This window comes from Polypterus senegalus, chromosome 10, assembly GCF_016835505.1.
Source record: "Polypterus senegalus isolate Bchr_013 chromosome 10, ASM1683550v1, whole genome shotgun sequence".
Classification (NCBI taxonomy): domain Eukaryota; kingdom Metazoa; phylum Chordata; class Cladistia; order Polypteriformes; family Polypteridae; genus Polypterus; species Polypterus senegalus.
In genome coordinates this window covers 56,662,768-56,734,856 of record NC_053163.1, presented here as the reverse complement: position 1 = coordinate 56,734,856, position 72,089 = coordinate 56,662,768, and the positions used below count along the sequence as shown (strand labels likewise).

The following is a 72,089-nucleotide window of genomic DNA, read 5'->3' as shown; positions in this document are numbered from 1 at the left end:
TAAAATGTTTCCTTTTCTTAGCACAAGCACAGCTGAGAAGCTTCAATGCATGTACTCCACAACGCGTTAAAAAAATAACGCATTTAATCAAAGTTTGCATTCCAAGCACAGGGGAACTTTTGTCAGTGCATGATTTCCTGGTATATCAATTACATTTATGCACACATCAGAGCTACAAAAATGTAAGAGTCGAAAGACTAATCAGAGGCAAATTTCATTTCAAAACACTACCCAACGGAAGCCTTGATAAAAGCATGGTTTTGTGCAAACTGAAAAGCAAGCAAAATTAGATGCATTACAGAAAGCAGACTTTGTGGCTCTTCCTGGGGATCATTGGATTTCCGTCACCGTTAGTAATTCTAATTACATCTAATTACAAAATGTTCAATGATCACACTATTTTAACCTAATGTACAAAATAATTTTGGCTAAGGTTACTCAGAGTTTAAAGGTGAAGCTGGTCAAATTACATTTTATGTTTCTGCCTTACTTTTTTAAGAACAAAAATCTATATATATTGTGTATATATATGTATATATATGTATATGTGTATATATATATATGTGTATATATATGTATATATGTATGTGTATATATATGTATTGTGACAGATTAGGGTTTTCCTCGTACCCTTGTACCCTCAGACCACACGTCAGACACCAGATAAAAAGTCCAATAATTATTTATTATAATAATAATTGTGCACAAAGCACCACCACTCCACTATTCTTCAATAAACCAATAAATCACAATCCACAGTCCTTTTATATTCCCTGACCCGGAAGTATTCCCTATCCCCAGTCCATGTGATTCTCAATCACTTCCGGGTCAGGTAAAAGTTCTTTTCTTCAACCCGGAAGTCCGTCGCTCTTCCTATGACGAAATTCCGGGTCACAGGGCACGAAGAAGCCCTCGGTCCTTCCTGCAGCTCCCTCCTGTGGCCCCCATGGCATCCAGCAGGGCTGTGCATAAAAACCACATTGTCCATGATGCCCTGCTGGTCTTCTGGGGACCTCCATGCTGCAAGGAGCGCTCCACCTGGCGGCTTGGGGGTATTGGCTGGGATGAATGGCCGGTCATATCTTACAGTATATATATGTTTATATGTGCATGTGTGTGTACTGTATATATATATATATATGCCAGCAACACTCATGACAATGACAACACAATTACATTGTCAATCATGTCACGTTATTATTAAAATGTTTCCTTTTCTTTTTCATTACTTCTTTAACACACTAATTCTCTGCATTGAAGCGCAGGTATTCTCCTAGTATATACAGTAATCCCTCGCTATATCGTGCTTTGACTTTCGCGGTTTCGCACTATCGCAGATTTTATATGAAAGCATAACTAAATATATAACGCAGATTTTTCGCTGCTTCGCGGGTTCTTTGGACAATGTGTCTTTTTACTTCCAGTACATGCTTCCTCAGTTGGTTTGCCCAGTTGATTTCATACAAGGGACGCTATTGGCGGATTACTGAGAAGCTAACCAATCAGAGCACGCAGTTAAGTTCTCCTGACTGAGAAGCTAACCAATCAGAGCACGCAGTTAAGTTCCCGCTTGCTGAATGCAGTGTTAACCAGGAAGTCTCGTCTCGCTCATTCAGCATCAACGTGTTTCGCTGTGTAAAGAGTTGTGCTCTTTTGTGTTTATCTTTGTGCATAGTCAAGCCCTTCATTATGGCTCCAAAACGATCTGCTGCTGCTTCAGGGGCCGTGCCCAAGCGCAAACGGAAGATGTTAACGATTGCTGAAAAGGTAAACGTTTTGGATTTGTTGAGGGCTACGATTCTTTTTATTTAAAAAGTAGGAAAGGAATATAAGATCTACGGCCGCAGTGTCCTTTTAACCAGGGTGCAAAACAAGTTGTATGTGGATGTAATAAGGCAGTAGTCTGGATGGAATCTGCTTTAGGGATTTGGATTGAAGACTGCCAGAAGAAGAACAACGGCAGTGCTACACAATCACCTGAAGTGGCTCCTCTAAGGGCTGTAACGCTCTCCTTTGTTGTGCAGTAAAATAAAACTCATTGTTATCGGACAAGTCATCGTGTCATTGTTGGTGAGTAACCATAATTAATTTTCTACTTACAGTACTTAGTACATGTACGTACGTTTAGTGTCACTGTACACACACATTTACTGTATACTATTTTTGTTGCATTGTACGTATTTATTGCTGGTGGCATGTCTATCGTAATGGCTGTAACATGTGATATCGGAGACACTCAATATCTTTAAAATAATATTTAGGTTTTACTGTATATAAACAGTGTGTTTATATACATAATTTCAATGAATCCTAATATCTAAGAGAATACAAAGGGATTATGCTGTATAACTCTGCGGGGAATATTTATAAACAGTGTGGGAGAGTTTATAAGGGCTTAAAATATATAAAAATAACCATAGAAATATATGGTTTCTACTTCGCGGATTTTCACCTATCGCGGGGGGGTCTGGAACGCAACCCCCGCGATCGAGGAGGGATTACTGTATATATATACTGATAAAGGTGTTATTGAAAAAATAAGTTCCACAAAAATAGAAAAAGGTTTGGGGATCATGCCCATATATTGTCGTCCAGACAATTGAAATAAAGAAAACGATTCAAATGACTTGCAGTACAAATGAACAATTTACTGTATACAAGACTAACAAAATACCCGCGCTTCGCAGCGGCGAAGTACTGACTTAAAATTTTTATTAAGAAAATTAAACCTTTTTAAACTGAGGGAAAATATACCAATAATTATTTGTTAAGGATCTTTTTGTATACCACATTGTGAGTTCGGCCCTCCGGTTGTAATATGACCAAGCTGTGCGCTGAGCTTAATCTTGAGCATGCAACATACACTTGGCCATGTGAACAGTAATCTTTTTTCAAATCTCACAGCTTGAATTGCTGCTGTCATAATCGGTTTGAGTTTCATGGTTTGTTTCAATTATGACCGTATTTGCAGGACTTGTGTTGAAGAGACATTCGGCATCTGTCAAGCGTTGTAAGTATACAACCGGTTTCATCGATAACTTCACATCCAGCTTTTGAGAGTTTAAACATTCATAAACATCAAAGTGTCCACTACTGAAATCGTCACCTGTCAATATAAGATGTTTAAGAGGCATTGGCGGTTGTCGAAAGGTGTAAAATATTTGGCCATTTCGGTACACTTGAGAGCGACAACCAAACAATTTACCGGCAGCCATCAACTGACATGCAGATGCATAGGTGAAGGGCTTAAGCATTTCACTCTTCTAGTGCTCCTATGTAGAATAATTATCTCCTGTACCGTCATCAGTCCACACCTTGAACCTGTCCCAGTCATTCAATACATAAGAAACAATGTTCCTCCGGATATCAAGAGTGAGCCTGATATGGCCGTGCAATATGTAACAAAGAGAATGGAAAAGGTAGGTGCCATCTCCGGGCATGGAAACCACTCGGTAAGTGACAGTTCTTTTATCGATGGTGATAACCTCGATAGACATGTTAATGGGGTACGGTTGGAATGATAAAGGAAATGGGTACCTGAACAATGTAAAGTAAGTCTAAAATACCTACACAATAACTATAATCATAATAAATGAACAATAAAACAGCGGAGAAGCCGTGGATTAAATAAAAAGGCTGTAGTTATCAGCAGGGAGACGTGAATCCCGTGGCGAAGCAAGGAAGGGAATGTAGAGACTGGAGCAACGGACAACCTTATATAGGCAGGCAGCCAACAACGTGGGAGGCGTTGGGATGGGGGACCCAACGCTGCCTCAAACGGTGACCAAACTGCAGGCTAAAGACGTATATATGTACGTAAGTAGGATTCAGTTAGCGTTGGGAACCCGCGTACCACATTTCTTGAAGATGGGCCCATAAGTAACAAAGACTGTTGAAAAGTTCAATATGGCGGCCGACAGTGGCATCATACCACCGAAATAAGTACCAAATTTCAGCCTTCTACCTACACGGGAAGTTGGAGAATTATTGACGTTGGAAATTTCAATATGGCGGCTGACAGTGGCGTCATACCACCAAAATAAGTACGTACATTGGTTTCGTTTAGCGCAGGGAAGCCACCTACCAAATTTTGTAAAGATGGGGCCATGAATAAGAAAGTTCAACATGGCGGACGTTGTTGACCGTTATGACCGTTACGCGTAGAAGTTTGAAATGAAACCTACTTAACTTTTGTAAGTAAGCTGTAAGGAATGAGCCTGCCAAATTTCAGCCTTCTACCTACACGGAAAATTGGAGAATTAGTGACGTTGGAAAGTTCAATATGGCGGCTGACAGTGGCGTCATACCACCAAAATAAGTATGTACATTGGTTTCGGTTAGCGCAGGGAAGCCGCCTACCAAATTTCGTGAAGATGGGGCCATGAATAAGAAAGTTCAAGATGGCGGACGTTGTTGACCGTTATGACCGTTACGCGTAGAATTTCGAAATGAAAATACCTACACGGGAAGTTGGAGAATTAATTACGTTGGAGAGTTCAATATGGCGGCCGACAGTGGCGTCATACCACTGAAATAAGTACGTACATCGGTTTTGGTTAGTGCAGGGAAGCCACCTACCAAATTTCGTGAAGATGGGGTCAGCCTTCTACCTACACGGGAAGTTGGAAAATTAGTGACGTTGGAAAGTTCAATATGGCAGCCGACAGTGGCGTCATACCATCAAAATAAGTACGTACATCGGTTTTGGTTAGCGCAGGGAAGAGGCCTACCAAATTTCGTGAAGATGGGGCCATAAATAAGAAAGTTCAACATGGCGGACGTTGTCGACCGTTATCGACCGTTATGACCGTTACATGTAGAATTTCGAAATTAAACCTGCTTAACTTTTGTAAGTAAGCTGTAAGGAATAAGCCTGCCAAATTTCAGCCTTCTACCTACACGGGAAGTTGGAGAATTAGTAATGAGTGAGTCAGTGAGTGAATGAGTCAGTGAGGGCTTTGCCTTTTATTAGTATAGATGGCGTTTTTATAACAGAATGGATGATGGGAGAGGAATAGGTTGGCAGGAAGTGACGATTGGACACAGGAACACAGAACCAACGTCATCAGGAGTTGACAGGAGCAATGGATTGTGGGACTGGAAGTCATCTTAATGAACCGGAAGTGACGTTGCCGTGGCCATTTTGAACCCGGAAATGGAGAGGTTTATTGTTCTTCAAGTTTTCTGTAGGTACAAAGAGATTTAGGTAAGTACCATGTGACAGCCTCTTGTCTTGCGATATTTCACTCACCTTTAGGCTCTTTGACTGCCTCCAACTTGCACGTGTGTGACAATATATATATATACTGTATTACCATTTTAAAATGCAATTCACACATTGCATTCAAGAGGATTGTCTGTTCATTTCATTACAGTGATCTAACAATCAATTAATATAACTGCTCTAAATGATAAGTAACTGTTGCGTTCCTCTTAAAGCACAGTTTTATGGAAACAATTTCCGTAAACAGTTTCCCATGTTCACATCATGGAAATGTTAGGAAAACAAGATCCACTGACGCCAGTTTGTTACTGATGATTGATTTCACCTTGTGGTATGAGTATGAATAAGTGGAATCCACAGCAACATAGTGATACACTAACATGGAGCAGGCAGGTGGTCAAGCAGGACGAGTAAGACGCAGTGGTAAGTAATGGCGGGGACAAGCAACACACCTGAGAGGTGGTTGTGGGTCTTGCATTAGAGGAGGGCTTGGGCCTCACCAAAAAGGTGGCCATAGGCCCAGTTTGAGAGGTTTTGGGGAACATGATTGGAAGACATACCCACAGGCCAAAACAGCAAAGTGTGTTCCACAAGATAAGAGCAATGGTTGTAGGCTTTGCCATAAGTCATGTTATGACAACGACCGAGGCATCTAGAATGACTCAACCAAACCTCAGAAGATCAACTTGTGTTCTTAATCATCAGAATCGTCTGCAAAGTACTAACCGTTTATACATGAGGCCCCAGGCCATGGATGAGGCATGCAATGATACTGCAGCAGGCCAGTATCAGGCCCAAAGATTCTTTCCATGAGGTTTGGCAAGAGAGAACATTCATTTTGATATGGATGATAAACTGTGGCCAAATCCGCACGACAGGGTTAATGGAAATGAGACCAGTACTCCTCTGTTTTGCTTTTTGTAAGGCAGGTGAGGAGCACTGAAGTCTTAATTCTTCTTTTTTTGTAGTACTCTGTTTTTTTCTTTTACCTAATAGTTACTTTCATTTGCTGTAAACGGAACCCATGTTGTGATTTGCAGTGTTGTAATTCATTAATACATTTCAGATTTGGTCAATGATTCTACTGCGTCTGTAGTATTCTCTCTAATGGTCTTTTTACAGTGGCATCATGATGTAACATGTATAACATACTCTTTACTACAATATCTAATGGTTGTATGAACAAATACACAGTGACACTATCGGTATCCTGTGTGGGTGATCTAAGTGTCTCCTTGATTCTGGAAGTGCAAGGTTTCTTTAACAATATGAATGCAAAAAGCAACGTTTTGAACGTTGGACAGCCGGTGTTACATGTGGTTACCATTTTGAGTTTTGGGTCTAGAGTTGTAGCGGTCAGGGACCACTAAGATTTACACCGTCAATGTGACGGTGATTCATTTATTTTAGTGGAGGATTACCACAACCCCAGCCTTGGAACGACACACACACACACACACTACAGAGACCAAATAAAGCACGCTGGGAACATTAAACGATAAAGAATATAATGAAATTAAATGAACTAAATGAAAACAATACCACCCCTGACCCCTTCGGCGATATTAAATTTAACAAATAAACACTAACACCACACAGCAAAGTCCATGTAAACCAAACCGGATGAAATGAGAGGTGATGAAGTTAAGTCTAGCAATCTGTATGTTGAAAGGGTGAAAGAAAACTCAGCCCTACCGGTAGTTACTGAAAAGATGAAGTCGGATGGATGGTTCAGGAGCACTCCAATCTTCCGGAAAACCAATGAATTCCAACACAGTCCTCAGTGCACAGGTAGACAGATGATCCAGACCCCAACAAACGAATAAAGTCCAGGACACAATGATGATATATGGCAGAATTAACAGCAGGCAGTCCAACAGATAAATGTAACACACAACCACCAAAACAAACAAAACTTTTTTTCTTCTATTTGCCCCCTGCCCTCCTTTTAACCACCTTTGACAACCTTTGATCCCAAAAGCCCCTGCAAGGACTGCTGGGAGATGAAGTTCTAACTTAGTAGCACTGCTACAGAGTTTTGAAAAGTTCTGAAACTTGTGCCAAAGCAATTGTAACAAACTGTAAAAGGGTTTACCAGGGTGATATCCCAACCTTTTCTGTTTGTTTCTCCTAATCCGCTTTCCTGGCCACAGGTATACTGGTCCCCCAAGGTGAATTCAGTGTTGATAAATTGGCCCCATGTTAGTCTAAAAGTATTTTTTTCTGCATTTATTGCAGGAAGTATCCAGCTATTTATATGGGAGAAACAAGAGATGGCTAGCAGGGTGTTTTAGGGGGCACATTTGAACCGTTAAAATCAAAGGCCTTGTAAAGCCTGTTGTAGAACACTTCATATCACTTGATTATAGCCAAAATGATTTCTCCATTTGTGTTCTTTCATGGGGCTTCAAACACGCTTTTCAAAGAAAAACAGAACACGCTGAAATTGTGCTCAGCCTGGGATCACATGTTTCTCCAGATCTTAATGACCAGGGGCCTCATGTATAAACGGTGCGTACGCACAGAAATGTTGCGAGAGAACTTTTCCACGTTCAAATCGCGATGTATAAAACCTACACTTGGCGTAAAACCACACACTTTTCCACGTTACTTCATGCCTTGTCGTACGCAAGTTCTCCGCTCGGTTTTTCAAACTGGCGGCACCCAGCGTCAAAGCAATGGTACTGTTCTTGTGTGATTACTCATTATTTTCATGACGCGGCTTTATAAATACACAGAAACTAACCGCATATTGTTTATTAGTGTAATGCATCTGATTGTAATTAACTCGTAACAATATAATGGTCCAGGGAACAGCCATAGTATTCCAAATACCATAACTGCTTTAGCGTTGTTACTCTCACTTCTTCTTCTTCTTCTTCTTTCAGCTCCTCCCGTTAGGAGTTGCCACAGCGGATCATCTTTTTCCATATTACTCTCACTGCACGACTCGGAGTATTTATATCACTGTATCTGAGTGTGAATCACAGCAGCAGCTGATCGGAAAGAGAATTATCGGTATACAGCTTTAAGGACACGCTGTCTCAGCCACTGCAAAATGTTTTAAAGCCTTTCCTGTACAGACCTCGCGGTTCAGAAACAGTTTAATCCCAAGAACTTTAAATGCACTCAATCAATTGCTCCTTGTAGAACGGTTTGTACTTATAAGTACAATCACCCCACTGTAAACTTGCACTACAGTTATAATATCTCACAACCTGGGCCACTTTATAAAGTGTGTATTTACACATGATGATGATATCATTTTTAAGGTGAAATGCAGCAAAATATGTTTGTTAAATTATACACATAAAACTTTAACTTCATTTAAATAATCTATATTCTTCACTGGGAGTGTCGTGAAGGATAGAATAATTAAACATGTACTACGAAGATATTTCAATGTTCTTTAAACGTTTTGAAGAATCGGCGCTAAGCTTAACGTCTATTACAGAGCTGATTGTGTGGTGATCGGTTACTTGGGAAAGAAAAGCAAGGACTCTTGGGCGGCCACGCCAATATATATTGAATATAAAACAGAAAGAGAAAATAACAACACAGCTAAAACGCAGCGACAAATTTCGACAAAAGATAAATGCTTGTCATGAGCACGAGGCTCATGAAACACATGTTTAATAATGTGCTTTAGCTCCTATCATCATGAAAATGACATCACGTATACATCTCAGTATTTTAGTTATTCAGAGAGCTGTAATATCACAAATGTAATGGACTCTGTGTCCAGTTGGAGGAAGAGAGCCAGTTTAAGAAGCAAGTAGTGATTCACACACATAGATCACATACAGTAGAAGATCAAATACAAAACAAAACATTTAACGTGCTACTTTAATTACGATGTAATTTTGAGAAACTGGTTAATTAAACGATTTTAAGATGAAGTTTATAATGTTCTACTAAATGACAAAATAAACTACGTGATTAAAGTGGAAAATTCGAGATTAAAGTTGACATTTCGTGCTTTTTCCCCACCGTGTGCCTTTTTTCTCTGTACCCTAATAAGCTTTCATATGACACTCAGACAGTGGGCTTACAACTCTTCTTTTCACGGCAACTTTGATATGTGACTTCTTTTTTATTTCCGGCACTGTGCGATTTTGTGAATGTGAGCTTTCAAGTTTCTCCAACACGCTATGTCACTCGATCAACTTCATTTTGTTGATTATACCACGGTTTATTTGAACAAATAGTATGTTTTTCCTTTGCCTCCACTTGGTATTCGCTGAAATTCTTATATTTTTCCCGTGCTTTTCCCATTGTCTTTTCACAGAAGGCTGCGCTTAAGGGCGATTTATATTGATTTGCATATTTAAATAGGCGTAATTCTGGGAGGATTTGGGGCGTTACAAAATGCGCGTTTTCACGCTGATCGGGATTTATGTAGCGGAAGAACGTGGAAGTTGGAGTACGCACAGATTCCTGCATCTGGATTTTTCTGTGCGTAAGCACATTTCGGCTTTTGTGCTTACGCCATTTTATAGTGCGTACGCACGGCGTTATACATGAGGCCCCAGCTTATTTTCTAATGCCAGTTTTTCACACCTCCTCTCATGTTTCACTCCTTCACCACATGCTCTTTTTTCTTCATACTACTGATGAAGGCTATACAGCTGAAATGTTCTATTACTATTCATTAATTATGTTGATTTTTTTAAATTTATTTTTCAGTTGCCAAAGAGAAAAGTCAGTGTATACATTTAGTGTGAATATTTTAAGATAAATTAAATTGTCCTTGTTGATCCTATTACTTTTTCTTAACGCCATTCTAAAATTACTATCATTTGCAGCTACTTTAGCCTGGGAGTGGGCTTGGGGGAATGAGATCAGCCTAGTTGCTCTTCTCTGGACCTTTTCCAGTGCTGTTATGTCCTTTTGGTAGCCTGGAGACCAAAACTGCACACAGTACTCCAGATGGGACCCCACCAGTGTGTTATAAACCTTGAGCATAACCTCCTTGGACTTGAACTCAACACATCATGCTATACAACCAAACATTCTGTTAGCCTTTTTAATGGCTTCTGAACATCGTCGGGAAGTAGATAGCATAGAGTCGTATATTCTTATCTTAAGGTGTACTCTCAGTTTTTCAGACCACCCACTGTGTATTCAAACCTAACATTTTTCCTTCCTTCTAACTGCTTCCACATTTCTGGAGGTTTGCCTTGGTGACAGTGAAATTTAGGAGGATGTGTCAGAGAATAGTGACATTATAAAGGACCCTTCTCCTCCTCTGATGATGGTGATTCCCTTGAGGCTGGCCCTCCTTAATTTTCTCAATCTCAAGGAAAGCCTGTTACTTGGCCACATAAAGCAGACATTGAAAAATTGTCATGGTCTGTCTCAGCAGCTTGGGAGACAAGGTGGAAGTAATTCTGCAAATACAATCAAAATTGTTTCACCTCAAAAGAGGGACACTGCCAGCCATGGCACAGACATAAATTAGGATTTATGCTGTGCATCTTACCTTCTGTGGAAAATATGACAGATGAGATGGAATACTTATAGGGGAAGGCAGGCGCATGGTGAACAGAGGAAAGGTTTGGATGAGAACCTTCTGCAAGCCTGCACTGGGCTGATGATTCTGCCAAATGTGTACAGGTCCAAATATGAATCATCAGGTAGTCTTTAGAACACTGGCACTAGCAGGGCAATATTCCCATTCCATGTCTTCTCCTGTTGCGCACATGTAATTAACGCATTCAAAAGTACATAAGAAGGAATATGACAAGCTGGCAACCATAGAGCATATTTGGGATAGGTGGGTTCAGCAACTGCCCATTCTACAAACAAATACCCATATGTAACTTTTGACAAACGTATGGTATCCTTTGGAAGAAATTGCCCTGTGTTACTACATGCCCAGCAAGCCTGCAAGACAAGGCATGAAAATAGGGGTAGCCTCTGATGCAAAACCCAGCTATTATTGAGAAATGAATACATATCTATACAGGAACACTCCGGGTGGTGCACCTGAAAAGAAACTGGTTAAGAGTTTTGCCTTGGATGTAACCAACAGACTGTGGTCATAACGTTGCTCGCACCCCATTTTTGTGAAGTCCAGAACTTTAGGGGAGTAAATATTGAAAAGAAAACTCACAACTTTGGGAATAATAAGAAAGAATAAACCAGAAATTCCAAAAGAAAGCTTATTAAAATAAAGACCAGGATAGTAACACCATTTGTTTTTGTTTTCACAGACACCTCTTCACTTGTGTTTTACTGTCCAAAGAAAACAAAAATGGCTTCCAGTTGATGCAGTTGTGAGCAACAGGAGGGACAGAATGTCAGAAATAGTTAGAGCAGCGCCTGTACTTGGTGAAAGGAGCAACACAGGAATAAAGAGAGTTGAAAAACAACAGTTAACCTTTTATCATTGTAACTGTCTCCCTTAAATGTAACAACATGCTCAAAGTTTATTTGCATTGCAGTTTAATTGTATCCAAACAAAGTCACTACTTCCATTACAGGGTCTTGTAGGGATCCAGCTTATCAAGATGTCTCAAAGCAGGAGGATGCAAGGTCGTTGCATATTTTAATGGTTACTTTAGTCTTAGGAGCTTAGTCTTAGGGTACTTGGAAGCAGTAGGTATGTAAGTAATGTAGGTAGTGTAATGGCAGCAAGGACACTGGAACTTACACCACCAGGCTGTTGCTTCAGTCCCATGATACAACTTAATGGTGTAACCCTAAGTAAGCATCTGTTATAAAAAAAAGAATTATAAACGTGAACAATATCTACTCCTGTAGTGGCTGTAGCAAGATCCTTAAAGTTTAACAAATATTTTGCACAAATGGGAGTTTACATACTTTAAGATTCAGAACCCTTAGTTACTTCTGTTACTCTTGAGCAACTGAATTCAGAGTCTTTAACTGCTTTATTTATTTATGTTTGGGTGGCAACAACTAACTAGCTAATTTGTTTACATATGCACCAGCGTGTATTATGTTGAATACAAAGTTTCTAATTAATAAAAAAAAAATTAAGTATACATACACACCGTATATATATATATATATATATATATATATATATATATATACAGTATATATAATATATATATATATATATATATATATATATATATATATATACAGTCATATGAAAAAGTAATTCTTTGGAATTTTATTTATCATTGGCTGAGCTTTCAAAGTAGCAACTTCCTTTTAATATATGACATGCCTTATGGAAACAGTAGTATTTCAGCAGTGACATTAAGTTTATTGGATTAACAGAAAATATGCAATATGCATCATAACAAAATTAGGCAGGTGCATAAATCTGGGCACCAAAACAGAGATATTACATCAATACTTAGTTGAGCCTCCTTTTGCAAATATAACAGCCTCAAGATGCCTCCTGTCTGGATTCTGGATGGAGGTATTTTTGACCATTCTTCCATACAAAATCTCTCCAGTTTAGTTAAATTTGATGGCTGCTGAGCATGGACAGCCTGCCTAAAATCATCCCATAGATTTTCGATGATATTCAAGTCAGGGGACTGTGATGGCCATTCCAGAACATTGTACTTCTCCCTCTGCATGAATGCCTTTGTAGATTTTGAACTGTGTTTTGGGTCATTGTCTTGTTGGAATATCCAACCCCTGCGTAACTTCAACTTTGTGACTGATGCTTGAACATTATCCTGAAGAATTTGTGAAATTGGATTGAATTCATCTGACCCTCGACTTTAACAAGGGCCCCAGTCCCTGAACTAGCCACACAGCCCCACAGTATGATGGAACTTCGTGTTTTTCTTGGAATGCAGTGTTCTTCTTCCGCCATGCAAAGCGCTATTTGTTATGACCAAATAACTCAGTTTTTGTCTCATCAGTCTAAAGCACTTTGTTCCAAAATGAATCTGTCTTGTCTAAATGAGCATTTGCATACAACAAGAGACTCAGTTTGTGGCGTGAGTGCAGAAAGGGCCTCTTTCTCATTACCCTGGCATACAGATGTTCTTTGTGCAAATTGCGCTGAATTGTAGAACGATACACCATCTGCAGCAAGATGTTCTTGCAGGTTTTTGGAGGTGATCTGTGGGTTGTCTGTAATCATTCTCACAATCCTGCGCATATGCCGCTCCTGTATTTTTCTTGGCCAGCCAGACCTGGGTTTAACAGCAACTGTGCCTGTGGCCTTCCATTTCCTGATTACATTCCTTACAGTTAAAACTAACAGTTTAAACCTCTGAGATAGCTTTTCGCAGCCATGACCTAAACCATGATACTGAACAATCTTTGTTTTCAGATCTTTTGGGAGTTGCTTTGAGGATCCCATGCTGTCACTCTTCAGAGGAGAGTCAAATGGAAGCACAACTTGCAATTGACCACCTTAAATACCTTTTCTCATTATTGGACACACCTGTCTATGAAGTTCAAGGCTTAACGAGCTAATCCAATCAATTTGGTGTTGCAAGTAATCTGTATTGAGCAGTTACATGCATTCGAATCAGCAAAATTACAAGGGTACCCAAATTTTTGCACAGCCAGTTTTTCCACATTTGATTTAATTTCATACAACTAAATACTGCTTCACTAAAAGTCTTTGTTCGGAAAACACCCCAGTACTCAGATGTTCCTAGAAAATTAAAGACATACCACTGTTATCTTTTTTGTTGAAAGTATGCAGGCTGAGAGGGGTTCTCAAACTTTTTCATATGACTGTATATATGTATATATATATATATGAGTATGGCCGGCAGCTTCTCACGGTACATACCCCCAAGCTGCCAGGTGGAGCTCCCTTCAACATGGAGGTGCCCCAAATTCCAGCAGGGCATCATGGACATTGAAGTCTTTATTCAGAGCCCTGCTGGATACCATGGGGGCCGACAGAGGATGCTGCAGGGAGGCTAAAAAAAAGGACCTATTTTCCTTATAGCCCGTAAGTACTTCCCAGTCGAGGGGACAGAAGAAATTATGTACTTCCGAGCTGAAGAAAAGAGTTTTCACCCGACCTGGAAGTGTTACAAAGTCACATGGACTGAGGGACAGAAACACTTCTGGGTCAAGGACTTTAAAAAGGACTGTGGGAGATCCCAGCATTGAGCTGTGTTGGGAGGAAGGGTGACAACGCATCTGGGAGTGGAGGATTTGATTATTGTGTTTATTACAGATTGTTTATTGTATACTGTGGAGGTGCTTTGTGCACTATTTAAATTATTAAAGTCAAACATTTGGACATTTATCTGGTGTCTGGCATCTGGTCTGAGGGTGCAAAGAGACGACAGCGCCCCCTATCTGTCACAGTGGCGTAGTCAGCAGGATTCTCTGGCCGTTAGTTGGGCAGAGGACCTGGAGAAAAAATTCTGTGGACAGAAACCCCAAGAAGACAGCGTCACGACACACAGAAAAATTACCATTATATATATAACAGATAAATTAAGAGATAAATTAAGAGAGGAACAAAGTAAATGGTTGGAAAACTGTACAATCCCACTCTGGTCCACAAATATTTTCATGACGTCACCAGGCAAGGAGCATTTTCAAAATAAAAATGGATGTGGCAAAAAGAAAGCAGTGATGACTAATATATAAATAGACCTAATTATCGCCTACTATTAGATCATAATCAGAATTTGTTTTTAAAGACAAACGTTGCAGCTACTGTGGGCCTCTGGAAACTAAGCTTGATGCCCTGGACCATGTTACTAGTCTATTTTCTGGTAAAATGACTGATGAAAATGCATTTGCTGTAGGCTGTTATGTCTCTGTAATCTGAATTTGTCAGTCAGTCAGTCATTCTCCAACCCGCTATATCCTGAATTTGTGCACAAGTCAGGTCAAGTTATGGAGCATGCACTGGTATAGTGCGTTGCCGCACCCACTACACGACGAAACAACTCCCCAGGCAGACACGCAGTCCAGTCCCACCCTCCGGAAATGACCCTCTAATAACCATAGCCAGGTGTTATGTGGGCAACCCCTTGGCCTGGTGCAGCCACTTGGGTCACCAATAATGAGGATCTTACGAGCTGGGTCAACCTCGTGGAAACACGCCACATGGCTGTAGTGCCTTAAATGACGCTTGCTCACAATGCAGGTAATGTGCCTCATTCGGGACACCATTAACAACCACTCATTCGACACAAAGTCAAACCAACAGTACCCAAGGATTTTCCGGAGAGACACAGTACCAAAGGAGTTCAGTCTTCGTCTCAGGGCACTGGATAGTGTCCATGTCTGGCAACCATATACCAAGACAGGAAGCACAAGGACACAAGGAATCACAAGATTTGGACCTTCATCCTTTTGCATAGATATCAGGAGCACCACATACTCCTTTCCAGCGACCTCGTGACAAAATGCTCTCCCAATCCTTTTACTGTCTTCATAGGATGAATAAACAGAGATATGAATGTCACTGCCAAGATAAGTAAACCTCTCGACAAGGTTGACACTCTCTCCGCAAACAAGAGGTCATTAAAGGTCTGGATCTTGGTTTTAATCCCAGACACTCACAAGCCCAGACACTCAGACTCCTCGCTCAGTCTCTCGAGCACCCCGATCAGAGCCTCCATTGACTCCACGAAGATCACAGCATCATCAGCAAAGTCAAGATCTGTGAATCTTTCTTCACATACAGATATGCTCCACAGCCTCTGGACCCCACAACCTTGCCCAACAACCAGTCCATGCAAGCACTGAACAGAGTAGGAGCAAGAAAACACACCTGATGAACCCAAGAATCAACTAGGAAAAATGCAGAGGTCCTGCCTCCACTCTGCACAGCACTCACAGTATCAGTGTACAGGCCGGCAAATGATATCCAGCAAACCTGAAGGGATCCAGCGAACCCTCAGGATATCCCACAGGGCAGTTCAATCAACTGAGTCAAATGCCTTATGAAAATTGACAAAGGCTGCAAAGAAACTCTGCCGATATTTGTGTTTGCGCTCCATGAGAACCCTCAGTGCCAGGATGCGGTCAATGGTAGACTTCTTAGGTGTAAAACCAGACTGGTTCCTGTTGCTGGTAGGTGAGCAAGTGATCACGGATCATATTGAGGATGACCCTAGCAAGCAACTTACCCGGCATTGAGAGCAGTGTTATCCCCCTGTAGTTGATGCAATCCTGGCGATCACCATTGGCGATCACCATTCCCTTTCCAGATAGGTACAAAAAGTCCCATTTTCCAGTCATTTGGGATGATGCCAGTCTCCCAAATGGAAGCAAAGATTGCTTGCAATGCCAGGAGGACAGCCTTACCACAAGCCTGAAGAAGTTCACCCCGGATACCACAGATGCCTGCAGCCTTTCCCCTCCTCGGCTGGTTCACCACCTGTGCAACATCAGTGAGACTGGGTGGTTCACAGCTAATTGGTGGATCAGCCTTGAGAACCATGGACCCAGAGATACCCAACGTCCTAGCCGGAGGATCAGCTTTGAACAACTGCTCAAAGTAGCCAGCCCAGCGGGTCACAACTGCAATGTCATCCGTAAGGACCATTCCATCAGCTGCCCTGACTGCGACTCTCTGAGGGACAGATTCGGATGTGCATAATGTTTCGAGTCCTCTGTAAGCAGAACGTGAGTTGCTAGACCACAGATGGTGTGTCACTTGTTCACAGATTCCTCTAGGAAACGCCTCTTTATCTGGCCTCAGTGTCCTCGCACCTGTCCTTCTCAGTTCCCGGTACAGACCAGAGTTGCCATTGAGCTGTGCGTTGCGACTCCAACCAATGATATTCAGGGTCCCCTGTGAGATGAAACACCTCCTTTTGGGAACACCGGTAACACCAACACAACCCTCAGCAACCTTCAGGGTCTTGTCACCGAAGGTCTCCCATATCACATTAGGATTGGCAGTCGCACCCAAATCTGCAACTTTCTCACACAAACTGCGTGCAAACTCATTAGAAACAGCCTGGTCTTGGAGTCTGGCTAAGTCCAGGCTCATTTTCCTAGTAGCTGGTAACCTACTGGACCTAAGCTGGATCCTACAAGTCTGTGGTCAGAATTCACAAACTTGACACTTCTGTAGACAATGCAGTTTTGCAAGAGCCTCCAGCGTCTACCCACGTGGATGTGATCGATCTACTTCACCGCACCACCAATATTGGAGTACCAAGTCCAATGATGCAGTTCTGGGCGCTGGAACCAGGATCCAGCAATTCGCAGCCCCTGACCTTTTGCAAAGTCAAGGAATATGAAGCAACTTTCACCATGGTCACCCGACCCATGGGGAACAAGACGATCCTCATAGCCAGCCCTCAGTGCCAGTAGCTGCATTGAAATCACCCATGACCAGAGGAGTGTCACCTTGTGGGAACCCATCAACCACCAAGCGAAGCTATGAATAAAGTGTCTCCCTCACCGAGACATCACTCACCGTGGTTGGAGCACACACTGTGCACAATTTGTGCACAAGATATTTTAATTTTTTGTTAAAAACATGAAATCATTATTATGGCTAGTATTAAAATAACAACCAAACAACAGCATTCCCTCAGTAATCGTGTTCATTTCGCAAGAATTACTATGGTCTGCGGTGATGCTTGACCTGTTGATTCTAAAAGGGTCATTTGTGTGGCCTATAGTAGCTACAGCTTCAGACACCTGTAGCTCAGTCTGGGACCCTGTGCATACTGTACACATGATAAATGCAGCTACTCAATATGCATAATTGCTCACAGCTTTCCTTAAATTATATAAAAACAATGATAATGTTACTGTGAAAAACATACTCTACATCAGTTTGTTGATTATTTATTACTTTTAAATAATCATAAATAGAAATGAAGCAAAAACAAAATAAAAACACCAGAACAGTGAGTGATGAAAAACACAACTATAATCCATAATGTCAGCCAATACAATTTAAATAAAACAAATGACTGTGTTAATACAGTTGACTTACTTGGCAATTGGTATTTACAACCAATAATTTTTATAGAGTGAGAATGCTTCAGACTAGCAAAAACGTCAACTGCAAATGTATTCCAGTCTTCTTTTTTCTGATGAAAACAGTGTGGTGACAAACATTTTACATCAACCTTCCACAATTCTTCTCAGTAGAGGGCCTAGCCCACCTTTGGCTATCTGCAAAGGGGTTTTTTCCTCCTTGTTTTCTATATAAATACTTGACCCATGTTCCACCAGCAGCTTGGCAGCTTCACCTCTCTCTTCATCACAAGCAAGATGTCTGAAGCAGATGAACAGGACATAAAATATTAAAAAGTCCATTAATACATATGCACATTGATAGTTTATGTTTTACACGGTTTCATAATTACATTCAACATGCAATAATGCAAACAAAGTATAGAAGAAATGTGGTGGCCTAAAACAACATTTTTGTTAATTTCTAAATTCTGTTGTTCATTTGGATCCATTATATCTGAAAATTCTAAGATGCGCTACTGCCTGGCTACTAAGAAAACCTCAGTATCAAAGGAAAGGAAAGACGGGCAATAAAATGCAGTGCACCTTTTTGGTGAGTTTTCTTTTTCTTTACTTTTTGTAAACAATTACCAATGATATGATACTCCTACATAATAAATGTATTTTAGTCACAGAAATATCTATGATATTACACTATCTAAAGCAAAAAATTCAGGAACTACTCTGAGAGAATGGGATTCATTATATGGTAGTTTTCTTTGTCAAGGTAAGAATATATACAGCATAGTAATTATTACTCAAAACTAAAGAACATATGTAAATCATTCATATGCTTTAAATGGAATTTCTTCAACATTACAAGTGCTGGATCCTGCAGATTTTTATTGCCAATGTCCCCAGTCCTCCTCTGTGACAGAAATGTAAAGCACAGGATATCTGTCTTTCTTCAGGGATACATTTAAATCCAAATGATATTTAATTCAGAGTTGTTTTTTTCTAGGATCTGTCACATAGCATTCTCTATCCAGTTCTGGGCCACATAGGGCTATAGCTTATCAGTGCATGGGGCATCAGTCCATATTAGGACCCATTCACACGCATACTATTCTGCTCTTTAAAATTACACTTAAATATATAAATTAAAACAAAGAAGCTTCTGACACAGTATCTCAGCAATACACCTTTATAAACAAAACTTGCACTATAAGCAATATGTGATAATAGTTTTTAAGCAAAAAAATGTGTTGCTTGACAGATTGTTATGGATAACTTTCCATATGTTTAAATAAGCTGGTATTTGAGTACTGTTCAGATGGGGAGGCAAACAGTATGAAAGCTTGTTTTTAGTGTACATAGAGAAATGTAATTTAGTTTCATTCTTTGGCAGGGAACAATCAACCTGACCTTTGTTGTGTGGAAAATACTGAATCATCACACTAAAAAAAACACTATGTGTTATGCATTTGTAAATCTGTGAAAGGGATATAAGAAGAGCCATAAAGGGCAAAGTCATATAAATGGCTAGTGTTTTTAGTGAGGCAGATATTATCAGGTAATGTGAATGGTAGAGAAAATGATAGATGGGGATATAGCAGTTTGAGGTGAAAATAAGGCTTCACTAAGCTGTAGTTAAATTTATTCACACTCTGGCAATTTTAAAAGTCTCTTTTAAAATTAATAAAAATACAAAACAATAGTCTTCTCATAATATTGCATTATTTATCACTTTTAAACTTTAATACAAAGTTGAGCATTTCTTCTGAGTACTCCACTCATTATCCAAAGACGCGCAAGAAAGGTTGATTTTCTTCTCTAAAATGTCCCGGTAGGACTTCATGCTCTCTGTGATGGATTGGAGTGCCATCTAGAATTGGTCCATGACTTGGACATGATGCACTACAGGCAGGTGCCAGCCCTCTGTGACTACACATTTGAAAAGGTAGGTTTGGAGAATGAATGAATGATTTTTCCTCTATTTCAATTTAAGTGAAATGTTATTCTTAAATGCTCAAATGTGTGTCTAAGGTGTGCAAAGCTTTAAATACAGAGAATCCTTAGTCTGTAGATAAACCACACCATCCAGGGCTGGTCTTCTGTCCAAATGTTCCAGGATAGCTGCTGGCTCCTCATGACACTGAGCGGGATTAAGATACGGATGGACACTGATGAACAACATAATGTGCTCTACCAGGCAGAGGTCTATTTTTATTTCAGGTAGGTAGAGTGATGTACTGGTTAAGGCTTTGGACTTCAAACCCAGAGGTTGTGGGTTCAAACCTGACCTGCCTGTGCTCCAATTGGAAAACCAAAAGAAATGTAACCAATTGTATCATAAATGTTATGAGTCGCTTTGGATTAAAGCATCCACCCAACAAGTAAATGTAAATTTTCACTACCTTAATGTAATTATACATTTTATCTCCAAAAAACGTAAATACTTCCATCCTACAAAGTATTCGAAAGAATAACAAGACCTTTACTGCCATAAATGTATGTAACAAATATTTTTGAGCACTTTGGCAACCAGATTTGGATCTGATGAAGTGACTTTTATAAATACAAACAAATTCAGCAAATATTTAGAATTTGTTTTGTACTATTTATTGCTTAACTTTTCTTTTCTTTCTATTGTAAAGGCTTTAAACTGCACTATACCTCTTCGATCAAAATCAGCAAGAATCAGCACGACACTGGAGTAAGAAAACAAGGACATAACATGGGTTTAGTCATACCGAAGGACCAAGTCACACGTATATTATGCCAAAATATTTGTGGAAATCCATTTACACAAATATATTAGCACAATCATGTTACATATGAAGCCCCTAAATTATTATTCTAAAAGGGTTTCTAAATATAGTTGTTTCCTTTGTGTACTTACAAAGGTGTATTTCCTTCAGAATCCTGGATATTGGTTGAAGCACCATGTTTTAAAAGAAGTTGGATCAGCCGAAAGTTTCCCTTGGCTGCAGCTCGGTGCAAGGGAGTGGACTCGAACTTGTCCGTAGCATTTGGGTCAGCTCCATTTTCCAGCAACATAAGAGCTATCTATGGAAAGAAACTAAAAGTAAAGCAATGAAAAAAAATAATACCCACATGCTCATAAGTTTTCATGTATAAAACGGACATCAAATAAAATTTTCAAAAATTACAAAATTAATATTTTTAATAACGCACAAGAACTAATTGTTAAAATTTAATTGATAAGATGCTCCCATTTTCCCAAAATTATTGTCTAAGTTTAGATCAACATTGATGTTAACGCGCACACGTCCCGGTCCCGGGACAAACAGCGGTTCAAAAACGTTACAGTAATGTGTGCATGCCCATCGTGCATGCCCATCTGCCATGCATCTCGACACCCTACCCATCAAATGAAACTTCAAAGTCTCGTCTTTCCGATGATATAAACCATTTTGACACACAACAACCACAGCACTGACACTAAAGCCTTTTTTACAGAGAAGTACATACTTTTAAGAGTTGACTGTGCCTACCTTTGAAGACCCCCAGCAAGTCAAACATCAATATTTCCGAGCAGTATTGATCCCATTGTGTCCGTAAGGCTCCAGCGAATATAATCCAGTAAAACGATTTAGGTCCAAAACACACGATATATTCTCAAAGGGACAAAAACTCCAGAAAATGCTTCATAACTTGAGACCACCTAAGTAATTTTTTTTCACTTATATTGCTCATATTAGACGTAATTTGTTTCTGTCGGCGATAACCATGCTACCGCATGAAACACGGAAGTGTTAGCTTTCGAAAGACACCTAAGTTGGCCATTTACGATGGGTCTGGGGTTGACTGGCACCTCGTATAGCCAACTAGTGTCACAGAAAGCTTTAGATGATGACGTCTGCTTCAAACTCTGGTAGAATCTACCAGTTTGATTGGACACTGTGACTGACACTCAAAACTTACAGCCAATGAGCAGACGAGCATTTTGATATGTGACTTGCTATGCTAACTTGTAAACAAAGCGATATAATCGGCGCTTGAAGGTGGCATTTGTGCCAATCTGCAGAGTTGGTTAGTGGTTGTTTATTGTGATTTCGCGTTTTTCGCATTTTAAATATGAATTAAAGTACCGAGAAGCGTAAATAAATGCTCATGAAGTGTTAGCTTCAGATCGACACCTAACTTGGCCAATTCGACGGGTCTGGGGTTGACTGGCACCTCGTATAGCCAACCAGTGTCACAGAAAGCTTTAGATGATGACGTCTGCTTCAAACTCTGGTAGAATCTACCAGTTTGATTGGACACTGTGACTGACACTCAAAACTTACAGCCAATGAGCAGGCGAGCATTTTGATATGTGACTTGCTATGCTTAACTTGTAAAAAACAATCGCAGCCGTGAAGGTGGCATTTGTGCCAGTCTGCAGAGTTGGTGCGTGGTTGTTTATTGTGATTTCGCCAAGTTTTTTCGCAGTTTAAATATGAATAAAAGTAGAAGTTTAAAGCGTAAATAAACGCTTGATTAAATAATAGATGCATACGCGCGTTGAAAGTATTCAACCGCACAGGGGACATGTAATGGCGGAGAGCGGCGTGCCGCCCTTGTGCTTTCTGCTTGCTAGTGATTGCTGCCATCAAGTGGCACATGGAAAAACGCTGAGCTGTGTTGTAAGTTTGTAAAAGAAATATATATAGTTTGTGTGCATTTTATAAAAAAAAGTAAAAAATAAAAAATATAAATATATTTTTGGCTCATAACTTGTATTGACTATTTTTACATAGAAATGTGTATTTTTTATTGTTTTTATTATTTTTATAACTAATAGAGTGACACTGTATGTAGATATAGATTCCTTTAAGTGTAAGCTTTCAGTAGAGCCCTCATTGATATATGTGGGTTGAAGCATTCAAAAGTTATTACACTTTTTCCATATGTTCCAAAATGTGGATAATGGTCCCTCTAAAAACCCCCTGGGCATGCCCACATAAAACTGGTGTAAAAATGTCATTTTTACAGGTATTCTTTTCAAATTTGAAATGTGAGTAGTCAACAAGTTATTCTGTTGGTACATTGTGTGTTTCTGTCCTCACCTACCTACTGCAGCTTTATTTTCCTTTATTTTCATAAAAAAACTTAGGCGAGAACAAAAAAATTCTTTTTTTTTGTGAGTTCTAATGTGCATAACTTTTGATCAGTCACACCTACAGTGATTCTGACTACTAAGGGTGAAACTAGAGAATGTTACCTTTACAAAGAGACCAAACATGTGTTCATACTCCAGATAGTTCAATAACAGCAATGATTCTAATTTGGAGAGGTCGAATTACAAGCGATTTAGCAAAAATGACCCCGAATGTTAAGGGGTTAAACCGATATTCTCTATGATGGGATTCTTGTAAAAACAAATCTTGGATGGTTAGAGGCAGAGCTAATACGTGCATTTAGACCAGATATCCATATGACATTTCTGCAATCAAATTTTGCATTCAATTTTCTACATTTTTCATTTTGAAAAAGTTAATTTATTATTTGTATCAAATGGAATTGCAACCAAGACATCATAATGAACATGTTTAGATTAACCTCGTCTAAACACTTAACAGTTATTTAAATACTGTACTGTTTTTCAAAATTTTAACTGAAAAACCCAATTTCTTAATTTTTGCATGGTGTGTTGAATTTCATTTCTCTTTTTTTCATCCATGATTACATTAAAAAAAAGCCCATAAATTCATACTAGAACCCTGGGTTAACAGCAAAGACCCTAAAAGAATCTGTTACCACTAGTCACGAGACAATACACTTATCCCACAGTACAATTCATACTGTCATTTAGGCTTCATGACCCAATATTCCCACGATATGAAACATTCATAAAAGAAATATAGTGTATGAATAGTGTTATTATTAGATGTTCAGAAATCAAAACATTGCAACAATCAGTATGCAAATTTTAATGTATGCTTCTGTATAGTTTTCGATCTGTATTACAATAATCTTAAATATTGTAACACACATAGAGATGGAAAGGTACACACCAAATGACATTTAAGCCCAAAAATGGGTTAATTTAACAATGAATGATCTTACTCAGAGAATTAGCACCTTACCACTGTTAGTACCACAGGAAATATGACATAAAATAGTAGGCGCAAACTGGCAACTAGCCAGATTATTCCTGTCTCCATTGTCTTCCACTGTCATGCTCAGTCTTTCTCCACAAGCCACTGAAGTCCACCTATCTTCTATTTATCCTATGAGTGTCTCTGTAACATTCTTAAACCTTCCTGGGCTTGTAAAGTGCATCACGAATATTTCTGAGGATTATGGAATGCAAAGCTCTGCATACCCGTGTGACAGATCACTGTTAATCCTGCATTCAGTCTCGCTCATCTTCAGGGTAATCAGCTGACTACTACAATGCAGTAACATAAGTTTCACGTTGTTTAACACAGGAATTTAATTCTACTCTGTACATGCGAAAATTAAAAAACATTGAAACTATAATATACTATATCTAAGTTACTGCACTGTGAAACCATTCAAATTTAAACTTACCTTTTTGTTTATTGAGTTAACATCAAGCATTGCTCCAACAATGGCAGTCCTTTTACCCTGCTTGAAATGCTTTATTGATCCTTTAACTTTGGGTCCAGACTGGATCCATGAAGAACTCACTGCATGTGATACTGCCTTTTAGGAACAATGGCAAACTCAACACTCTGCTTGAAGCTGAAACTTCTCTCCACTGTGACAGATGTATTGTTTGACCAGAAAAGCAAGCATTGTAAATTTGGCAGCTTTCTTTCTCCACCATGCTAGGGGACTGAGAGCAATATTCATTGCTGTACAATTTCACCTCTGTGTAATCCACCCCTATTTCTGAATAAGCATCAGTGAAAGGTGTATTAATGTCTCGAGCACTTGTTCTCATATCCATGGCTCATGCAGTAACCACAGGTTGCTTCTCTCTGTAGAATTTGAATATATCATAGGAACCGATCTGATATGATGGCAAATGTGTGCTTTGCAGGTTTCTATACAGTTCAATTTAAAAATAAGCCTGTGGATGCAGTGGTACATTCAGTAAACAATGTTGTGAATCGCCATACTCTTATAAGGATGTGACTCACTAAATTCAGCGAGTGTGTGACAAAAGCCCTGCAGTACAAGCCCATCTTCACATATGTTGCTGTCAAAGTTGTGCACCAAAAGTGTTTACCTTTACATCATTATACAGGAAGTAAATAATGATTTTGCCAAAGTGCACACAGTTTGTCAAGATATACCTTAGTTCTAATTTTTCAATCAGATTCTTTAATTCCATACTTTCAATGAAAGATATTTTTGTTTATACTCGTGTTTCATTTTAGTCAAGCGGTTCAATGCTCATACAATACATGATACACTGCCAAATTTCAGATTGGCAGAATTTTGTATCCTGAAATTTGATACAACAAAATTCTGTCTCACACCACGCTATCACTGTTAGTGCTAACGTGCATGAGCCAAACACCATAAAGACAGATTAGCTGCAAGGAGGATGTCTCTGCTCCCTAAAAAGAATACAATTGCAAGGTTGAAGTTTGCTAGAAATCTTAGCTTCAGAAGAAGTAGTCTTCTTCTTCAGAGTGCTTTGGATAAACCAGTAAACTTTCATATATCTTGTCACCATGCAGTGTAATATAGCCATTCTTTTGGAACAATGTTGCATCTGCTAGTCATCCCAACATTTACATGTGTTACGATGTTTAGAGTTTGTGGGAATGCAGACAGTGAAGATGGAAACTTCTCAAGTCAAGAAAGTTCTGTCTTCGGGTAGTCACAGCAACCCTCTGGTGATGTTATGATAAAAAATGTCACAAGGATCAACAAAGAGGGGAAACTTTGGATGAAGTTTTGGAAAAAAAAAGAAGTGCAGTGGAGGGTGACTTAGAAATACTGCAAGTATAGAAAAATATATTGATAAAATTAATAATCTGTATATATTCAAAGGGAATTATAAGCACACATAAGAAGACAAGTACTGTATCTCATTGAGCACAAGTATTGTAAGGGTTAAACTTTAAAGGTTTGTGACTATATATTTTTTATTCTTCGCAGCAAGCTAGAAATGACCAATACTTTATAAGTTAAAAGGTTAGGTATGTAAAGAGGAACCAAATGGTAAACTCCTCTCTTCCAGATGGTGAATGTAAATTTTCGGGCTAAAATGATGGTGGCAAGTACTAAGCAGAGACAGGGCATGTCAAGCGAGCATGATATACAGAATAATTGCCATGCCCATTAAGCTTGGGAAATATTGGTGGAATCAGTAAGAGGCAGGATTGAAGTAACAGAATGTTGGGAGTCAGATGAGGGTGACAAATGGGCTAAGAGAGGTAAGCTGTTGCTAAGCATTGTAATAAAACCATGGCTTACCCAATACTGGGCACTCATTTTATTTAAGCCGAGACCGTGTGTACTCTCATGCAATAAAGCTTGATTCTGCTACCTTTCCCGAGTCTCTGAGTGCCTTTCTTTAAAGAGATTGTGCTTCACTCTTCCGTGACACAAGCTGTGCTGACCTGAATGAAAATTCATGTTGAGAGAATTAACACCATGTTTTTGTTTGGTTTTGTTTGTTAATAGTATTTCCTTTTTATTCACTTGCAAATATTTAACATGTTAAAATTGTTTATTAGAGTGGCACGGTGACACAGTGTGAGCGATGCTGCCTTGCACCAAGGTGACTGGGGTTTACGTTACAGGTCATGGAATTTGCATGTTCTCCCTGATTCTGTGTGGTTTTCCTTCCACAGTCCAAATATATGCGAATTGTGGCACTGAGACTGCTAAATTGGCCGTAGTGTATGTATATGTGTGTTCAACCTTGTGATGGATTTGCCCCCTGTCTAGAGATTGCTAGGATAATGCTCCATCATCCCCCGCCACTCTGTTCACGGCTGGTTTGGAAGACAGATGGATGGATGAATAATAATAAATTAAGGTTGTTAAAGGGCAAAAGTATACAATGTATTATTTGTTTAATCAATACACTTCTGTTTTTAAAGTCAATGAGTCTGAATAATTTCATAATTCCTGCATGATTAACATAGGATGGAAAGGATTCAAAAATCAGATATGGTTTAATAATCATTGATTAATCTCAACATCACCACCTTGTAAAACTTAAAACATGGAGAAGTATAACTAGAAACCCACCCTTAGGGCTAACAGATACAGTGAGTGCTCAAAAACTGTCTTTAACCAAAATCATATCCCATGAATTGTAAAGTATGTATAATGATGAAAGCATTATGTTGTGTGGCTGACAACTGTGAATTCCACAGTTTACACTGACACATTCTCTGTTAATGTGAGGCTATCTGTTTAAAAACTAAAACAGAGCTGAAAATGGATCTTGCATCAGGACAAAGATCTAAAATACTCAGACATGTTCACAACAGAATTGCTCAAAAAAGAAGAGAGGGAGAGTGCAGGATTGGCCCAATCAAACCCATGAATTAAATCCTATTGAAACAAGCCTCAACTATCAGACGTTTAAAAGCATTTCAAACCATGTCCACTCTGGAAAGTCTTAAGGGTGAAACTCAAACAAGCCAGACAGCACAATGCCCGTCAGCATTAAGTGACAATAGAGCAGGGGCCTCATGTATAACGCCGTGCGTAGAACTCCCACTATAACATGGCGTAAGCACAAAAGCCGAAATGTGCTTACGCACAGAAAAATCCAGATGCAGGAATCTGTGCGTACTCCAACGTCCACGTTCTTCCGCTACATAAATCCCGGTCAGCGTGAAAAGTAACGCTCGTGCACGCGCTTTATGTAATGCCCCAACTCCTCCCAGAATTATGCCTCTTTGAATATGCAAATGAATATAAATCGCCCTTAAGCTCAGCCTTCTGTGAAAAGACAATGGGAAAAGCACGGGGGGAAAATATAAGAATTTCAGCGAATACCAAGTGGAGGCAAAGGAAAAACATACTATTTGTTCAAATAAACCATGGTATAATTAACAAAAGGAAGTTGATCGAGTGACATAGCATGTTGGAGAAACTTGAAAGCTCACGTTCACAAAATCGCACAGTGCCGGAAATAATAAAGAAGTCACATATCAAAGTTGCCGTGAAAAGCAAGTTGTAGCCCACTGTCTGAGTGCCATATGAAAGCTTATTAAGGTACAGAGAAAAAAGACACACAGTGGGGAAAAAGCACGAAATGTCAACTTCAATCTCGACATTTCTATTTTAATCACATAGATTATTTTGTCATTAAAGTAGAACATCATAAACTTCATCTTAAAATTGTTTAATTAACCAGTTTCTCAAATCACATCGTAATTAAAGTAGCACGTTAAATGCTTTGTTTTGTATTTGATCTTCTATGTGCTCTATGTGTGAATCACTACTTGCTTCTTAAATCGGCTCTTTTCCTCCAACTGGACACAGAATCCATTACATTCGTGATATTACAGCTCTCTGAATAACTAAAATACTGAGATGTATACGTGGTATCATTTTTATGATGATAGGAGTTAAAGCACGTTATTAAACATGAGTTTCACAGCGCAGTGATTGTGTGTGACCTTCGATGAAATAATTTATTGCAGCAGTACTCAGGGGTGGCTCTAGGCTTGTGGTGGCCCTGGGCAGAGGAAGAATCGGTGGCTCCTTAAGCCCGCCAATGTCAGTAAGATAGCTAGCTTATGCACGGTGGATAGCCACGTCTGTTGCAGACCTACTGCATAGCTGCCTCGTGCTCATGACACAAGCATTTAACTTTTGCCGAAATTTGTCGCTGCGTTTTTAGCTGTGTTGTTATTTCCTCTTTCTGTTTTATATTCAATATATATTGGCGTAGCTGCCACTGCAGTCCTTGCTTTTCTTTCCCCAAATACCCAATCACCACACAATCAGCTCTGTAATAGAAGTTAAGCCATCTGTAAGCTTAGAGCGCCGATTCTTCAAAACGTTTAAGGAACATTGAAATATCTTCGTAGTACATGTTTAATTATTCTATCCTTCACGACACTCCCAGTGAAGAATATAGATTATTTAAATGAAGTTAAAGTTTTATCTGTATAATATAATAAACATATTTTGCTGCATTTCACCTTAAAAATGATATTGTCATCATATGTAAATATGCGCTTTATAAAGTGGCTCAGGTTGTGCGATATTATAACTGTGGTGCAAGTTTACAGTGGGGTGATTGTACTTATAAGTACTAACAGTTCTACAAGGAGCACTTGATTGAGTGCGTTTAAAGTTCTTGGGATGTAACTGTTTCTGAACCGCGAGGTCCGTAAAGGAAAGGCTTTGAAATGTTTTTCCGTGGCTGAGACAGCGTGTGCTTGAAGCTGTATACCGATAATTCTCTTTCTGATCAGCTGCTGCTGTGATTCACACTCAGATACAGTTATATAAATACTCCGAGTGGTGCAGTGAGAGTAATAGGAAAAAGATGATCCGCTGTGGCAACTCCTAAGGGGAGGAGCTGAAAGAAGAAGAAGAAGGTGCAGTGAGAGTAACAACGCTAAAGCAGTTATGGTATTTGGAATACTATGGCTATTCCCTGGACCATTATATTGTTACAAGTTAATTACAATCAGATGCGTTACACTAATAAACAATATGCGGTTAGTTTCAGTGTATTTATAAAGCCACGTCAGGAAAAGAAGGTGTAACCACACAGGAACAGTAGCATTGCTTTGACGCTGGGTGCCGCCAGTCCACAAAACCAAGCAGAGACCTTGCGTACGACAAGGTATGAGGTACCGTGGAAAAGTGCATGGCTTTATGCCAGTGCTTCTCAAATAGTGGGGCGCGCCCCCCCCTGGCTCCGTCAAGGCGCATTTGACCTTGGGAAATATGCTTTTTTATACTTGTACTTGGACTTATAACAATTTTATAGACAAATGATACTATTTATAGTTGCGCGGGGGGCGCGAGATGTTTTCTTCTTCCTAGGGGGGCATGACAGAAAATAATTGAGAAGCACTGCTTTATGCCAAGTGTAGGTTTTATACATCGCGATTTGAACGTGGAAAAGTTCTTAATCAACATTTCTGTGCGTACGCACCGTTTATACATGAGGCCCCAGGTGATCTGATCTGGAGTGTGGCTCACCATCTGTCTGGCGTGACTAGGGAATCTAATCGGGAGCCTGGGATTCCCGGACATTTTTCATTCCCGGGAATGAAACTGCTGTAATTCCTGGGAAACCGGGAACGGCCAAGTTCGCATATATAACGTGTAAAAGTGTTAAAATCGATCAAGAAATAAGAGAGTTATAGTTGAAAACTGAAGACTTCATTGACGTCTGTCAGAAAACAGCTTTGAACAGCAACTTGAAATTACAATGCGTCAGTCAGTTGCATCCGCATTATCTGTGCCAAGAAACTTGCCATCACAGAATGATGACAAGAAACTGGATGCATCAGTAACAGGTGAAATGGCGGTGTTTCACAGCAACGGCAAGCGCGGGCGTTGTTTAGAACAAGTGTATCTGTATCTGATGACTGTGCTGCCTACTTCAGTGGAGGCAAAGCGTGCTTACTCAGCAGCTGGTGTACTCTGCACAAAGTACTCTCTTGCCTGGACGACCGCACGCTGGACAAGTTATGCTTTCTATGCTCTTATTACTGCAACTAACTAGATCAGGGGTGCCCACAGTTTATCGGCTTGTGAGCTAATTTTAAAATAACCAGGTCAAAATGATCTACGTACATTAAAAAGTATATATATTCACCTCTAGTGCTGACGTCCGAGGTTCGATAACCGAGAGAGGGTGCAGTGAGTGTGTACGCCTGATGAGCCCAGAATTAGGGCGAAACACGTGTCGCGTACTCTTTGCATTATTTGACAGTAAAACAATTTCAACTATATATACATATATATATATATATATATATATATACATATATATATATATATACTGCTCAAAAGAATTAAAGGAACACTTTTTAATCAGAGTATAGCATAAAGTCAATGAAACTTATGGGATATTAATCTGGTCAGTTAAGTAGCAGAGGGGTTGTTAATCAGTTTCAGCTGCTGTGGTGTTAATGAAATTAACAACAGATGCACTAGAGGGGCAACAATGAGATGACCCCCAAAACAGGAATGGTTTAACAGGTGGAGGCCACTGACATTTTTCCCTCCTCATCTTTTCTGACTGTTTCTTCACTAGTTTTGCATTTGGCTACAGTCAGTGTCACTACTGGTAGCATGAGGCGATACCTGGACCCTACAGAGGTTGCACAGGTAGTCCAACTTCTCCAGGATGGCACATCAATACGTGTCATTGCCAGAAGGTTTGCTGTGTCTCCCTGCACAGTCTCAAGGGCATGGAGGAGATTCTAGGAGACAAGCAGTTACTCTAGGAGAGCTGGAGAGGGCCATAGAAGGTCCATAACCCATCAGCAGGACCAGTATCTGCTCCTTTGGGCAAGGAGGAACAGGATGAGCACTGCCAGAGCCCTACAAAATGACCTCCAGCAGGCCACTGGTGTGAATGTCTCTGACCAAACAACCAGAAAGACTTCATGAGGGTGACCCAAGGGCCCCATGTCCTCTAATGGGCCCTGAGCTCACTGCCCAGCAGCATGCAGCTCGATTGGCATTCGCCATAGAATACCAGAATTGGCAGATGCACCACTGGTGCCCTGTGCTTTTACAGATGAGAGCAGGTTCACCCTGAGCACGTGACAGAAGTGAAAGGGTCTGGAGAAGCCATGGAGAACATTATGCTGCCTGTAACATCATTCAGCATGAGCAGTTTGGTGGTGGGTTAATGATTGTCTGGGGAGGCATATCCATGGAGGGTCACACAGACAGCTACAGGCTTGACAAAGGCACCTTGGCTGCCATTAGGTATCAGGATGAAATCCTTGGACCCATTGTCAGACCCTATGCTGGTACAGTGGCTCCTGGTGCACGACAATTCCTGGCCTCATGTGGTGAGAGTATGCAGGCAGTTCCTGGAGGATGAAGGAATTGATACCATTGACTGGCCACCACACTTTCCTGACCTAAATCCAATAGAACACCTCTGGGACATTATGTTTTGGTCCATCCAATGCCACCAGGTTGCACCTCAGACTGTCCAGGAGCTCAGTGATGCCCTGGTCCAGATCTGGGAGGAGATCCCCACAACACCATCTGTCATCTCATTAGAAGCATGCACCGATGTTGTCAGGCATGTATACAAGAACACAGGGGCCATACAAAGTGCTGCGTACAATTTTGAGTTGCTGCAATTAAATTTTGGCAAAATGGACTAGCCTGCCACATAATTTTTTCACTCTGATTTTTGGGGCATCTTTGAATTCAGGGCTCTGTAGGTTGATCATTTTCATTTCCATCAAGCGATGTGGCATCCTTTTGTTCCTAACACATTACCCAGTCTATATCAGTATAGATATCCAGGAGGATTTCTTTTTCCCATTGAGATCTGATGTGTTTTCAAAGTGTTCCTTTAATTTTTTGAGCAGTTTATATATATATATATATATATATATATATATATATATATATATATATACATACACACACCCACACTGACTATACTTTATACATAAAATGTATGTTGTCGTAACTTGCATAACTGAATAACCTTTATGGTACAATAACAGTTCAATACATTTATGGTCACTACAGTATTTGGATGTAATAATCTTCATGTGGGAAAAGGCTGACTCGCATAAATAAGTACAGCCGAATAATGCAGTCAAGGAGCTTTTGAATTCAGCTGAGTGAAAAATGACAGCTGTCCGATTAACTGCGATTTTATTTCCCTCTCTTTTCTCTTTCTCAGATCGCTTTTCGGAAGGAAGTCAGTTTCGTAGTTTTTATGAACAGTTCAAAAGTGCCTTTCCACATTTTCCTTCTTTGGAATAGCAATGATAGATTGACAGATCAGACAAACGCACTTCAATTGTGACATTGTGAGAGAAAAAAAATCCTCTTCTAATTACACATAAAGCCCATACCCTCCCCAAACATTTTTTTAAATCCCTTCTTTAGTCAATATAAATTGGAAGGCTAAATAGATCACAGCCGGAGTTTTGCATTAGCTCGCGCGTTTGATCGTGTGTGCGGGATGACCAGTGTCTTAAAGGAAAGGAGAACTCAGAGTGGCCTGTATGTTCAAGTGGCAAATGCCATAGGCAGGATATAAACTGCTCACAAAAATTAAAGGAACACTTTAAAGAAACACATTAGATACATCAGATCTCAATATGAAGTTGGATATCTATACAAATAACGACAGGGCAATGTCTTAGGAACAAAAGGATGCCAAGTCTTTTAATGGAAATAAAAGTTTTCTGCCTACAGAGGGCTCAATTGTGTAGACACCCTAAAATCAGAGTGAAATGAAGATGTGGCAGGCTAGTCCATTTTTCAAAAACTTAATTTCTGCTACTCAAAATGCTTTTCAGTATCTTGTGTGGCCCCCACGAGCTTGTATGCATGCTTGACAATGTCGGGGCATGCTCCTAATGAGACGACGGATGGTGTCTTATGGCATTTCCTCCCAGATCTGTATGAGGGCATCCCTGAGCTGTTGTACAGTCTGAGGAGCAACCTGGCAGCGCCTAATGGACCGAAACATAATGTCCCACAGATGTTCTATTGGGTTTAAGTCAGGGGATCGTGAAGGCCATTCAATTGTTTCAATTCCTTTATCCTCCAGGTACTGCCTGCATACTCTTGCCACATGAGGCCGGGCATTGTCGTGCATTAGGAGGAAACCAGGACCTACTGCACCAGCGTAGGGTCTGACAATGGGTTCAAGGATTTCATCTCGATACCTTATGGCAGTCAAGGTGTCTTTGTCTAGCTTGTAGAGGTCTGTGAGTCGCTCCATGGATATGCCTCCAAGATCATCACTGACCCACCACCAAACCAGTCATGCTAAATGATGTTACAGGCAGTATAATATTCTCCACGGCTTCTCCTGACCCTTTCACGTCTTTCACATATACTCAGGGTGAACCTGCTCTCATCTGTGAAAAGCACAGGACGCCAGTGGTGGACCTGCCAATTCTGGTATTCTATGGCAAATGCCAATTGAGCTCCCGGTGCTGTGCAGTGAGCACAGGGCAGTAGACATTTGGGCCCTCAGGCAACCCTCATGAAGTCTGTTTCTGATTGTTTGGTCAGAGACATTCACACCAGTGGCCTGCTGGAGGTCATTTTGTAGGGCTCTGGCAGTGCTCATCCTGTTCCTCCTTGCCCAAAGGAGCAGATACTGGTCCTGCTGATGGGTTATGGACCTTCTATGGCCCTCTCCAGCTCTCCTAGAGTAACTGCTTGTCTCCTAGAATCTCCTCCATGCCCTTGAGACTGTGCAGGGAGACACAGCAAACCTTCTGGCAATGACGCGTATTGATGTGCCATCCTGGAGAAGTTGGACTACCTGTGCAACCTCTGTAGGGTCCAGGTATCGCCTCATGCTACCAGTAGTGACACTGACTGTAGCCAAATGCAAAACTAGTGAAGAAACAGTCAGAAAAGATGAGGAGGGAAAAATGTCAGTGGCCTCCACCTGTTAAACCATTCCTGTTTTGGGGGTCATCTCATTGTTGCCCCTCTAGTGCATCTGTTGTTAATTTCATTAACACCACAGCAGCTGAAACTGATTAACAACCCCCTCTGCTACTTAACTGACCAGATTAATATCCCATAAGTTTCATTGACTTTATGCTATACTCTGATTAAAAAGTGTTCCTTTAATTCTTTTGAGCAGTATATGATAGACTAACGTTTAAAAAAAAATTTTTTTTTGAATGCAACGTGATCTACCTGTACTACCTTTGAGATCTACCGGTCGATCGCGATCGACGCATATCCCTGAACTAGATACATGTACTTATATGACAGCATGAACTGCTTGTAGATAAGGTTAGTCTTTTATTGGTGTCGACATACTGCAGTAGTTTTATTAAGAATAAGTGTCAGTCGTTCTAAAACCGTTCACATGTGAGATGCCCGTGCACTGTGTCATCCCGGGATACCCGGGAATGACATGCGGGATTCCCGAATTCCCGGGAATGGATAAACCCATCCGGGAATGGATTCCCTAGGCGTGACCATTAAATTCACCTCCAAGCCTGCACCCAAATGGTTAGCATCATCAATTACAGTAAAATTGGTCAAAAATACAAATAGAAGCAGGATCATAAACCAAAAAAGACACAATACAAGAGGTCATTATCACAGAGTACACATTACCACATCTCCCAAACAACATACATCTTCATTGCAGAAGACTAGGAGTGCCACCTACAGCTACAGTGTTTTTTGGGTGATTAATTGCCTGTATCGTATCCATTTATCATTTCAATATTTAAGGCTGTTGTAATATTTACAGCTTGTGAATGTGCAAACTGGTGGGAATGGCGACCAGTGACAGTACTGGTCAATGGAAGATTGGGAGTTTAAGAGGATTCCATTTTCAGGTTTATCACAGCAGCTCCCTGGCAGTGTTGGGAAATAAGTCGTGTAGACTGGCAAAAAGGAAGAATTCTGAAATAAGTTTGGAGGAGAAGGAAGGACCATGGTAGCACAGAATTTTCCTTCTGGCAACAAGAAAACACCATATGACAAGACTGGTTACCTCATAGATGTTTTCTTTCAGATGACAGTAAGCTCATCTGTAAAGTGTACAATACTAGTAGACTCTAAAATAAAAATGGTCTATTTTTTTTAATGTTGGCATACTGGTTCCTCTCCATATAATTTCATATTTGTGTACACATTTAAAAATATGCTAGCGTAAATCAATTTACATCATTTACAGCTCACTGAAACCAGACAATAGATGTTGTGAGAGACAGAAATACTGTATGTTGTTAAGAGTTTGCCTATTAATTGTCTACATTGTTTTGCTTCACTTGTAAACATTTAAAATATGGCATAATAATTGATTTTGGTAAAAGGACTTCCTTATTGGTGTTATTCTCAAATGCACACTGTATTTTATTTGTTCAAATAATACACCTTTGGGTTTTTCTTGTTTTTGTTAATCAGTATGTTTGAATCATTTTGCAAAACCTGGCAGTATACTAAAATAGTTAGAAGAGTGCAAGGTCATTTAGAGTCTGGCATTGATTAATGTCTGAACATCACTACAACCTAAAAATAAAAAGGTGAAGTGAGACTAGACAACAAACTTCAGTGCAGATTTTTACAACACTATTTTTTTCTTGTACCAACATAATGATGCCTATATATAAAAAACACAGCAACTAATATTAGGCTGCAAATGTAAACTGAAATGACAGTCAGAACTGCCAAGCTCGGAGTTCTCATTGACTCTGTTAATACAAGTGGTCGTGCCATACCAAGCTTGTGATAACTGAAAGCACTTAACATTTGCACACATTTTCATTTTTTTTACATTGCTAAACTAAAAAAAATGACAGTTAAATCTACAGCATAACTATTGTTAATCTATTTCAGTAAATGTACCTCGTATCTGTCTTTTGAAGCTGCGTAATGTAGTGGTGTGCAGCCATTTTGATTTATAATGTTCAGCTGTGCTCCTCTACTGATCAAAGCCCTCACGATTTCCTCTCTTCCAGCAGAAGCTGCAATATGCAGGGGCGCCCAAGATGCCTTACAAAGTACAGTATAAAATTAGTTGCTAAAGACAATACAGATAATTAAATTCTATAAACTTTAAAAACAAATTTTCCTAAAATTATAGAAAATAGCATACAAGAACAGTGTTTAACTGTACTTACATCATCTTTTAGATCAATTTCTACATTTAAACCTAATATAAATTCTACAATATCTGTGTGTCCAGCTGAACAAGCCCAGTGCAGAACTGTCCGATGGTCCTGAAAGAAAGATCAATAGAGAATAGAGAATATTTTCAATATAATACAAACGGCATAAAACAAAATCAAAGGTTTTTAAACATCATAAAATAAAAATACTGTAAGAAGCAAATCCAGGTTCTCTCTTCTATTTAAAAAACAGTTCCAAAGAGGAAATCTGGGGATTGTTGAAAGGATAAAATGATTCTAAGTACTACATATTATCTTGCATTATTTAACACAGACACAACTTTAAGACAAGGACCCACTCCCCCAGCAGGTGGTGCTTCTCATAGCTGCAGTGAATATAATCTGTAAAGGTTTCCTTGTTAGCTGCTCATAATACTAAGCTTCTCTCAGCTAGGCGGAGTTGGAGTATAACTATTGAGATTGTAGAATAAAAGTCAATTCTGCCATTTTAACATAATCTTTTCTTCAAATATGACCCTGGAGGAATATGATAAATTTGGCCGATGAGGTGTTTTACCATTACAAATAATTAATCTCCACATTCATCACATTTTGGTGTAGCAACCACAATTTCTGATTCAGTTGAGAGTCCACTGCAAAAATTAGCATTACTAATGGCACACAAAGAAAAGGCCAGAAAGTATTTGTGATGATGGATGTCTACAGAAATGAAAGGCTGATTGTGGCCATGCATGCAGTGTATTGTATCCTACTGATTTTTTTCATTTTTTGTTTTTCTATATTTTCTTTAAATGTATTGTTACTTACAGAAGTATGCTGATGATATGCTATTCAAACCTTTTATGCTAGTCAAACCTTTTAATGTTACAGTACATTCATCTATCAGTCTATTGTAGTCTGGCATGCACAATGTTTACAGGAGAGAAAGATGAATCCAGACTATTCTAGCTGTAGTTTGTGTACTGTATGATAGAATATATCTCCTTGATACATTTTTTCCTTTCTTTAATTACAGTGTGTACTTTCAATCACCAATGCTTGAAATTATGCTCTAGTTTAAAAGTTCATGAAGCCTAGAAGTGGGTGGCCATAGTTGTTTACACGAGCACAAACACAATGGCATGTAAGAAAACTGTCCAACTGCAAATATTCATTAGCATAGGGAGAAAGTCTTTGAAGTTCTCTGCTTTTCCATGGAATGGCATGTTAAAATGATTTATTGCTCTCTCATCTGAGCAGGCCATGTACCAATTTTCCACCACCACATTTTTATTGCAGCAGCTTTGCAAGTCTAGTGGTAACAGAAAACTATGATGTACTTAAGAGTGTGTGAACAATGTGCAATTGAATGAAGATCAAGTTTTCCAAATGCTTTAAGCACTGCTTCTCCATCTACTGCATTGTGCCATTTTATGTTTTTAATGATACTTTTTTGAAATCTGACTTGTATTATAAGAAGTGTGTTATGAAAACTGTGTTATCTGTGGAAGTATTGTGTCTGCTGTAGGCCAGAGAGTTGCCCACCAGCAAATAATGCCAACAGTGTCTTCTTTTTTTTTTACGTATGTGGATGAAGAAAGACAGTTACTTATTAGGCAATTTGCTGTTTGCACTGTGTTAAAAATCTGTGCTAATTAATCATCTTTTTGCCAGTGTGCGTTGGGTTACATATCTGGTCTGCTGCTGATCACCAATTACTTTGTATTACCTTCCAAAAAATGTGGAAGGTAATACATCAGATATATATTTATTATTGTGTTTCCAGGATTATAAGACACATAAAGCACACGGAGTTAAGCTTTAATAAATTTACTCAAAACTTCTTCAGTAAAAAAAATCTAGTACAATGCATTCTTCTTTCAGTGACAACTGTTAATATTTGCAAAGTAAATCATTGACTGTCAAAGCAGATCGTACCTGCTCAAATTATTATGCTCAAACCGTTACGTTTCATGGATTGGATGAGGTTTTTTTGTTGGAATGCAGGGACATCCTTCCTCAAATATAATGTATCCCATATGTCAAAAGGTTCATACCTGTCCACACATTGTTCAAATAACCAAGCCTTTATTCTATTATTTGCTATCAACAGTTCTCAAACTGAATCTGATCATACTGAAGTCGTAAAAAAATCGTCTTATCAAAAATGTCAGTGCAACAAGATGTGAAACGTTCATTAATTCGTCTGGGTAATATTGTACACGCCTGAAAGCATCCATTCTTTACAAATTTGTTTTGTAATATTTTGTTCTTACCTGATCTGTTTTGTTAGCGAGTGACTTATTAGACAAAATTTTACTTTTCAGGCTGTCAAACTTCCCTTGGTATGCCAAATTGCATATTTCTAAGTTAGAAACAGACGGCTCCATTGCTGTACAGTCCCGATAGGATGTCACAGGGCTGCTGGCGCATATTTATATCGCCGGGTAGCGTTCTCTATGACGTCATAAAAGAGAGCCGGGCATTGACGCTTCCTTCGTAATTCGTTTAAAGCCTGTTGGCCAGTACCGAATTTGAATGCTGTGAAGTATATGTGAATAAGACTTATTGTAGATTAGAGGTAGTCACAGAATTTACGGCTTCTGTCAAATGTTTGTGGACAACAGGAAACGTGGGCGGCCAGTTTAGTCCAAGAGAAGTTTTCCGGAAGACGATTATTTTCGAATTATTGACCGAGCATGGATTGTAAGGTAAGTCTCAATTTGCATTGCTGCACTGTTCACTGTTTTCATTCATTCACTGGCGGGTGTAACATGGTCTTTTATTTAAAGTGGCGTCGATAATGTTGATATATATGTTGCAGTCGACAGATATTACAGAAAAAATAAAAAGCAGATAAAGGGTCTAAATTGGGTATGCTGTACAGTGCATTTATTGCTTGTGATGTTATTTGTAAAGTAACGTGTTTCAGTGCTGTAATCATTTTATGAAAACATTAGTATGAGCATCTTTATTTTGTATATTACTTGCAAAAGGGCTGTATCTTGATAGCTAATACAGTATTGCTAAAGATAGAAACCGCAGCCGTGTTGAATTCAGAAAACGGGAAAAATATAAAACCGGTCATCGCGGGTGGCTTGCTCCTACATTGCGCGATATGCCGCATAAACGGGCACTAGTGGAGCTTTTTGTACTCGGAATTCTTCAGTTCACGTCCATTTAGTTGTAGTTCTGCTGTTAGATAGATATTGACATTTTTATTTACTTAAATGTAATTTGGTAATCATCCATACACGACCAAACAGCGAGCGATGAGTACAGCTGGCTTAACGTTCAATATTAATTGTTCATTCTGTAAATGAAACTAAGCATCATCGCATCACAGCTGTGAACAAAATACGATCTTAAGTTGATTGTGTCCTGAATGTAGTCTGTTAATTAATAAGGAGAACTTGGGTTCCAATTTACTGATAATCTCGAAATGAATTAAGGTACTGTGCATCAGTACGACTTAAGCATAAAAGGAGACCTCATGCAAAAAGCGGATTTTTCTTTTTTTTTGTCATTCAGCCTTAGAAGAGACTTGTTTATTTGTTTACTACTACATATATGTTTGCTATTTCAAAGAGCTTTCACTGGCATCATTGGGTGCATAAAGGGGGGGTCCAACCCTGGGTGTTGTATCACAAGGGTTTTTTTTTTTTTGTTTTTATTACAGCCTGTAATGACCACAATAATATTTGCACTAACGTAGAATTCTTCATGAGTATCATATCAATCCCATTCCCTTTGGAAAAGTAAGCATCTCCCCGAATTTATTGTTGTGCATTCACTGTTTCGCATTGCTGCCTCCAGGGCAGGGTGTTGAAATTCTAGCCTGATTTTGCGCATGAAAAAGGTGCTACGTGAATTAAATATTATTATTTTGATTTACTGACAAATGCAAAGAAAAAAAGTTAAACCTGGCTTTTATGTCTTTGAGGTTGCTAGTGTTGCAGATGATTAAACCCAAGAACATGGAGAAGAGCCCTGGCAGACGCAAGAAAAGCATGTTGATTACCTCCGTTCGTGTCCATTAAATCGTTGTATTAGTGAGCAGTTCCACGTAGTCCCCTTCTGGTCTCTACATTTAAGTACAATAATTTTTCAGAAAATCTTGTTGCATTGTCGATCTTAAATACCTGCATAAATTTAGATGAGAGATTTGATTCTGTATCTAAAAATATTGAATCATTTTTAACCCCAAACACTCTGAACTTGATTAAGAAGCTTGTGGATAGATGGACTTGTGCTACAAATCCTTAATGCATTGTGAGTCGCATTTTAATGATGATTATGTAAAAATTGCTTCAAACATCTGTTCCTCCCAATTCTAATCTATTGTTGGGGCTTTGGAAGGAATGGGCAAAGGAGAAAGGGTAGGTCATGTGGACTTTTGCACACAGTGTGTTTCCTTAGTAACAAAGCATTATGGGACAGTGAAGCCTGATATACATGAGCCATGTCCTGTAATCGGGCATTTTTGCTGAAGTCATCTTGACTGTTTGTTTTTTAAGGATTCGGAGCTGTAGCAGGTCAGTAATTGCTGTTTATGCTGATGCCTCCTATACCCTGAAAGATTCCAAAATGGAAAAATGTGAGCCCAGTTCAGTTAAAATTATTGAATATCACCCACTGGAAGGGTCCCAAATGAAATCTCTTTACATCTTTAACCTCTTCTAAAACAGACACAGCAATAAAATTTTTTTTTAGCAAATCATCTGGGTTTTGTGTAGCCCTTGTGATGGTTCATTTTAATACCAGAGGTGCTACATTTGCTGGTTTCAAGAAAATATGCTTACAATTATGTAGGAATGTATTAGCATTTTTAAATTTGGCAAAAGTGAAAAATCAAATCAGAGAATAATAAAAAAGATTATCTTATTTCTAGTTAATATTTGAAAGTAGTGCCTTCGTGATGAGTGCATTTTTAAACTTAAAATACTATTTTTACAGTACATTTGCACAAGGAGTAGCTGTAGAAGAACTAATATGGACAGTGATAATTATATGATATACCATACTCAAAGGATATTACAGGGAGTTTATTTTAGATATTTATATGTTTGTAAGTGCAATCTTTTTCATGGACTGTGTCGATTGTATTTGTTATACGTTAATGACAGTTTAAAGGTATTTCCTTTTTCAAGGAAGTGTAATTGCCAGTTTGACCATCACTATAAAGATGTTGCAAAGGAGAGGAGTTATATTTTATTGGAGGGTTCACATTTTCCTTTTTTGACTGATGTTATTTGTTTATGTATTTATTTTCTTCTGCTGTCTTGAAAATATAACTGTCAAGAAGGATGAAGTGTTTGCCTTCAAATCTGGAAATTAATTCAGAGTAACTTGCAAGTTCCTGAAATCTGAGGATCGTTTCTCTTGTTATTTCAACTTAGACAGTGGACAGTTGTACTAAGTGCTCTAGATGTTGCTGTATGAACTGGTAAGCAAGATGTAAAGAAGCGCTGCATCTGAGATTATCATTTATATTTTTCCACTATGAATGTAGTGTGCTGTACTGTAATTACACTGAATTATTCACCTTTTTTCAAGTAGCGTGACTCTTGCATAGTTTTTAACTGTATGCATTCTGTTTACAGGACTTTAAAATGATTGTTGACCAGGCATGCAGAGCTGCAGAAGAATTTGTGAACATTTACTATGAAACAATCGATAAAAGAAGAAGGGTGGGTGCTATTTATTTTGAAGTAATTCAGAGCAACACACAGCAAAATGTCCATATGTATTATTAAAATGCTGTAGATGGTCTCATAATTGCATGCAATATACTTCTTTTGCTTAGACAGGCACTTACTTAAGATTTTATTTCATGATAATGCTGATGTTGAAAAGCTATAAACCGTATCTGAGCTGCCTGTGTAAATCTGAAAAGGTCAAATTAGGGGTTGAATGTAAAGTTTATTAGTGTGTTTCGTCCACTTCCATAAGTGTTTTTCTCTGCAATTATTGTTCTTTGTGCTAAGCTTGCCGGTGAATTGAAGATGTATGAAAGAAGAACTTAAATACTTAAATGTGTATTTCTCCATTAATAGAACATGTTACTGGGACAATCAATTGTTTTTTTCCAAAATAACAAAAGATAGGTTTGGCTTTCTTTTGTATACTACTTTCTACAAGTCCTCAATATGTTGTTTAAACTATTTATAATTCCAGTAAATCAATTTGTGCAAGAGGCTGTACTGACGTACAGTGAAATCGCAGACACCGCAGGAAAATGGGGATTGGGGAAACCCGCTATATCCTAACACAGGGTCACAGGGGCCTCCTGCAGCCAACCCCGGGCAGGGTGCCAGCCCACCGCAGGGCACACACACATACTAGAGACAATTTACGATCATCAATGCACCTAACCTGTATATCTTTGGACTGTGAGAGGAAACCGAAGCATCTGGAGGAAACCCACGCAGACACGGGTAGAACATGCAAACTCCACAGAGGGAGGACCCGGGTCTTCTTACTGCGAGGCAGCAGTGCTACCCACTGCACTACCGTGCTGCCAAGAGGAAAAGTGTACCTTCTTAAAGATTTTTTGTTTTGAAACCGCTTTTCTTTGTGTTACAGATGACAGTTTCTCATTAGACTGTAGCTCATCCTTTCATCTCTAAGGAAACAGGACTTTTGAAAATGACTTAAAGAAATCCTTTTGTTTTGGTTGATACATCACATTTCTTGTTAAAATTTTCATCCTTTGGTGTGATTTTAAGTAATGTTCTTCCATCATAGTTTTTACTGTATTTCTTTATCAATTGGTTTTTATTTTATACATGGAAGCAAATCCACCTGTGGTAACAATCTTTCTTTGTGTCTCACTTTGTTTCTTTAAGCCCATAACAGGTAGTACAAGTTTTGCATTCAATAGTTTTATAATGTAGACTCTACACAGAACTACAAATGTACAAGGGTTCAAACCACTCTCTGGAGCTGTTGGGCAGCAGTGCTAACCTCTATTTGGGCATACGCATTATATTTCTAAAGTTAGAGAAACTGTTTGAAAGGCTTACTGGGATGTGATTTGGCAGAACCTTTGCATCGGCTGTCTGAGATTGATCAAATGCGCATTAACTTATGAATAGGGACATTTTGATTTGATTTTGTTGGTAGCCTTTATCGCAAAATCCATTTCTGTAGTGTAAGTATGCATGATATCCTTTAACAGCTTCTTAACGGTATTCCCATTACCAGTATAGCAATTTCAGTTAATACAGAAAGGTAGTTTGTTGCAGAAAAATAATTTGTTTAATGGTATATAAAGTTCTTGACAAAACTAAAACGGAGTATGTTCCTCTGATTATACATTTCTGTTGTGTTTAGTAACATTTAACAGACTTGGCATCTTTACCTGTCCCCTCTGGTTCATTGCAACAAATTAAACAAGATAGATGTTTGTTAAAAAGGTCTTTTAAATCATTTTATTTTTAGGACTGTTAGCAGTCTTACGGCGATTTCAGTTATTGATATTCAAGCATAGATAAACTAGAAAGCTAAAGGGAGTGAGTAATCAGTCCTGTTGGTCCTTCATTATTTTATCAGACACTAAATTAACACATCAGGAGAAGGTATTCAGAAGTTGCATCAAAAATCATGACAAGAACCTCCGCTTTGTAATTTCTTTCTTTTGTCCTATAATCAAAGCTTTGTTTTTGTCATTTTTGTTCAGTTGGCTGACTAAGTATTCTATAGTACTGCAGTGTTGGGGTTTGTGAACCAAATGTGCAACATTTCCACATAGACCTAAGTAACTGCATTAATAGAACGCTGAATGAGGTTTACAAACAATAGCAGCAAAACTAGAATGTCGCATGTCGCCCTACTTTGGTGCCTTGACTTGTTTGTCTGCCCATCAAATGGTGGAGACCTAATTTTAGGTCCCATTTTTGAAATCTCTGTATGAAATGCAATAAAAACAGCAAAATATTCAAGGTAGTATGTGCTAATCAATTAAAAATCAACAGCATTATAAAATATAATATCTCTTTGATGCAGCAGTATGAAATGATTGTTATTTTTAGCTGTGTATTGAGTAGGGCTGCAACTAATGATTATTTTGGTAGTCGACTAATTGTTCAATTTTTATTTATTTTTTTCCCCGATTAGTCACAATTATTTCATGCTTCACTATTTTGATGCCTGTGATCTGTGGTTGCACATCCTGTTTTGGGCTCCAGTGCATGTCTTACCTCATCTGCTCACGTCTGTCCACCTGTGAATGTCACCCTGATGTCTCTGCATTACCACAATTAAAATTAATAATAATCAAATTAAAATAACCATTAAAACATATGAATATGAAAATGATCAAATGTTTTTATATTAGTGTGACCATCACAATAAAAAATAAATACATTAAACAATACAAACTAAAGTGCACATAGTCTTTAAACACAAAAAGTGCATTTAACTTAACCAGAAATGGCCACTGGTGTGTCTTAAAGTCCAAAAGTGTAAATAAAGCTTCAACTCAAATAAAATAAAACAATAATGTGCAGTTTATTAAAAGATTCTGCTGAGAAGAGATGCTCAGAGGGAGTAGAGGTAGCAGGAATACAGAACGATTTTGCAGACAGAGAAAGATGTTTTTCACCTCATGTACTATATTATGCCAAAATAAAAAAAAAATAATGGACTAAACTATGTAAAAAGTAATTACTGCCAGCACACCGGAGCCGAGTATATTCGGAAAAGTACATTTGTTGAACACCGCAACCAGCTAAAGTCTGTTACCCGTGCAATTTAGAAGCATGCCAAAGCTGAGTATATGTGGCAACATATATTCGGCGATATACATTCATTGAACTCCACAACCAGCTAAAGTTGTTTCTCAGTGTAATTTGCCAGCACGGCGGAGCTGATCAGTCAGTGCCGTATATTCGTTGAGCAGCCGGTTCACAACCACTGCCAGCCCCAGCAGAACTGCAGCAACACTGTCTCTGGGATTCAGCTGCTGCACTAAAAGAGCCTGCAGTCATTAGCGTTTACCCCTGTGTGTTTGCATGCAGCCAGTTCAGGCGCAGTTGGCTCGGTGATATGCTGAATTTCATCAATGACTTCAGTTGCATATTGAACATATATCCATCCATCCATCCATCCATTTTCTAACCCGCTGAATCCGAATACAGGGTCACGGGGGTCTGCTGGAGCCAATCCCAGCCAACACAGGGCACAAGGCAGGAACCAAGCCTGGGCAGGGTGCCAGCCCACCGCAGGACACACACAAACACACCCACACACCAAGCACACACTAGGGCCAATTTAGAATCGCCAATCCACCTAACCTGCATGTCTTTGGATTGTGGGAGGAAACCGGAGTGCCCGGAGGAAACCCACGCAGACACGGGGAGAACATGCAAACTCCACGAGGGAGGACCCGGAAGCGAACCCGGGTCTCCTAACTGCGAGGCAGCAGCGCTACCACTGCGCCACCGTGCCGCCCTATTGAACATATAGTAATATGTTATTGCAGTAGTTTTTTTTTATTTTTTTATAGTTTTTACAGTTCATTTGCAGTGTGTAAAATTGTCAGTGTTGCAGTAACTGTGATGCTCTTTGCATAAAAAAAAAGTACATGTTCCATTAAAATTTTGCAATTTCTTTGTGAATTGTGATGTTTACTTAAAGTGCAGCTAAAAAGTATTTGTGCATTAACCCCCAAGTATGTGTCGATTTAAGGGTTAACTATCATTGTCGAAACTTTGATATACACATTATAGTATAAACATCAACGTTCAAACCTGACACTAACTTTACTCGCTAATCTTGCCTCTCGAGAGACGGCGGCATCACAGCTCCAGGATGTTTGCGTTGGTAGGACTGTGTGTGTCTTGACAAACGATAACAAATGATACTGCCCCCAGATGTTCATTTAGTGCATTGCAGTTACAAAAACCAATGTGGCTCTTTGTGACTGGAACCTCTATTGAAGGTTCTGTTTATGATGTGTCGACAATAAAAAATCTGCATTGACAATTTTTTGTAGTCAACGTCGTCGATTTACATCGACTAATCATTGCAGCCCTAGTACTGAGTAACAGCTTGTTGTTAGGCAAAATGGTCAAAGAGCCATTTAAGACTTTTTTGCCATGAGCTCTGTGTAAGTTTTCAGAAACTGACACTATTCACCCAAAGTAAATTGATAAATTGAGTGTCAGTTCTTAAAGACTTATGTATGGTAGGTTGGGGTTTGTGTTCCCTGTTATATTTATACTATGAAAAAATGTCAAAAATGGCTAATTAAATCCTATGTGATTCAATCTTGTAGTACACTGAATAGTTTTTTTACACGCTGTATATACATAATGTATAGTGCATATTGTGTTATTTTAATTCATAAAAGATTCACTTGCATATCCTTTTGGTAGAGTTGACTAAATGTTACCAGTTGTATTTCTTCATGTATACATTTTTGTGTATTCTCAGGTTTTGCCAAAACTATATATGGATAAAGCCACCCTGGTATGGAATGGTAATGCCATAACCGGCCAAGACTCCCTTGGAGAGTTTTTTGAAATGCTCCCAAGTAGTGAATTCAGGGTGAACACCCTGGACTGCCAGCCTGTTCATGGTAAGTACTACATTTGCAGAAAAAAATATTTCATGCAAATGAAATATTTATTGGGCAGCTAGGTGTAACAGTGATTAATGTGTCTGTCACTACATCACCCAGGAATCAAATGGTGTTCTGGTCCCTGGCAATGTTGGGTGTTTCCCTATGTATTCCTATTCTTCTCACCCCTCTCCTTCCATTTTGATTATAGTCTAGGATAGTAAACGTATAGATAAAATGAATTATGAAATGTATGACACAGTTGGTCCAATACCTTAGCATAATTCATTTATCTAAAACCATTTAATCCTGGTTTGGGTCAAAGGAGCCATAGTCTGTCCAGGCAACCCCTGATAAAAAGTTGGAATGAAGCCTGGATGGGGTCTTCACAGGGCACATGAACAAGCACACACATACTTGTAGGAATAGGACATAGGAAATGGAAAAGGGGCATGGATTTGTAGGTTATGCAAAATAGCTAAACTGCTGTTATGGGGGACAAGTTAGAGAGAATGAGAATGATTTAGAATGGTGTGTTTGAGTGAGTAAATCACATTGGACTGCTTCTTGTTGGTAGAAATTTCCACAGTAAGAAAAATCCATAGTACTGTAGTATAATAAAGCAAATCTGACACTATTCTTGCCATCCAATATAAAGTTGCTATTCACAGAACGTTTTAAATCAACTTTGAGTGACTGGTTAGTAATTTTAAAAATATTACCAAACGCCTATCACAAGCCTCCTTGCAGTGCCTCTTGTAGTAGCATGTTCTGCTGCAATGTCCACATACAGTTATGTCCATAAATATTTGGACAGAAACTTTTTCTAATTTTGGTTCTGTACATTACCACAATTTTTTTTTTTTTTTAAATGAAACAACTCCGATGCAGTTGAAGTGCAGACTTTCAGCTTTAATTCAGTGGAGTAAACAAAAAAATTGTGTAAAAATATGAGGCAACTAAAGCATTTTTTTAACACAATCCCTTCATTTCAGGGGCTCAAAAGTAATTGGATAAACTAAATAACTGGAAATAAAATGTTCATTTCTAATAGTTGGTTAAAAACCATTTGCTGGCAAACACAGCCTGAAGTCTTGAACTCCTGGACATCACCAGATGCTGGGTTTCCTCCTTTCTAATGCTCTGCTGTTGCTGTTTGTTTGTGGGCCTTTCTGTCCGAAGTTTAGTCTTCAAGAAGTGAAATGCATGCTCAATTGGGTTAAGATCAGGTGACTGACTTGGCCATTCAAGAATTTTCCACTTCTTTGCTTTAATAAACTCCTGGGTTGCTTTGGCTGTACTGTATGTTTTGGGTCATTGTCCATCTGTATCATGAAACGCCGCCCAATCAATTTGACTGCATTTAGCTGGATTTGAGCAGACAGTATGTCTCTGAACACCTCAGAATTGATTTGGCTGCTTCTGTCCTGTGTCACATCATCAATAAACACTAGTGTCCCAGTGCCACTGGCAGCCATGCATGCCCAAGCCATCACACTGCCTCCACCGTGTTTTACAGATGATGTGGTATGCTTTGGATAAGCTGTTCCACCCCTTCTCCATACTTTTTTCTTACCATCATTCTGGTAGAGGTTGATCTTGGTTTCATCTGTCCAAAGAATGTTTTTCCAGAACTGTGCTGGCTTTTTTAGATGTTCTTTAGCAAAGTCCAATCTTGAGGGTTATGAGTGGCTTTCACTTTGCAGTTCACCCTCAGTATTTTCTTTCATGCAGTCTTCTCTTTATGGTAGACTTGGATATCAATATGCTGACCCCCTGGAGAGTGTTGTTCACTTGGTTGGCTGTTGTGAAGGGGTTTCTCTTCACCATGGAGATGATTCTGCGATCATCCACCACTGTTGTCTTCTGTGGACGTCAAGGTCTTTTGCGTTGCTGAGTTCACCAGTGCTTGCTTTCTTTCTCAGGATGTACCAAACTGTAGATTGTGCCACTCGTAATATTGTAGCAATTTCTCGGATGGGTTTTTTCTGTTTTTGCAGCTTAAAGATGGCTTCTTTCACCTGCATGGAGAGCTCCTTTGACCGCATGTTGTCTGTTCACAGCAAAATCTTCCACATGCACCACACCTCAAATCAACTCCAGGGGCCTCCTGTATAACGCCGTGCGTAGAACTCTCACTATAACATGGCGTAAGTACAAAAGCCGAAATGTGCTTACGCACAGAAAAATCCAGATGCAGGAATCTGTGCGCGCATCAACTTCCACGTTCTTCCGCTACATAAATCCCAATCAGCGTGAAAACTAACGCTCGTGCACGCGCATTATGTAACGCCCCAAATCCTCCCAGAATTACGCCTACTTGAATATGCAAATGAATATAAATCGCCCTTAAGCGCAGCCTTCTGTGAAAAGACAATGGGAAAAGCTTGGGGAAAATATAAGAATTTCAGCGAATACCAAGTGGAGGCAAAGGAAAAACATACTATTTGTTCAAATAAACCGTGGTATAATCAACAAAATGAACTTGATCGAGTGACATAGCATGTTGGAGAAACTTGAAAGCTCACATTCACAAAATCGCACAGTGCCAGAAATAAAAAAGAAGTCACATATCAAAGTTGCCGTGAAAAGAAGAGTTGTAAGCCCACTGTCCGAGTGTCATATGAAAGCTTATTAGGGTACAGAGAAAAAAGGCACACGGTGGGGAAAAAGCACAAATGTCAACTTTAATCTCGACATTTCCACTTTAATCACGTAGTTTATTTTGTCATTAAAGTAGAACATTATAAACTTCATCTTAAAATCGTTTAATTAACCAGTTTCTCAAATCACATCGTAATTAAAGTAGCACGTTAAATGCTTTGTTTTGTATTAGATCACATACGAGTAGAAGATCAATGTGTGTGAATCACTACTTGCTTCTTAAACTGGCTCTCTTCCTCCAACTGGACACAGAGTCCATTACATTTGTGATATTACAGCTCTCTGAATAACTAAAATACTGAGATGTATAGGTGATGTCATTTTCATGATGATAAGAGCTAAAGCACATTATTAAACGTGTTTCATGAGCCTCGTGCTCATGACAAGCATTTATCTTTTGTCGAAATTTGTCGCTGCGTTTTTAGCTGTGTTGTTATTTTCTCTTTTGTTTTATATTCAATATATATTGCGTAGCGCCCAAGAGTCCTTGCTTTTCTTTCCCCAAGTAACCGATCGCCATACAATCAGCTCTGTAATAGACGTTAAGCCATCTGTAAGCTTAGCGCCGATTCTTCAAAACGCTTAAAGAACATTGAAATATCTTCGTAGTACATGTTTAATTATTCTATCCTTCACGACACTCCCAGTGAAGAATATAGATTATTTAAATGAAGTTAAAGTTTTATGTGTATAATTTAACAAACATATTTTGCTGCATTTCACCTTCAAAATGATATCGTCATCATATGTAAATACGCGCTTTATAAAGTGGCCCAGGTTGTGAGATATTATAACTGTAGTGCAAGTTTACAGTGTGGTGATTGTACTTATAAGTACAAACCGTTCTACAAGGAGCAATTGATTGAGTGCATTTAAAGTTCTTGGGATTAAACTGTTTCTGAACCGCAAGGTCTGTACAGGAAAGGCTTTAAAACGTTTTGCAGTGGCTGAGACAGCGTGTCCTTGAAGCTGTATACCGATAATTTCTTCCGATCAGCTGCTGCTGTGATTCACACTCAGATACAGTGATATAAATACTCCGAGTCGTGCAGTGAGAGTAATATGGAAAAAGATGATCCGCTGTGGCAACTCCTAACGAGGAGCTGAAAGAAGAAGAAGAAGTGAGAGTAACAACGCTAAAGCAGTTATGGTATTTGGAATACTATGGCTGTTCCCTGGACCATTATATTGTTACTAGTTAATTACAATCAGATGCATTACACTAATAAACAATATGCGGTTAGTTTCTGTGTATTTATAAAGCCGCGTCATGAAAATAATGAGTAATCACACAAGAACAGTAGCATTGCTTTGACGCTGGGTGCCGCCAGTTTGCAAAACCGAGTGGAGAACTTGCGTACGACAAGGCATGAGGTACCGTGGAAAAGTGCGTGGCTTTATGCCAAGTGTAGTTTTTATACATCGCAATTTGAACGTGGAAAAGTTCTTGCGCAACATTTCTGTTCGTACGCACCGTTTATACATGAGGCCCCAGGCCTTTTATCTGCTTAATTGATAATGACATAGCGATGGACTTGCCCACACCTGCCCTTGAAATAGCCTTTGAGTCAATTGTCCAATTACTTTTGAGCCCCTAAAGCTGAAAGTCTGCACTTCAACTGCATCTGAGTTGTTTCATTTAAAATTCATTGTGGTAATGTATAGAACCAAAATTAGAAAAAAAGTTGTCTCTGTCCAAATATTTATGGACCTAACTGTATTGTGACTGGTGGTGGCAGATGCTTTCCACGGTCCATGGAATGGCTGCAACTGTTTGATTTTGAGTTAACCCACTAAGAGAATGGGACTAGTGTGTACAATTCATCCGGAAAGTATTCACAGCGCATCACTTTTTCCACATTTTATGTTACAGCCTTATTCCAAAATGGATTAAATTCATTTTTTTTCCTCAGAATTCTACACACAACACCCATAATGACAACATGAAAAAAGTTTACTTGAGGTTTTTGGAAATTTATTAAAAATAAAAAAACTGAGAAAGCACATGTACATAAGTATTCACAGCCTTTGCCATGAAGCTCAAAATTGAGCTCAGGTGCATCCTGTTTCCCCTGATCATCCTGGAGATATTTCTGCAGCTTAATTGGAGTCCACCTGTGGTAAATTCAGTTGATTGGACATGATTTGGAAAGGCACACACTGGTCTATATAAGGTCCCACAGTTGACAGTTCATGTCAGAGCACAAACCAAGCATGAAGTCAGAGGAATTGTCTGTAGACCTCTGAGACAGGATTGTCTCGTGGCACAAATCTGGGGAAGGTTACAGAAAAATTTCTGCTGCTTTGAAGGTCCCAATGAGCACAGTGGCCTCCATCATCCGTAAGTGGAAGAAGTTCGAAACCACCAGGACTCTTCCTAGAGCTGGCCGGCCATCTAAACTGAGCGATCGGGGGAGAAGGGCCTTAGTCAGGGAGGTGACCAAGAACCCGATGGTCACTCTCTCAGAGCTCCAGAGGTCCTCTGTGGTGAGAGAACCTTCCAGAAGGACAACCATCTCTGCAGCAATCCACCAATCAGGCCTGCATGGTAGAATGGCCAGACGGAAGCCACTCCTTAGTAAAAAGCACATGGCAGCCCACCTGGAGTTTGCCAAAAGGCACCTGAAGGACACTCGGACCATGAGAAACAAAATTCTCTGGTCTGATGAGACAAAGATTGAACTCTTTGGTGTGAATACCAGGCGTCACGTTTGGAGAAAAACCGGCACCGCTCATCACCAGGACAATACCATCCCTACAGTGAAGCATGGTGGTGGCAGGTGTTTTTCAGCGGCAGGAACTGGGAGACTAGTCAGGATAAAGGGAAAGATGACTGCAGGAATATACAGAGACATCCTGGATGAAAACCTGCTCCAGAGCACTCTTGACCTCAGACTGGGGCAACGGTTCATCTTTCAGCAGGACAACGACCCTAAGCACACAGCAAAGATATCAGATGCACTGTATGTGTATACAAAACCCCAGTAAGATCAAGGCTGAATTTTTCTGGGCCTCATGGCTATGGCATGAATTAATTTATGAAAACCATTTTCTGCAACTAGCCAAGAATTTCTTGTAAAACCAGTCAGTAAATTAAAATATATTTGAGATATACTGTATATAAAATTAATAATTACGGTCAGCTGGCAAAGGGAAAGGAAAAGAAAAGCAAATTTACTGTCTATACAGGTTTACATCTGCCCATGGACAAATGTTCATACTGCATCAATATTGACATTCTGCGCTGCAGTGAGGTGTATACATATATGATTTTTGTATAGCTCTTGATTTCTCTGGTATCATCTCAGAAATTCCCAGAAGGAGCTGGAGGAGGTTCCTTGGGATACGGTGACCAGGTGATTTCAGTTTAGGTGTTGCCGCATTCACCAGGAAAAGCAGAATAAAAATGATGGTGGAGAAAATGAATGGCACAATAAAGTTCTGACATTGGTTACATCATTAGTGAAGACACATCAATGCTAAGGTCAAGACTGTCAAGTTCAAGACCTATAGTAGTGTGTTTCAGACACCCCAATTTTAGACAAGTAGTCAATTCACGTTGGCTTAGACATGGAGGCACACAAGGTGAGAATACTAATTATTACTACAGTAAAAGTGACTGGATAATTACAGTGGTGTATCCCAAAGAGAAACCTAACGAACTGTACATCAGTCTGGAGGTGAAACTCGCAGGTTGCCTCCTCCAGTAGTACTTCTCAGTGTGTCTTTATTTAATAGAATGGATTGTTACACTTGGCTTACCCAGGCTTTTTCTTACACCTCAATATACAAATTGAAAAATAGACCACACAGAAGCTAAAGAAGTTTACTTTTCTTGACATTTCACGATTTGGGTAGAACAGAATATCTCTTGTAGCCACTTTGGTTATGCCAGCAAGTTTTTTATTTTTAATTTATTCATTTTTTTTATTTAGTATTCATCTAGATTTGTCTGAAAGTGCTTGTCTCAAAGTAAAATAAAATGAACCTTGTTACATCCTTGTAAATCAGTAACTTATTTTATCAATGAATTTGGCTTATGGTTGTGTTCCACAGCGAATGACATGGAAGAAATTCCAATTTCATCTACACACAGCAGCTGAAAGAAATGTAAAAAATTATTAAACTAAAGCTAGGTTTGATTTAGTATTGTCCCGAAAACTTCTATATAAATGGGACAGTGCTAAAAAGTTTACTTTTTCTCTTTATGTGAAGAAAAGCTGATGAAGATGTGAATAATGTGAACAGACTAGGTAAAACGGGTGGTGCAGTGGTAGCACTGCTGCCTCGCAGTAAGTAGACCTGGGTTCGCTTCCCGGGAATCAAGTTTGCATGTTCTCCCCGTGTCTGCGTGGGTTTCCTCCGGGTGCTCTGGTTTCCTCCCATTGTCCAAAGACATGCAGGTTAGGTGCATTGGCGATCCGAAATGTCCCTAGTGTGTGTGTGTGCCCTGTGATGGGCTGGTGCCCTGCCTGGGGTTCGTTTCCTGCCTTGCCCCCTGTGTTGTCTTGGATTGGCTCCAGCAGACCCCCCTGTGACCCTGTAGTTAGGATATAGCAGGTTGGAAAATGACTGACTGACAGACTAGTGAGTGCAAAGTGTTTGTTGGAATTGTAAATACACTATGCACATTATTGTATCGGCTTGTTTAGTTAGTAGAGTATTTCAAACTTGTGGCAGCTTAATCAAGTAAAAGGCTGGCTGGTGTTTTCAGTAATGACTTTGAGTGGACCTTTGTGGAAAAAGGCATTCACTGAAGAGAGTTGCTGACCGCCCTTATATGCCAATGTGTGTGCAGGTCAATGTACTGTGATAGACCACCTGGACTCGCTGTAATTTGCCAATTTAATAACTGCATCCTCTACTCCCGTTTTTGTCCATCTGCTCCATGAGGCTTATTCTCAACTGGACAAAGCGGGTGGCACTGCAAGGATTGTGTTTCTTTCCCCCAGTACCTTTAGTACCACCCAGCCATCCCTGTTAAGAGGTAATCTTAGTGATATGCAGGGGGATGAGCCTATGGTGTCCTGGATAAATAGACTTTTGGTCAGGAAGTCCACAGTTTGAGACTCGGACTGTGTCTCTGATAAGGATGTGAGCAACTCTAGAGCACTTCAAGGAACACTCCTGTCTCCTTTTCTCTTCATTCTGTACACTTCAGACGAGAAATCTAACAGCAGGCCATGTCACTTAGAGAACTTCTCAGATGATTCTACACTAATGGGGTGTATTTAATAAAGGAGATGAGACGAGACAGAGGACAGAAGTCAGTTTGTGTTTTTTGATGGAAAGAGAATTGTCTGCAACATAACATCACCAAAACCAGTGAAGCGGTCACTGTTCAGGGAGTGGATATAGAGGCGGTCCACTCCTACACGTACTTGGGAGTCCACATCAATGACAGGCTCTCCTGGTCTTGTAACACAGAGGCACTATAAAAAGGACAGCGCAGGATCTTTTTTTTTTTTTTTCCCTTGGGTGACTGTTCTTTTAATGTGGGAAGTGACATCCTTTACATCTTCTATAACTCTGTGATGCCAACAGCAATTTTCTACATTGTGGTGTTCTTGGCTGGTAACATCACTTCAAGATAGGCCCACCAAATCAACAAGCAAATTAAAAAGGCTGGATCAGTTATGGGCCACACTATGGGCCCCTGGGAGGGGAGGTAGTAAGAAATGAAAAAATGAACACAAAAAACTGAAATGCTGCACATCTTCTCTTTGACACACTAACAACTGAGTACTTTCTGCCAATGAATTGTTCAGCAGAAGTGTGTTCAGAAACGCTACTGACGCTCGTGTATGCCAACAGCAGTATTTCTGCATGATTCCTCATGGGCACTGTGACAGCCAAGTTGGAAGTTCTTTCTTTTTAGTTGTTCTGTTGTTCAGACCATACTGTGTGTGTCTGTCTGTATATTTATTTAAGGAGCTTTTGTAAAGCGCCAAATTTTCCTGTGGAGACAGAGAGACAAATCAATCACTTGATCATAAGCCTAAGCTCAAGCAGCAGTGGGATGACTTTGCTCATGCATAGGTCAGCTGGCAGTGGCTGTTATTTTAGACCTTTACGACAGCCCTTTGGCAACTAAAAAAGGAGAATGTCTTCAATTATTTCTCCATTTGTCTCTTTGGAGGTTAACAGGCATGTGTCACACGTCCCTCCCAGTATGCTAGGCTTCTATCAAAATATGTCTGGATCAGATCCTGATCATTTAGAAACCTAGTAGTATCTCTTCCTTCAGATTAAGGTCCTTTGTGCTTGCAATAACATCAGATTGCTATAAACGTCAAGCATCATCCTAGCGCCCAGTAAATGGTTAGCCTGCTATAAAGTAATGATGCTCTGGCTTTCCTGTTAGGCTGGCAGCTACTAGAGTTGTCCATTTTAGTTATACTGTGATGGAAAATAAACCTGCCTACTCCTGCAGAGTGCAATTAGCATGTCTGTTTTCTAATAAAATCTTAATACGTACTTGCATTCAAATGTTTGGACATATTCCAATAAATTCATGTTTTTGATTGATATTGATAACTTGTTTCTCAAGGAACCATTAAATTGTTTTAAAAAAATATAGCCGAGATAATACTAATGTGCAAATGGCTGTTATATTTGAAACGACGGAGTTATAATTTTATTCCTATGACTGCAGAACCCCATTTTTCAGCAGTCCGCTCTGCCATGTCCCAATGGTAAACTGCCTTAACTCATTGTAATTGAAACGTTTAAATGCTAATTTTAAAAATGCTTTAATTGTCTAATAAGCATACAAAAGTGTTGAACTGAATGATTTTTGAAATGTTTTTCTTATAAAAATGGAACTAAAAGACACGAATGGCATAGTAACTGTGCGTTTTAACAATATTCTCAAACTTGCTTACTGTGCTTCTGGAAATGTCATTGTTGTGCTTTCTTTTCTTTCTTCCAGAGCAAGCAACTCAGGGCCAACCAACCGTGCTTGTGGTCACCTGTGGAATTGTAAAGTTTGAAGGAAGCAAATACCGCTATTTCAACCAGACATTTTTATTGACAACACATGCAGTGCCCACCAACTCTCTGCCTGTGTGGAAGATTGCTAGTGATTCTTTCCGATTCCAGGACTGGGCTAGTTAGTCATCGTTTCCTTGGAAAATTGTGAAAGATGTCCCTACCGTAGTTTATGCTAAACTGAAATGTGTTTTGTCTGCAACAGTTACACATTTTTGTAATTATTAATGTCGCATACGACAATGCATTTCATTTCTCCTGACAGTAGGCGGTTGTATGAAATCATTTACTGTGAAGGGAAAAGTATTTGATTATGTGTGACAAGAGGAATATTCCTTTAACAGGGCTTACTTGGTCGTATCCTACAGTCTTTAAAAATGTTTTTATAATATGCATTTTGGATTAATTACGTATATGTATTTTGCAAATGTTTTTTCCTGGTTAGTTTAAAAGTTGTTAACCACAGGAATTCCTGTGATCCAAACAAAGGAAATGTGTATCACTTTATCAACAGGAAACCTAAAACCACAGGGATTCTGCCAATTAAATGGGTGTACCACTTTATTATTATGTATTTTTGTTTATTAAAAGTAGCCATTTCACTCAAAGAAAAAATACTAAACTTAAAAATCAAACTGAACTGCTTCAAAAAACTTCCATTTACATTGATCATGTCATGTGAGAACCTAATTATACCTTGTGTGATCGTTTATTGCATTTTTGCTGGAAGCAAAACCCCTGTGGTTGAATTGTGTGTACATTAAAAATGTATAATTTTAACATTATGTGCAACAATGTTGCTATTTGAAGGTGTGCCTCAAACCAAATATGACTGAGCAAGTACTGGCATGCTGGTTTCATTGAAGGTTCTTGTGTTTAGGTTCACCTTTTATAACTAACTAAAAGGAGGCTACATTGGTATGACTTTTCACACCCTATACAAATGTATGATTAGAAATAAAACAAAAAGGGTTTTAAAGACCATTTGACTGATATTTAATTTACTCAAACTTTTAATTTTTTGCTTTTAATTTTAAATGGGATGCAGAATAAATGGGAGGAAGAGGGGGAAGGCATGTTGAAGGGTTTTGAAACCTCCATTATTGAGCTAAGTCAAACATCTCACTTTGTAAACAATGTGGATTATAAAAATGTGAGGAAACTACAAGGTTATAATAAACTTAAGAACTGTTAGAAAACAGTGAAATGTTTTCAAATGTATACAAATTGTAAAATAACCAATATGACAATATTATTTTGTAAAATGGGTTGCTTAAGTAGCTGTGTTGCAAATCCTTTTTGGACTACCAGTACTCAGATTTTTTTTCAATTTACTGGTAAAAGGCTGCCAGCATCTTAAAATTGGATTAAGCATCTTTAAAAATGGATGCACTGCGTCAGTCACCTTAGGATCCAAGGAGGAAGAAATGTTAAATTTGTCACTTGCTTTGGATTTGGTGTTCCAGACTTAAATTTGCATTGCACTGTGTCGCCAGGTAGTCCCCTGTCTTGTTACTATTTACTTCTCAAAGTGAGAATACAAAAAGACAAGCAGATGTGAAGTACTCGCTGGTGAAAAGCGACTTTGGTGGTTGGCTGTAGTTCTTACTGGTGCTTTTATTTCTGTTTTTTAAGACCGAATGTGTCATCAGCATACAGTGCATCCAGAAAGTATTCACAGCGCATCACTTTTTCCACATTGTTATTTTACAGCCTTATTCCAAAATGGATTAAATTCATTTTTTTCCTCAGAATTCTACACACAACACCCCTTAACAACATGAAAAAAGTTTACTTGAGGTTTTTTGCAAATTTATTAAAAGTAAAAACAATTGAGAAATCGCATGTACATAAATAACTATTCACAGCCTTTGCTCAATACTTTGTCAATGCACCTTTGGCAGCAATTACAGCCTCAAGTCTTTTTGAATATAATGCCACAAGCTTGGCACACCTATCCTGGGCCAGTTTCGACCCATTCCTCTTTGCAGCACCTCTCAAGCTCCATCAGGTTGGATGAGAAGCGTTGCTGCACAGTCATTTTAAGATCTCTCCAGAGATGTTCAATCGGATTCAAGTCTGGGACAAGGACATTCACAGAGTTGTCCTGAAGCCACTCCTTTCATATCTTGGCTGTGTGCTTAGGGTCGTTAGACTGGAGAGATGGTTCATCTTTTAGCAGGACAAGGTCAAGAGTGCTCTGGGGCAGGTTTTCATCCAGGATATCTCTGTACATTGCTGCAGTCCTCTTTCCCTTTATCCTGACTAGTCTCCCAGTTCCTGCCACTGAAAAACATCCCCACAGCATGATGCTGCCACCACCATGCTTCACTGTAGGGATGGTATTGGCCTGGTGATGAGCGGTGCCTGGTTTCCTCCAAACGTGACGCCTGGCCTTCACACCAAAGAGTTCAATTTTTGTCTCATCAGACCAGAAAATTTTGTTTCTCATGGTCTGAGTCCTTCAGGTGCCTTTTGGCAAACTCCAGGCGGGCTACCATATGCCTTTTACTAAGGAGTGGCTTCCGTCTGGCCACTCTACCATACAGGCCTGATTGGTGGATTGCTGCAGAGATGGTTGTCCTTCTGGAAGGTTCTCTCCTCTCCACAGAGGACCTCTGGAGCTCTGACAGAGTGACCATTGGGTTCTTGGTCACCTCCCTGACTAAGGCCCTTATCCCCTGATCGTTCAGTTTAGAAGGCCGGCCAGGTCTAGGAAGAGTCCTGGTGGTTTCGAACTTCTTCCACTTACGGATGATGGAGGCCACTGTGCCTATTGGGACCTTCAAAGCAGCAGAAATTTTTCTGTAACCTTCCCCAGATTTGTGCCTCGAGACAATCCTGTCTCGGAGGTCTATAGACAATTCCTTTGACTTCATGCTTGGTTTGTGCTCTGACATGAACTGTCAACTGTGGGACCTTATATAGACAGGTGTGTGCCTTTCCAAATCATGTCCAATCAACTGAATTTACCACAGGTGGACTCCAATTAAGCTGCAGAAACATCTCCAGGATGATCAGGGGAAACAGGATGCACCTGAGTTCAATTTTAAGCTTCATGGCAAAGGCTGTGAATACTTATGTACATGTGCTTTCTCGATTTTTTTATTTTTAATAAATTTGCAAAAACCTCAAGTAAACTTTTTTTACATTGTCATTATGGGGTGTTGTGTGTAGAATTCTGAGGAGAAAAATGAATTTGATCAATTTTGGAATAAGGCTGTAACATAACAAAATGTAGAAAAAGTGATGCGCTGTGAATACTTTCCGGATGCACTGTTATACCCTGTATAGATGTGGACTTCACTGCGTTCTGCAGTGCTTTGTGGTCCGGAGATGAGCAGGCGCCCTGCCAAGGTGTTATACAGCCCATGCATCAGGGCTTGATGCTGCAGCTGTAGAGTTTGGTGAGCACAGAAGGAGAGATCCTGACTTTCATCAGTAGGTTAAGGATGTGCAATAAATGCAATGGCGGACCTAGAGCCAAGACTGTCTGAGTTCCCAATTCAATTCTTTAAAGAACTTCAAAGCTACTTTACTTCTCCAAAGAATTCATCACCCTGTAGATGACAGGGTGGTCTGCCTTCTGCTTCCAAACGTTGACCAGCTTCTTGATTGTTTGCTTACATTAAATAAGACATATGCGTGGAAAGTCTAATCTCTTCTTATTATTATAAGTAATCAGGCCTAAAACAATAGCATTGACGACTTTAATGATGCTGGTGGAGTTGGTTCTAGCGACAGAGCCACAGGTAAAGAGGACAACATAAAGACAGCACACTATCCTGCAGGCTGCCTCTGTTGAGGGAGATAATGTGGGAAGTGATGATATAAATGCTGGGGTCAGCCAGTAAAAGAGTCAAAAATGCAGTTGCAAAAGCTGGCACAAAGTCCCCAAGTATAGGAGTTTGGTGATTAGGTTTGATGGTGGAAATGTTTAATGTTGGGCTGTAGCCCACAAATGGTACCCTAGCACAGCAGTTACGTTATCCAGAATTCTGCAGGCAGGGAGTGGGATGTAGAGTTTAAGGCTTTGGACTTCAAACCCTGAAGTTGTTGGTTGAAATCCCACTACTGATACTGTGTGACCCTTAACAAGTCACTTGACCTGCATGTGCTACAATTGGAATGATAAAAGAAATTTAACCAATTGTATCTCAAATGCTTAAGTTGCCTTAGATAAAGATGTCCGCCTCACAAGTAAAAAAAAAAAAAATACATGGCATCATCTGTGAACTGGCTGAGAGAATAATGCAAAGTGGACAATTAAGAATTAATAATTAACCTACCAAGGACATTGTATATGATAAGAGTTTTCCATATTTATAACAGGAGTACAATATACTGAGTGAATTTGCCAAATTATTAGCATGATGCTACACTACTACTGAACTTAAACAGCTCAAAGCGTGAGCTTTGATTAAGCTTAGAAGACTTTGTTTTAATGTCTGTATACCAATTTTATAAACTATGAGTTGTGCTTTGGTTGTTTTTGGTATCTGCTTACAAACTTCAAGCACAAAGGTGAGTAGTTGAAACTTACTCAAAAAACAACTTTCTAAAATAAAACAAGTGCAAGCTTTCTCTAATATTTCTCAAGAATTGGTCCTTTCATTTTAAAGTTGTGTATAAAATGCAAACAACAAACAGAAGGAGACACACACACACCTTCCAAAAGTGCCTGAAACATTTTCTAGGAATATCCATAAAAAAAAAACAAATTTTTTTTTAAGTAAATCAATTTCATAAAAACAATACTCCCTCCGCAATGTAATATAAAGAAAATAAATAGTAAGAGAAAGTACCCATATTAATGTCTAATAAACAGCCTGGTTAACATTAGACATCCATAAGCCCAACAATTCTGTGATCTAGAGCTCATTTTTATTTTGTCACTCCCATCCACTTAACATAACTTTCTTTTTCCACCAAAAAGCCCCAAAACAGGCAAAAACCACAGAAATAAGTAAATAAGAATTCCAACCTTCTGGTCCTTACTGTGCAGTGGTTAAGTGCCGTCAGCCCAGGGCCCGACGACAAGGACTTTACACAGTCTTGCCAAGTCTCTCAGAGTTTTTCTGCATACTCCGCTTTCCTCTCACACACAAAGTGTTGATGAGAAGCTAAACAAGCAAGGGACTCTTGTTTGCACTGTGACAAAGCTGGCACTCTGTGTCCTCTGTAAGGGAAAAAGGGGGATTCAGAAAATATTGGCAGTTACCAGTTCAGTGCAGATCAATCACCCTGCTAAGAATGTAAAGGAGAGATGAATTAGAGAAACACGCAAGGTCAAAACCATTGTTATGATTCAATCAATGCAGCCATTTTCCAAACCCATTTTCTTGGGGTCACAGTCAACAAACTGGCACTACAGGATCTGGCTCTGGGTGGGACACAAGTCCTTTACAAAGCATATGCATGTGCACTATCAAACTCGTATTCATGACAGGCCAACTTAAGAAGTCCAGTGGTTCTACAACTGTTCACCTTTGGGATAATAATAACAATAATAATAATAAATGGGAGAAGAAACCAAAGCCACCACATAAAACAATCTGGAAATGACACGCCAAGACTCTGATTCAGACCCTAGACTTGTGCAGCAGTGCTAACTCTGGACTAGCCCATCTAGCATGTGACACAAAAACACCATGCTCATTCTTATTGTTAAATTACTTAAAACTGATACATCATCAACAGCATGAGAAGTGTGGTTGTGCTTTTTCTTCTTTTAATTACATCATAAGCCAGGAATGGAACCGGACTCATGGAGCTGAAGGGCAGCTGGGCAATGTCTGTATATTTATACTGACGGTATACATCAAATCAAATTTTATCTGTCACGTTATACATATAGTGCAATATGTAGTGAAATGCTTGGTTGCTCGACTCTTAATGACTGTGCCTTTAAAAATATAAAAGGACAACAACAACAAAACAACTTTATAAACATCAAAAATTATTAATAGAATTTTAAATACATGATAAATAATAACTACATAAATAATGTAATGTAAGAGAGTTAACAATAGGGCATCATGTAGATGCAGACCCTGTCCTTATTCAAGATGCAGATGGACTGTGGACAGGAGCTCCTCCTTAACCTCTCTGAAGTAGATTTTACCACAGTAGCGTTTACTGTACAGGAGGCCATTGTTGGAATGGCTGGTACCACTTACAATTTACATTGCCCTGATCCAACATTGTTTGTTGTAGATATCCTCAAAGTTGAGAGAGTGCCCATCCAGTGATGTGTTCGACTCACCAAACCCCTCTTTGCAGAGCCATGCATGTCCGGCTGCATGCTGTTCCCAAACCAGGCCATACTACTTCCTGTCAGGATACTTTCAATGGTGGATGTGTAGTTCTTTAGTAAATGAGAGGGTATCTTGAAATCTCGTGGTACTTGAGGTGGTAAAGATGTTGTTGTGCCTTCTTTACAAAGGGTGTCAATGGTTGGACCAGGGTCAGTTCATTTGTGATGTACAGGGAGTTGTAGAGGTGTCTGAAACTGTCCACCCTCTGCACTTGAGTGCTGTTAATACTGATGGGTAGTGTCTCTGCCATTTCTTCCCAAAGTCCACAATCAGCTCCTTTGTTTTGCTGCCATTTATGAATAGACTGTTGTCTCTTCAACAGTGTGGCAGACTCTCCATTTCATCCAGGTAAGCCTGCTTGCTGTTAGAGACATCAGGACTACCACCGCTGTTTCACCAGCAAACTTGATAATGAAGTTAATCATGTGCAACCATGCAGTCATACATGTAGAGGGTCTACAGCAATGAACCCGGAACACAGCCCTGTGGAGCAAATGCATTGACACTGAGGGATGATGAGATGAGACCACCCACATGAACCATCTGGGGTCTGTCTGACAGCAAGTTAAAAACCGAACAACACAAAGAAGTGTTCAGACATGTAATGTGAAAAATGTGCATACACAGTACATACGATACATGTACACATTCAATACTGTATTTTGGTCCATTTTAATAACAATTATTTACATTTATATAGCTCTCTAAGTTCTGAGTGGCAAAGTATATGCTGTTCTACCAGCAGCCCCACCATGTTGTCTCACAGTGCACCTTCCCCATAACACTCTGGAGACAATATTTAGTTTTTTAATCTTTAAACTATCAAATTTCTTTAGAACAAAAGTTCTTGCCCTTTCATTTTCTCAGGTGCTAAATGTCAAAGCAAAAATAAACATTTTCTTCCAGGGTGTTAATAGTTTTAAAGGTGATTCAGTAAGTAGTGACATAAAAACAGACACACCAAGACCCCTTTGATATAACATCAGTATTTAAAAGACACATCTGCTACCTAAAATTAGAAAATGCAGGTTAACAACAACAACATTTATTTATATAGCACATTTTCATACAAAAAAATGTAGCTCAAAGTGCTTTACATAATGAAGAATAGAAAAATAAGAGACACAGTAAGAAAATAAAATAAGTCAACATTAATTAACATAGAATAAGAGTAAGGTCCAATGGCCAGGGGGGACAGAAAAAACAAACAAAAAAAAAAAACTCCAGACGGCCAGAGAAAAAAAATAATTTTAAACCCGGAAAATGTCCTAAAATATGCAATGTACTGTAGGTGGCACCAAAAGCACAGTGAATGAATTTCAGTTCTTTGTAGTCACAAGCAACCACATGAAAGTGGTGGCATTTTTCCAGTCCACATTCTTCATCTTTTAAAAACCAGCACATGCAGACGAACTCCGACACCAACTCAATTTATGAGCTTATACGGCATCTCAAGGTAAATACTGTGTTTCATAAAAACATATTTCAGCTGTCCAGGCACAAAGAGTTCCTTAAAACCCAGTAAACATTTCTTGCAATGATTCTTTACAAGAGATGCAGACACTAAAAACTCAGCCTGACAAATTCCAAAAGCTTCATGGCAATATGTACATCCAAGCTTTACAATCTACTGTATTTACTGAGGTGAAAACACAAATCAGCCCAAACAAGAGTTTATTTTAAATGATAATGTTTCAGATTATTACATAGGCCTAAGACACCACAGAGTACAGTTACAGCATTACGCCACATGTTACTTCTGTCCTTTGTACTTAAGTCCAATGTTTTTACACTTGAAGGTCCGCTCTTCACACAGGCAACATTAGATTTACCTTTGGCTCCTTAAAACCCCCTTATTGTGATACAGGGATGCAGAGTGCCAGAACTTAAATCTGGAGCATCAGGCAGGGACCATCTCTAGATGATACTATGTCAGTCCCTCACTTCACAAGTCACAAATCAACCTAATCTGCACATCTTTGGGATGATCACTGAAACTGCAGCTCAGATTCTAACAAAGCAACACATACCTGTATGCAGTTTCATGCTTCTGATTAGGTTAGAACATCCAGAGATTGCTCCTGCCTTGTTTCCAAAGTTACAAAGTTAGGCTCTAGCTCAACGTGACTCTATACCAGTATAATGGGTTTTTAGTTGATAAATAAATGAACATAATAGCTTCAAACAGTTGCTAAAAATAAAAATATTCCATACATTACAGCAAAACAGTACAAAAAAAAACAGTCGCATTCTGCTTGCATGCTTAGGTGTCAAAATGAAAGGCTTTACAATTGAGACTTAATAGCACAAACCTAAATTATTTCATGCTCACAATAAATACACTCCTAATGCTTAAAATATTATAGTTGATTTAGGATGACAAACCAATCATGACATAAATTAACATGAACACAAACTGTACTCAGTAGACTGTAAACAGAAAATGTAGGAATGGTTATATCTAAGGAGAAGGAACTTCTGCCCTCAGGGAGCCCGAGTGCTATGGATGGAAAGTGTTGGTCGGGAGTTGGGTGCCTCTCTCTCAGACACTCTTACGACACTTGAATGCTTTTAGATTGGAAGTTGCCTTTCATCTCAGAGGGCTTAAGGCCAGCAGCAATGGGTTGCAGTTTCTGGCACCCCAAAGCCCTTACAGGTGTAAAGGAAACAAAAGTGATGCATGATAAAATGTTACACAATTTTAAAAAACCCTAATCCTGTACTAAAACATAACCATCTTTAAAATACAGCTTATTTAAGACACCCTGCTTATGCAATGGCATAAAACCATGGACTTTATATTTTTAACAGACGAATCATAAATTCAAGTTAACAATTCTGAGAGTAACCCATCACCCATGGATAGGGTTACCAGATGTTGAGTAGCCAAAAGAGGACACAGAAGGCAGGACAGGAGGACAAAAGAAGACGCTTTGAAAGTTTCACACAGAAGCAGCTCTTCTACTAAATACTTAATCAAAGAGCCTGGAGGCATTCTCAGAGATCGGAATTCAGTTGTGTGTGTAAACGACAAAGATGTAGGGGGGGCTGGAAGAGCTCAAGACAGACCCTTTAACAGAATGGGGCTGGTACACCACAAAAAAGCCAGACATTTTCCAGGCTTTTAGCTTTGCCTGCCGGATGGAGGACATGAACCCAAAAAGGAGGTCATATCCTCATTTGGTAACCCTACCCATGGAGCTGGGGACCTTTGAAAGCTGTGTGCTGTTCTGGTCTGCAGATGCTCTTGTTACATTCACAAAAATCTGCCCTTCGTACCCTCATGTCACTTATAAGGTTCACAAGCCCAGTGCAGCACATGCATTCTTCAGAAGGGCATACGCTACAACTGAGCTGGCAGTCATAACAAGAGTCACCCAAAAGATGTGTTTTAAGACAGTAGTGCTTTATATATTTAAATTGGAAAAATACCCGTCAGTCTAAATACTATATGAATCAAGTGTATACAAATACAGTCATTTAATGAAAAAGCAGCAAGAAAACATGACTACGTTACGCACACTCGTCAGCATGGCCTTCCCAACCTTTATGGTGGAGTGGGTGGCACTGTACCTAAAAGCTGCCTTTGCAGCGACTCTTTCACGGCTTTTAACCTGCCTGAAAAAAGGGCCTGGGTTGCCTCGAAAGCTTGCATACTGTAATCTGTTCAGTCAGGCAATTAAACGTGTCGTTTTCCTTGACTTCTCATTGCATTTATAATGGCTAACACGGCATAACACCCTAACTATGGCTTTTAACTAAAATCCAAGGCGCTCTCCATTTCCGATTTTCACTTTTTCTGTTCTCATTTAAGCCAAGTACCGATACAAGAGGCTGAAAATTTCAACTCAAGTCTTGCACTGCATGTCCCGGTCGTGTAAACAAACAAAAAAAATGTCCAAACTAACAGGTACAAATGGCAAACGGATGCCCATACTTTTTTTTTTTTTTTATCTGAAAAGACTTGGAAGCGTTTCCGTACTACAGACGTCAACGCCATCTAACAAACCTTTGCGAAATGTCACACATTGGAGCGTAAAAGTCTGGGAACAAAGAAGTGTGTGAAGTAGACTGCATAGAAGCCGTGAAGATTAAGCTGAGCAGACTCCTTGGGCTGCCTCCCCCTGTCCGGGCAGTCGGCCGACACCATTACTGGGGCTCGACGATGCTTAAAGGGTGTTTTTAGTAGTTGCTTATGTCCCTTTTGTTCTTTTTCGGTGTTCTTCACTCAGTCGTGCTATTTATACAGCTTTCCAAATTGCAAGCGTTACTGTAATCCGCGCCCTTCCCGGTGGTCCGCAGTGCAGCTCTTCATAGAGTACTCCGGCGGCGCGGCTCAGCTCAGCTCAGCAGCTGCTCGACCTCCACGCTGTCGCGGTCCGACTCGAAAGCTTTGGCTCCCTCGACCACGGCCCAGTTTTTCTTAATGTAGATGTGGTACGGGTCGTTCTTATTCTCCCTCTTCCTTGACTTGATGTAGGCAACCAGGAGAGCCGCCGTGATAGCGGCGTAGAATACGATAATAACCATAATGAATAAAGGCGCGTCCTTGTCCTTATCGGCGCTCGCCGTCTGCGTTCGGTTGCGGAATTGTTCCAGCAGTTGCCTGAAACAGGGTGCGAGACACGGGCTGGCAGTGCAGTTCATCTTCTCGTTGGTGAAGTTAAAACTTTCAGACTGGCGTTCGTTGGTGGCCACAAGATAAACAATTGCGGCTACACGGGTGTCGCGTCAGCGCGCCGCGCGGGCGCAGAGGGTCAGAGTGTCCAATCAATCCAACTACATCCATCCCGCTACGGGACTGCCATAAAAACAGGGCATCGGGATAGTAATAACAATAATAAAAGAACAAGAAGCGAGCACACGAAGAGCAATGTCCGTGGGCCGGGGGTTCGATAACAAACCAGATGGATGACTTTGTTGCGACTCCTTGTTTTAAAGAGACAGCCACCTTTAAAATCGAACATGCCTGGCGATCGTTAGTCTACGTCCGTCTGGCGTTTTAAGTGTTTTATGACTTTAACACTTGGCGTCATAACCCACTGGAAAATACAGAACAGGGAACTTTAACGGGGTAGAAAAAACAACAAATCTCTCCGCACCCTTCTCGCACGTTAGCTCAGAGTAAGGCTTCTGGGTTTCAAGTCAACTACTTGTCTTCATCCGGCGGAGCTTCCTTTTGATTTAATACATCTAATGAAACTTGTCACGACAACAAGTAATCAATGTTGTTCAGTTTTACAGGGTACTGTATAGGAAAAACAGGTGTAAGTGTACAGTGGTGTGAAAAACTATTTGCCCCCTTCCTGATTTCTTATTTTTTGCATATTTGTCACACAAAATGTTTCTGATCATCAAACACATTTAACCATTAGTCAAATATAACACAAGTAAACACAAAATGCAGTTTTTAAATGATGGTTTTTATTGTTTAGGGAGAAAAAAAAATCCAAATCTACATGGCCCTATGTGAAAAAGTAATTGCCCCCTGAACCTAATAACTGGTTGGGCCACCCTTAGCAGCAATAACTGCAATCAAGCGTTTGCGATAACTTGCAATGAGTCTTTTACAGCGCTCTGGAGGAATTTTGGCCCACTCATCTTTGCAGAAGTGTTGTAATTCAGCTTTATTTGACGGTTTTCTAGCATGAACCGCTTTTTTAAGGTCATGCCATAGCATCTCAATTGGATTCAGGTCAGGACTTTGACAAGGCCACTCCAAAGTCTTCATTTTGTTTTTCTTCAGCCATTCAGAGGTGGATTTGCTGGTGTGTTTTGGGTCATTGTCCTGTTGCAGCACCCAAGATCGCTTCAGCTTGAGTTGACGAACAGATGGCCGGACATTCTGCTTCAGGATTTTTTGGTAGACAGTAGAATTCATGGTTCCATCTATCACAGCAAGCCTTCCAGGTCCTGAAGCAGCAAAACAACCCCAGACCATCACACTACCACCACCATATTTTACTGTTGGTATGATGTTCTTTTTCTGAAATGCTGTGTTCCTTTTACGCCAGATGTAACAGGACATTTGTTAAAGTTCAAATTTTGTCTCATCAGTCCACAAGGTATTTTCCCAAAAGTCTTGGCAATCATTGAGATGTTTCTTAGCAAAATTGAGACGAGCTCTAATGTTCTTTTTGCTTAACAGTGGTTTGCGTCTTGGAAATCTGCCATGCAGGCCGTTTTTGCCCAGTCTCTTTCTTATGGTGGAGTCGTGAACATTGACCTTAATTGAGGCAAGTGAGGCCTGCAGTTCTTTAGACGTTGTCCTGGGGTCTTTTGTGACCTCTCGGATGAGTCGTCTCTGCACTCTTGGGGTAATTTTGGTCGGCCTGCCACTCCTGGGAAGGTTCACCACTGTTACATGTTTTTGCCATTTGTGGATAATGGCTCTCACTGTGGTTCGCTGGAGTCCCAAAGCTTTAGAAATGGCTTTATAACCTTTACCAGACTGATAGATCTCAATTACTTCTGTTCTCATTTGTTCCTGAATTTCTTTGGATCTTGGCATGATGTCTAGCTTTTGAGATGCTTGTGGTCTACTTCTCTGTGTCAGGCAGCTCCTATTTAAGTGCTTTCTTGATTGAAACAGGTATGGCAGTAATCAGGCCTGGGGGTAGCTACGGAAATTGAACTCAGGTGTGATACACCACAGTTAGGTTATTTTTAACAAGGGGCAATTACTTTTTCACACAGGGCCATGTAGGTTTGGATTTTTTCTCCCTAAATAATAAAAACCATCATTTAAAAACTGCATTTTGTGTTTACTTGTGTTATATTTGACTAATGGTTAAATTTGTTTGATGATCAGAAACATTTTGTGTGACAAACATGCAAAAGAATAAGAAATCAGGAAGGGGGCAAATAGTTTTTGACACCACTGTATATGTTTTCTGCACGGACGGTAAGGATAATAACGATATTTCTTATGACAGAACATTTTAATACAAATGCACCTTAAAAGATGTCAAACAAAAGTTACAAGAAAAGAAAAACAAATTAGTCATGGACACAAATAAGAATGAATAATGACATTCCAAAAATAATAAATAAGAATAAATTAATATGCACTTACATAGCAGATACACAAGTCATAGAAAAATTAAGGTTCTTGTATATACAGTTAAGTCCAAAGTATTTGGAGTGTTGCACAATTTTTATCATTTTGGCACTATGCGCCACAACAGTGGATTTGAAATCCATCCATCCATCCATTTTCCAACCCGCTGAATCTGAACACAGGGTCACGGGGGTCTGCTGGAGCCAGTCCCAGCCAACACAGGGCACAAGGCAGGAACCACTCCTGGGCAGGGTGCCAACCCACCACAGTGGATTTGAAATGAAAAAGTAATTACACGATTGAAGTGTAGGCATTCAGTAGTAATTCAAAGGGTTTAACAGAAATATCATATGAGCTATTTGGGAATGTCAGACATTTTTATGCATGGGTCCCCCATTTTCAGTGGCTCAAAAGTATTTGGACAATTGACTGACAAGCTGTTCCATAGCCAGGTGGAAGTAGTTCCCTCATTATTTCATTAACTATTAAGCAGGTAAAAGGTCTGGGATCGATTCCAGGTGTGGAACTTGCATTTGGAAGCTGTCGCTGTAAACTCTCAATATGACGATCAAAGAGCTGTTCATGCATGTAAAAACAGGCCATCATTAGGCTGAGGAAGCAAAACAAATCCCCATCAGAGAGATAGCAGAAACAAAAGGAGTGGTCAAAACAACCGTCTGGTACATTCTTAAAGAGAAACAACACACTGGTGAGCTCAGCAACACCAGAGGGCCTGGTCTACCATGGAAGACAACTGTGCTGAATGATCGCAGAAATCTTTCCTTAATGAAGAAAAAACAATTTGCAACAGTTAGCCAAACCAAGAATACTCTCCAAAGTCTACAATCGAGACAACTTCATGAAGTAAAGACAGAGGGTTCACCACAAACTACAAATCATTGGTAATCCTCAAGCATAGGAAGGACAGATTAGACTTTGCCAGAAAATATGTTTTAAAAACCAGTCTAGTTTTGGAACAGTTTTCTTTGGATGCATGAAGTTAAGATCAGTATGTACCAGAATGATGGGTAGAGAAAAATATTGAGAAGAGAAGGAACAGAACATGTTCTGTAGTATGCCACATCATCTGTGAAACACGATGGAGGCAGTGTTACAGCATGGATGTGCGTGACTGCTACTTGAAATGAGTTACTGTTGCCTATTGATGATTTGACCGTTGGCAGAATTAGCAGGGTGAATTCTGAAGTGTACAGCGCTATACCATCTGCTCAGATCCAGCCAAATGCTACAGTACTGACAGGACAACTCTTCACAGTACAGATGGACATGAGTCAAAACATACTGTGGAAGCAAACCAAGTGCTTCTAAAGGCAAAGAACTGAAATATTCTTCAATGTCCAAGTCAGTCAATTGACCTCAACCCAATTGGACACACATTTCACTTGCTGAAGACAAAACTGAAGGCAGAAAGTACAATGAACAAGCAGCAACTGAATACCGCTACAGTAAAGGCCTGGCAAAGTATCACTGGGGTGGAAACCCAGCACTTGGAGAAGGCCATGGACTCCAGACTTCAGACAGTCATTGACTGGTAGCACTTTCATCCAAGTATTGAAAATGATTATTAGAGTCACAATTATGTTAGTTTGTCCAAATATTTTTGGACACCTGAAAAACGGGGATGGGGTGGATGTATTAAAATGTCTATCTTTTCAAAATGGCTCATACAGTGTTTTTGGTA

General features: G+C 39.5%; 3 protein-coding genes across 3 annotated transcripts; 1 reads left to right on the top strand and 2 right to left on the bottom strand.

The window, feature by feature from the left end:
- Window positions 1-18,017: 18,017 nt before the first annotated feature.
- Window positions 18,018-39,221, bottom strand: psmd10 (proteasome 26S subunit, non-ATPase 10). The gene is made up of 5 exons (XM_039765811.1): window positions 39,069-39,221; window positions 36,805-36,903; window positions 36,530-36,676; window positions 20,967-21,133; window positions 18,018-18,386 (listed from the first exon to the last, which is right to left on the bottom strand). Exons 1-5 carry the CDS (start codon window positions 39,180-39,182, stop codon window positions 18,233-18,235), a joined length of 681 nt encoding a protein of 226 aa, XP_039621745.1. The 5' UTR covers window positions 39,183-39,221; the 3' UTR covers window positions 18,018-18,232.
- A 34-nt stretch (window positions 39,222-39,255) lies between these two features.
- nxt2 (nuclear transport factor 2-like export factor 2) lies at window positions 39,256-57,994 on the top strand. Its single transcript, XM_039765812.1, has 4 exons — window positions 39,256-39,503; window positions 42,396-42,482; window positions 47,230-47,374; window positions 56,952-57,994. The coding sequence occupies exons 1-4, from the start codon at window positions 39,492-39,494 to the stop codon at window positions 57,134-57,136; spliced, it is 429 nt and encodes a 142-aa protein (XP_039621746.1). The 5' UTR covers window positions 39,256-39,491; the 3' UTR covers window positions 57,137-57,994.
- A 9,674-nt stretch (window positions 57,995-67,668) lies between these two features.
- Window positions 67,669-67,974, bottom strand: LOC120538173 (potassium voltage-gated channel subfamily E member 1B-like). Its single transcript, XM_039767610.1, has one exon. The coding sequence runs from the start codon at window positions 67,972-67,974 to the stop codon at window positions 67,669-67,671; it is 306 nt and encodes a 101-aa protein (XP_039623544.1).
- Window positions 67,975-72,089: the final 4,115 nt, after the last annotated feature.

Excerpts from the sequence above, each read along its gene's own strand:
- psmd10 (XM_039765811.1), bottom strand. The coding sequence starts at position 39,182 with ATGGAGCCGTCTGTTTCTAACTTAGAAATATGCAATTTGGCATACCAA. Across the intron at positions 36,904-39,068 it reads TCGCTAACAAAACAGATCAG|GACCATCGGACAGTTCTGCA; the intron begins GTAAGAACAAAA and ends TCTTTCTTTCAG. Across the intron at positions 36,677-36,804 it reads AAATTGATCTAAAAGATGAT|GCATCTTGGGCGCCCCTGCA; the intron begins GTAAGTACAGTT and ends GTACTTTGTAAG.
- nxt2 (XM_039765812.1), top strand. Across the intron at positions 42,483-47,229 it reads CAATCGATAAAAGAAGAAGG|GTTTTGCCAAAACTATATAT; the intron begins GTGGGTGCTATT and ends GTGTATTCTCAG. Across the intron at positions 47,375-56,951 it reads GGACTGCCAGCCTGTTCATG|AGCAAGCAACTCAGGGCCAA; the intron begins GTAAGTACTACA and ends TCTTTCTTCCAG.
- LOC120538173 (XM_039767610.1), bottom strand. The coding sequence starts at position 67,974 with ATGAACTGCACTGCCAGCCCGTGTCTCGCACCCTGTTTCAGGCAACTG.